Source organism: Triticum urartu, chromosome 4 (genome assembly GCF_003073215.2).
Source record: "Triticum urartu cultivar G1812 chromosome 4, Tu2.1, whole genome shotgun sequence".
NCBI classification, from domain to species: Eukaryota; Viridiplantae; Streptophyta; class Magnoliopsida; order Poales; family Poaceae; genus Triticum; species Triticum urartu.
In genome coordinates, this window is record NC_053025.1 from 433,332,664 (window position 1) to 433,404,752 (window position 72,089).

Consider the following 72,089-nt stretch of genomic DNA (forward strand, 5'->3'; position numbering starts at 1 on the left):
CTCCATTTATCGTCATGGAAGTGGACACTTCTGTGATGATAACTTTGGTAATGTCATGGAACACTTCTACGACAGCACAGGTATGACTATCTTGATTCTTTCATAAAATTGTCATGGATGTACATGCATGACAGAAAATGTGACCTACTGTGACAAACACGTATCATCACGGAAGTGTATTTTTTTGTAGTGCATTTACTGGTTGCCTGTAGGTACACATGTCAGTGCCACTGATCCATGCTTCGACCCGAAGGAACAGCTCGCCTCTGCCATCGCTGACTTTGGGCAGGCTCTGGCCAAGATGAAGTGCCCCAACAACTACCTTTCAGGACTAACCAAGTATGTACTCACCAGTTCAATCTTACCAATACCAGTTGCAATTAATGGCTTGCTCTGTATGGTCGATGTATTAAGCATGTTCTAGTAAACATGCCTAACATGTTTTTGCTACTTTCCCTACCTTTTTATAGACATCTGGGCCATTCTCTGCTTTGGTAGCACCTGCCTTGTGATGTTTAACTATGCCAATTGCATTTTTATCAGTACTGGTTTCAATGTCTATTAAGCATGTTGCAATTAACAGTTGAATCCATTTTAAATAGTTGTATTTCAATGGCTACAAACTTACAAAACATGACTTAGGATGTTGTTAAGCCTGTTGCAATTGACAGTTGTATCCATTTTTAGTTCTGTCTATTTGCTACCATGCTACTCTCCGCAATGAAGATATACTAGAGATGCTGCCCATTTGCTATTTTTGGTGGATGCTAACCCTGTTGTACTTAACATGCCTGTCCATGTACTTACGCAGGGTCATAACAGCCGATACTGTTGTTTGCCGCCGAGGTTAGCTGCATCCCATGTCTTACAGTATTTCACATAATTTGTGCAATTGCAGTTTGACTTCTACCATTTATTGGTTGCCTGTAGGTACACATGTCAGTGGCACTGATCCACACTTCGACCCGAAGGAACAGCTCGCCTCCGCCGTCGCTGACTTTGGGCGGGCTCTGGCCAAGATGAAGTGCCACATCAACCACCTCTTAGGACTTACCAAGTATGTACTCACCAATTCAATCTTACCAATACCAGTTGCAATTAATGGCTATGTTTGTACGGTCGAAGTATTAAGCATGTTGTAGTAAACATGCCTAACACATTTTAGCTATTTTCCCTACCTTTTTATAGACAACTGGGCCATTATCTGCTCTGGCAGCACCTGCCCTGTGATGTTTAACTCTGCCGATTGCATTTGTATCAGTACCAGTTTCAATGGTAATTAAGACTACTGCAATTAACAGTTGTATCAATTTTTAAAGAGTTGTATTTCAATGGTTACAAACTTACAAACCATGAATTAGGATGTTGTTAAGCCTGTTGCAATTAATAGTTGTATCCATTTTTTAATCCGTCCCTTTGCTACCGTGCTACTCTTTCGCAATGAAGATATCACTACAGATGCTGTCATTTTGTTACCATTTGCTATTTTTGGTGGATGTTAACCCTGTTGTAGTTAACATTGGCTTTCCATGTACTTAGACAGGGCTACAATGGGCGATGCTGTTGTTTGCCGTCGAGGTTAGCTGCATCCCATGTCTTGTACACCATCTATTCCTAAATATAAGTATTTTTAGAGATTCCAATATAGACTACATAAGGAGCAAAATGAGTGAATCTAGATTCTAATCTAAACTATATCTATAGTTCTATATACATCCGTATGTAGTTCATATTGAAATCTCAAAAAAAAACTTGTACTTAGGAACATAGGTAGTTGTATTTTACATCATTTGTGCAATCTCAGTTTAGCTTCTAACATTTACTGGTTGCTTGTAGGTACATATACGAGCGTTACTAATCCATGCTTCGATCCCTCTTGCGTATGGGGCAATGAGATATTCATGAACAAACGTCAAGTGAGGAAACCAAGAAGGATTGTTAGGCGAAAGAAATGGGTGATTGGAATTAAGCTCTTTATTTACACTTTGTCCAAGACAATAGTGAATTTAGGATGGTAAGTAATGTGTTGTATTTTTTCCCCGCTGCCGGGGTACTGATCCACGGGCACCTATGGTGTAACGCCCCAGATACGACTTTCCAAATTTCTATCCAACTCTTGCCGTTTCCGGCATTAAGTTATATTTATTCCTCGGGTTCGGGTCTTTGTCTCCGTGTGTTGTTTTCGTTTTCTTGCATCTCATATCATGTCATCATGTGCATTGCATTTGCATACGTGTTCATCTCATGCATTCGAGCATTTTCCCCGCTGTCCGTTTTGCATTCCGGCGCTTCGTTCTCCTCCGGTGGTCATTTCTAGCTTTCTTTTGTGTGTGGGGATTAAACATTTCTGGATTGGACCGAGACTTGTCATGCGGCCTTGGTTTACTACCGGTAGACCGCCTGTCAAGTTTCTTATCAATTGGACTTCGTTTGATACTCCAACGGTTAACCGAGGGACCGAAAAGGCCTCATGTGTGTTGCAGCCCAACATCCCCCAAATTTGGCCCAAAACCCACCAAACTCTGCTCCATGTCCTAGAGCGTTCGATCACGATCGCGTGGGCGAGAACCGCACCTCATTTGGACTCTCCTAGCTCCCTCTATGTCTATAAATACCCCCTCCATTCGGATCTCTTCTTCCCCCGTCCAAAACCCTAGTTAAAAAAAACAGATCAACCCCCGCCACCGACGGACGTGTCCGGATCGGACCGTACAGCGTCCGCCGCCGCCCCTTGTCCACTCACGCGCCGCCACGTGGGCCGCGCCCACATCCCCGTCGCCGGCCCGGGAGGCCCAGGAGGGGCCCCCGCGAGCCCGATCCGCCGCCGCCCTTCGTCCCGCGCCCCACCGCCGTCCTCTTCCCGGCCGGCCGCCGCCACCGCCGCGGGCACCGCCACCGCCCCAGCCGGAGGTCGCCGCCGCCCGTGAAGACCGGCGCCGCCACGCCCGGCCCCGCCTCGGGCGCCGCCGCCGCACGGCCACGCCGCCGTCGCCGCCCCGGTCCGGCCGGCCCCCTCGTCCTCCGCGGCGCCTCCTCCTCTCCGACGAGACTCCGGCGAGATCCCGGCCATCCTCGGTTCGCGCGCCCGTGAACAGTGCCGAAACCCTAGATCTGGGTTGACTTCCCTCTTCTCTCCCTTAATTTTTATGCAATCTTTGCCTGCCCGTAACTTTGCATCCGTAGCTCCGATTTGGACATATGATATATCAAAATCTTCGTCTCGATGAGTACATCATTTCATTCCATTGCATCATTTTCATTTGAGTTCATCTTGATGCCAAAAATGCTGTTAGAAGGAGGCTTCGTGAGTTAATTGTCAGATCTGCTAGTTCATCTTAGACTTTTGTCATTTTTGCCATGATTAATGTGTGCATGCTATGCCTGTGAGTCCTTCATATGTTTTGTTAAGCTTTTTGTCTTCTTTCCAGAGGTGCAACCCATACATTTTTAGGATCTGTGTGGTGACTTGTGCAAGCTCGCAAAGAGAGGCACCCGGGAAATCTGTTTTCAGGGACTTAGTTGTTTTCATTAAGTCTGGGATATTTTAGTTCATGATGCCATATGTTCAGCTTGTTTCCTAGTGATCCGTGCCTCTTTTGAGGATGATCAGTAAAGGAGTTTTGTTAATCATGTTATGCTCTATCCATCCATGTCTTTGTTTGCAATTATGGAGCACCATAGCTTGAGTCAATCGAGCTCTACTTTTGCTTCGTGGTGAATCTGGGCAGATCGTCAACTCGTTTGCGATTTTGTCGGCGTTGTCGTAGTTGATCCGTGTATGCTATGCCATTGTTCTTGCCATGTCTAGCTTATATTTTGTGCCTTCTTAATAGCTGTATGCTTGCCTTGCCATGACTTGCACCGTGGTGAGTGCATCGAGCTCGTTTACATGCCTTCGTGAGTTATATTTCAGCATGTCTCAGTTTTCACTAAGTCTGAAAATTGATTGTGTTTTAGCTATGTTCGTGTGCCCGTTAATATATTTTGTGATCCCTTTTGGCCCCAGGCCACTTTGGGACTTTTGTTAAGATTGTTGAGTAGCTCCATGCCATGTTCTTACTTGTCTTAATCAGGTCATGTATCATGTTGTTTTGCTGCTCCGAAGAGGGCTTCGTGATCTGAAATTATAGACTAGTGTTAATTTCACTAAGTCTGGAATCTGTTTTGCATTTGCGTTTTTGCCATGCTTGTTTGAACCTCTTAATGGATGAATTGGCCGTGGCTCAGTGCTAGTCTTTTGTTAAGCATCTTGTGTGCATCCCTGACATGTATTTTTTTGTCATGTTTGGTGGCTTTAGCATGTTCATTTCGTTGCATTTAGATGCCTACTTGCTGTAAATCGCAGACCGGTGTCATATCTTAAAACGCTTGCCATTTCCAAACCGTAACTCCGATTCCAATGATCTTTATATCGTTTTCAAGCGATTTCATCCCCTCTATCCAGTGGCACCCTTGGAATTCCAAGTTGAGGCCAGGTTCATGCATTTCCTGTTATATCTTGCATTTTGCATCCCGCATCGCATCCCGCATAGCATATCATCATTTCATCATATTGCTTGGTCTTGCACGTGGTTGATTGTATCCTTGTTGCTTGTTTGTCTTGTTTGGGTAGAGCCAGGAGACGAGTTCGCTACCAAGGATCCCGTTGAGTTTGCTTGTGAGGATCCAGTCAACTCTGACAACTGTGCAGGCAAGATGATCATACCCTCGAAATCACTACTATCTTTGCTATGCTAGTTTGCTCGCTCTTTTGCTATGCCAATGCTACGATGCCTACCACTTGTTTGTCAGCCTCCCAATTGCCATGATTGAACCTCTAACCCACCTTGTCCTAGCAAACCGTTGATTGGCTATGTTACCGCTTTGCTCAGCCCCTCTTATAGCGTTGCTAGTTGCAGGTGTAGTTTGGAGGCTGTTCCTTGTTGGAACATCTTTTATTTACTTGTTGGGATATCATTATATTGCTATGTTATCTTAATGCATCTATATACTTGGTAAAGGGTGGAAGGCTCGGCCTCTCGCCTAGTGTTTTGTTCCACTCTTGCCGCCCTAGTTTCCGTCATATCGGTGTTATGTTCCCGGATTTTTGCGTTCCTTACACGGTTGGGTTATAATGGGAACCCCTTGATATTTCGCCTTGATTAAAGCTTTTCCAGCAATGCCCAACCTTGGTTTTTACCATTTTCCACCTAGCCTTTTCTTTCCCTTGGGTTCTGCAGACTCAAGGGTCATCTTATTTTAACCCCCCCGGGCCAGTGCTCCTCTGAGTGTTGGTCCGACCGAGTAGACTGCGGGGCCACCTCGGGGCAACTTGAGGGTTGGTTTTACTCGTAGGATGTCTCATCTGAGTGTGCCCTAAGAAAGAGATATGTGCAGCTCCTATCGGGATTTGTCGGCACATTCGGGCGGTGTTGCTGGTCTTGTTTTAACCTGTCGAATTGTCTTGTTGTACCGGGTTACCGAGTCTGATTGGTGTGTCTCGGGTGGAGGTCTATTCCTTCATTGACCGTGAGAGCTTGTCATGGGCTAAGTTGGGACTCCCCTGCAGGGATTGAACTTTCGAAAGCCGTGCCCGCAGTTATGGGCAGATGGGAATTTGTTAATGTCCGGTTGTAGATAACTAAAACCTTAATTAATTAAAATGAATCAACTGAGTGTGTTGCCGTGATGGCCTCTTCTCGGCGGAGTCCGGGAAGTGGACACGGTGTTGGAGTTATGCTTGCGCAGGTTGCTCTTCTAGATTCTCGCTCGCGCTTTGCCCCCTCTTCTCGCTCTCTTTTGCGTATAAGATAGCCACCATATATGTTGGTCGCTTGCTGCAGCTCCACATATATTTGCCTTATCCATTCCTATAAGCTTAAATAGTTTTGATCGCGAGGGTGCGAGATTGCTGAGTCCTTGTGGCTCACAGATACTGTAATTCCAGATGCAGGTCCAGGCGATTCCGCTCCAGGTGACGAGTACGAGCTCAAGTGGGAGTTCGACGAGGACTCTCAGCGTTATTATGTTTCCTTTCCCGATGATCAGTAGTGGTGCCTAGTTGGGGATTGATTCAGGGCCTTGTCGCTTGTTGGGTTCTTTTCCATTTTGGCGCCGTAGTCGGGCCATGAGTGTTTGTTTGATGGATGTTATTTATGTACTCTGATGTGACGTGGCGAGTGTAAGCCAACGATGTTATATCCCCCTTTTATTATGTATTACATGGGATGTTGTAATGATTGCCTGACTTGCGACATTGCTTTCAATGCGGTTATATCTCTAAGTCGTGCCTCGACACGTGGGAGCTATAGCCGCATCGAGGGCGTTACATATGGGACCGGCGGACCGGGTCCCTTTCGGTTCGGCGGGGGCGGAGATCATGCAAAGAGCAAATCGAGGCGGTGCACGCGAATGATTTACCCAGGTTCGGGCCGCACGGATGCGTAAAACCCTACTCCTGCTCTGTGGTTTGTATTGATTTCTAGCTCGGGAGCGCGGAGTGCTACAGTACACACCAGCAGCTAGCGAGACCGAGCGTGAGTGTTCGAACTAGCTAACCCCCCCCCCCCTCTACGTCGCGCATGGGCCTCCTTTTATATGCTCAAGGGGTCACCGACAGGTGGCAACGGAGGTAAAGGGAAAAAATGGAAAGGTGCTGTGGTAGGCACAGCTACCTGCTACAGTGTATCATACCTAACCCTGACGGCAGGGGACAAGGGCCTTAAATGCCCGTCTGTGTCGCCTAAATAGTGCAAAAAGGGACCGCCAGGGACGCCACCGTTCGCCACGATGGCGATCTTGTCAGCGCCGCTTGCCACCGCACGCCCGTAGCTGCACAGCCTTCCGCCACGTGCGCCTGGAAGGGCCCCAGAGCGACACGTTGGTGGATGCGCTGGAGCGCGGGCACGGAGAGGTGGCTTGCTGCGGCAAGCAGCTTGCCGCGGTCGTTGTCTTGTCGCGTCCGGGAGCTTGTCGCTCACCGAGCCTTGCCGGGGCGCGTGGCGCGCCGCGGCAAGTTCCTTGAAATGCCTCGTGTGGCCTTCCCGGCAAGCTCCTCTTGCCGGGGTCTTGGGATGCTTTTGTTAGCCTTCCCGGCAAGCTCCTCTTGCCAGGGTCTTGTCTTCTTGGCTTGGACACTTTGTTCTTGAATGGCTCCAGAGGAACCACGGAGGATCTTGGCGGTCACCCGGCAAGCCTTGCCGCGGGATGCTGTGACTGCCCGTGCACAAGTTCGGGATACTAGGGTACCCCTACTCTAGTACACCGACAGGAGCCCCCGGGCCTGGGCCATACACGGTGCCGAGCGCTGTTGGGCCAGGCCCAAAACAGGGCATGGGCACGCGCGGCCTAGGTTACGCCGTATCTCACTCCGTATCCACCGCGCCCTCCCCGAACGGCACGCGTTGAATGCGGCGTCGTGGGAGAGATCGTGGGGGTTTCTTTATTCAGAAATGCGGAACGTCCGCCCCCTCCCCCTTTATAAGCAGAGGAAACAGGGGCAGTTTGCCCATTTGCCCGTTGCCGCTTCCAATCTCAGAAATCTCCGCCGCTCCCCTCGCCTCCCCAAAGCTGAGAGAGAGAGAGAGCAGCGCTTCGCCCCCCATCGCCGCCAGCACTACCAACGCCGTCAACCTCCTCCACTGCTTCCGCCATGGCTCCAAGGGCCGACAAGGGGAAGGCCGTGAAGTCGACCGAGGCGCAGCGGCTCGCGGCGCTGCGAAAGGAGCGGTTTTTCTTCCCCCCCAAGCTCGGCGCGAAGGAGCTGAGGGAGAACTACTATCTGTTCTGGTCGGCGGAGACGCGCGCGCATCCGCGCACAAAGGTTCTCCCCGCCGCCGCTTGGAAGAAGGCTCCGAATGGGTACCCCTTCTTTGCTCTGTTCTTCTACTGCGGGCTCTGCCCGCCTTTCTCTGATTTCTTCTGCGACATCATGAATACCTATGGATTCCATCTCCTTGACTTCACCCCCAACGCCGTCCTGACAATGGCAGTTTTCGCACACCTCTGCAAAAACTTTGTCAGAGTCCTTCCCAACGTAGCCCTCTTCCGCCACTTCTTCATACCCCGAGTAGAGAGAGGAGAGCCTCTATCCGGCGGGATTGCCTGGATCTCAAGGCCCGGCAAGAAAGAGACCTATCTGGAGGGAGAATTCCGCGACAAGTGGGAGGAGTGGAGAGCTGACTGGTGCTGGATTGACGAGGAGGGCCCGCAACCATTTACCACCCGACGCCGAACCCCAGTAGCACGCGGTAGCGATTGGAGTGACATGGTCCCAGAGGACGCCAGGCTGAAGATTGCCGTCACCAGGATCCTGCGCCTGAGGCTTGCCGGGCTTACTGTTGGCGCTGTTGGCGCAGACTTCCTTCACCGCCGCATCGCCCCCCTGCAGGAACGGGGGAGGCCCACTTGGGAGTTCAAGAACGCGACAGACATCATGAGGCTGCGGCCAGGCCTCAATTACAACTTCACAGTCCTGGAGGTCAACGCGATGCTGCAGGAGCTGTTCAAATATGACCCTCGGCATCCTGAGGTCTTCAGGTTGCCGGGGGGCGTCGTCCCGTTGTGCAACAATTCTGCGCTCGACCGCATCCGTGCAATGATGCCGGAGTGCGACTCGCACGGAATTGTGCCAACTTGGCAGGAGCCTGCAGACGACGTCGTGCAACAGTTCTTCGACGACTTGGTGGAGGTGCCCATCCGGCCCGACGAGAAGGACGGCCTCACCCGCGACACCACAGATGCGGAGATGGCACTCATCGCCACCAGGCTGGAGGAGGCAGCGGCAGCCGCAGCTGCGGGCGAGTTCGGGTTCACTGTGGAGGAGGCCGATGCAGCAGAAGCGGCAAGCCGTGCCGAGCGAGTGGAGCCTGCCGGCAAGAAGGAGCTTGCCGGGCGTGACGCCGAGCCGAGCGAGCCCGCCAAGGACATGAGCGGCTCGTTGCAAATCGACTCCTCCTCCTCCTCTTCTTCGGGCAGCTCTCCGCAAGCAGAGCCTCCATCCCCACCAAGAAGGCGCCTCAGCAAGGCGAGTGACGTGACGGAGCGGCAAGCGGGTCAAGAGTCGCCGCGCCGCGTGACACGCTCCACCGTGGCAAACACCGTTGCCGCGGGAGCGCCTCATGCTACGACGGCAACTGGAGCGGAGTCTAGTCGGACCGCCGCTTCAGCCCCTATCGCTACTCATGCCGCGCCGACAGCCGGAGCGGGGTCGTCTTAGACCACCGCCACTGCTCTCGCCAAGCGGCCAAGGGAAGCCACTCCTCCGCCTCCTCACGCCGGACACGGGCCAAACTTCGACTTCTCCGTGTTCAGCTCCGACGAAGAAGAAGAAGAAGAGTAAGCTTCTCTTGCTGTATTTACATTTCTTCAATTTTTCCTGTTGGTCTTGCTTCTCACTTGCTTTTCCCTGAATCTGTTCCTCTTTAGGACTCTAGCCTAGAGAGCGGCAAAGAGAGCTAAGGCCCCGGTGATCATCACCGAGGACGAGCCCACTGCGACAGCAGGTGGCGCGCCCGAGACAACCTTGCCGGAGCCGGCGACTTTCCTCCAGGGCAGCCCCCAGCGTAAGTGTGTGAATTACTTTCCGCGGCGAGGCGCACATGGGTACTTGTCTTTGCTGATATCTGCTTATTGACTTGTGTAGGAGCCGAGCAGCCCCACCAGGAGCCAAGGGAGAATTCCCCGACAAGGGTGAACTCTCCAGCAAGGGAGGGCTTCCTGGTAAGGGAGAAGTCTTCGGCAAGGGAGGGTTCTCCGGCAAGGGACAGCACCAGCGGCCCCCCGACGGCGGAGACCACTACTGCAGAGCCTGGTGCAGGTACTCCTCTTGCTTCAAAACTTCCCTTGGGTTCTTCTTCTTTTGATCTTTCTGGGTTTTTGCTGGATTTTGTTTGACTCTTCTCCCCTTTTCCGGCCGTCAGATCCATCCGCTGCGGAGCAGATGGAGACCGAGGTCGCCGCCGACGAATCAACCGGTGCTGGAGATGCCGCCGGCGCAGAGGCCGCCAAGGCTGACGCCACAGCAACTGGCGAGGATTCTGGCGATCGTACTGACGGCCCAGAGGCCGCAGGAGCGCCAGGCGCTACGCCGACCGCCGACCCATCCGCCGAAGCCGTAGCGCCAAGCTCTAAGGAGCCCCAACCGGGCGTTTATTTGAAGGCCGGCGACGACGTCTTCATCAATCTTCCCTGGGCATCAAGCTCCAGAGTGCCGGTCGAGGGGGAGGTGTTCGACGGAGAAGTGCTCGCCTCCGCGGGGTTGAAGCTAGTCGACGCGCCAAGCAGCAGCAGCAACGAGCCCGAAGAAGAGCGGCTGCTGCGGAAGTTGATGTCGCTCTACCGCGCGCGGCAAGCCAAGCTGGAATCCCGCGAGGCACTTGTCGCGAAGGCGGAGCTGACATCGAAAGGCGCGCGGAGGAGCTCGGGGGTTTCCACCGGGAAGCCGTCCGATCCTTGACGGAGGAGCGGGAGCAGCTCGCTGAAGCGTAGAAGGCCTTCCTCCTCGAGAAGGCCGAAGTCGAAAAGCGGCAACGACTTGCCGCTGTGAAGCTAGCCGTGGAGGAGGGCGAGCTGGCGCAGCGGAAGGTCAACCTCGACGCCCATGAGGAGGAGCTTGCCGCGCGCGAGGGAAAATTCGGCGAAGCCCTCAAACAAGCAGAGGACGCCGCCGCCGCCGCCGAGGCCGCCAAGGAGGAGTTGAGGACAAAGGTGGCGCAGCTAGAAGCCGATCTCGCCGAGAAGGGCAAAGAGCTCAGCGCCGCCAAGGTCTCCAACGTGGATCTTAAGTTGAAGTTAACCACTTCGACCAAGACTCTGGACAGCGCCAAGAAGCGGGAGGCGGCCTTGAAGGAGGAAATCAAGGCCGACAAGGCGCTGCTGGAGAGTGCTGCCGCCGCCCAGAACGCCTTCAGAGAGACTGTGACGCACTGGACGGAGAGTCTGGTGAAGGCCGCCACAGATATCGACAAGGAGCTGGTGTTGGGGAACGTAGCAGAAATTCAAAATTTTCCTACGTGTCACCAAGATCAATCTATGGAGAGACTAGCAACGAGGGGAAGGAGAGTGCATCTACATACCCTTGTAGATCGCTAAGCGGAAGCGTTCAAGTGAACGGGGTCGATGGAGTCGTACTCGTCGTGATTCAAATCACCGATGATCCTAGCGCCGAACGGACGGCACCTCCGCGTTCAACACACGTACGGAACGGAGACGTCTCCCATGCCTTGATCCAGCAAGGAGGAGGGAGAGGTTGATGGAGATCCAGCAGCACGACGGCGTGGTGGAAGTAGCGGGATTCCAACAGGGCTTCGCTAAGCGCTGCGGGAGGAGGAAGATGTGTCACAGGAGGGAGAGGGAGGCGCCAGGCCTTAGATTGGTTTGCTCCTCCTTTTCCCCACTATATATAGGGCCAAGGGAGAGGGGGAGGCGCAGCCCTTGCCCCTTCCTCCAAGGAAGGGTGCGGCCAAGGGGGGAAGGAGTCCATCCTCCCCAAGGCACCTCGGAGGTGCCTTCCCCCTTTAGGACTCTCCCCTTTTTCTCTTCTCTTGGCGCATGGGCCTCTTGCGGCTGGTGCCCTTGGCCCATATAGGCCAAGGCACACCCCCTACAGCCCATGTGGCCCCCCGGGGCAGGTGGCCCCACCCGATGGACCCCCGGGACCCTTCCGGTGGTCCCGGTACAATACCGGTGACCCCGAAACTTGTCCCGATGGCCGAAATAGCACTTCCTATATATAGTTCTTTACCTCCGGACCATTCCGGAACTCCGCGTGACGTCCGGGATCTCATCCGGGACTTCGAACTACTTTCGGGTTACCGCATACTAATATCTCTATAACCCTAGCGTCACCGAACCTTAAGTGTGTAGACCCTACGGGTTCGGGAGACATGCAGACATGACCGAGATGTTCTCCGGTCAATAACCAACAGCGGGATCTGGATACCCATGTTGGCTCCCACATGTTCCACGATGATCTCATCGGATGAACCACGATGTCAAGGACTCAATCAATCCCGTATACAATTCCCTTTGTCTAGCGGTATGTTACTTGCCCGAGATTCGATCGTGGGTATCCCTATACCTTGTTCAATCTCGTTACCGGCAAGTCTCTTTACTCATTCCGTAACACATCATCCCGTGATCAACTCTTTGGTCACATTGCGCATATGATGATGTCCTACCGAGTGGGCCCAGAGATACCTCTCCGCTTACACGGAGTGACAAATCCCAGTCTTGAGTCGTGCCAACCCAACAGACACTTTCGGAGATACCCGTAATGCACCTTTATAGTCACCCAGTTACGTTGTGAAGTTTGATACACCCAAAGCATTCCTAGGGTATCCGGGAGTTGCACAATCTCATGGTCTAAGGAAATGATACTTGATATTAGAAAAGCTTTAGCATATGAACTACACGATCTAGTGCTATGCTTAGGATTGGGTCTTGTCCATCACATCATTCTCCTAATGATGTGATCTCGTTATCAACGACATCCAATGTCCATGGTTAGGAAACCGTAACCATCTATTGATCAACGAGCTAGTCAACTAGAGGCTTACTAGGGACATGGTGTTGTCTATGTATCCACACATGTATCTGAGTTTCCTATCAATACAATTATTGCCTCTAGGGCATATTTCCAATAGTCTCCCACTTGCACTAGAGTCAATAATCTAGTTCACATCGCCATGTTATTAACACTCACAGGTCACATCGCCATGTGACTAACACCCAAGAGTTTACTAGAGTCAGTAGTCTAGCTCACATCACTATGTGATTAACACTCAATGAGTTCTAGGTTTGATCATGTTGCTTGTGAGAGAGGTTTTAGTCAACGGGTCTGAACCTTTCAGATCCGCGTGTGCTTTACAAATCTCTATGTCATCTACTAGATGTAGCTACCACATTCTATTTGGAGCTAATCCAAATAACTGTTCTACTTGGAGCTATTCTAAATTGTTGCTCCATTATATGTATCCGGTATCTCTACTCAGAGCTATCCAGATAGGTGTTAAGCTTGCATCGACGTAACCCTTTACGACGAACTCTTTTACCACCTCCATAATTGAGAAAAGTTCCTTGGTCCACTAGTTACTAAGGATAACTTTGACCGCTGTCCCGTGATCCATTCTTGGATCACTCTTGTACCCCTTGACTGACTCACGGCAAGGCACACTTCAGGTGCGGTACACAGCATACCATACTGTAGAGCCTACGTCTTAAGCATAGGGGACGACCTTCGTCCTTTCTCTCTATTCTGCCATGGTCGAGCTTTAAGTCTTAACTTTGTACCTTACAACTCAGGCAAGAACTCCTTCTTTGACTGATCCATCTTGAACACCTTCAAGACCATGTCAAGGTATGTGCTCATTTGAAAGTACCATTAAGCGTTTTGATCTATCCTTATAGATCTTAATGCTCAATATTCAAGTAGCTTAATCCAGGCTTTCCATTGAAAACACTTTCCAAATAACCCTATATGCTTTCCAGAAATTCTACGTCATTTCTGATCAACAATATGTTAAAACATATACTCATCAGAAATTCTATAGTGCTCCCACTCACTTCTTTGGAAATACAAGTTTCTCATAAACTTTATATAAATCCAAAATCTTTGATCATCTCATCAAAGCGTACATTCCAACTCCGAGATGCTTACTCCAGTCCTCAGAAGGATTGCTGGAGCTTTGCATACTTATTAGCATCTTTCAGGATTGACAAAACCTTCCGGTTGTATCACATACAACCTTTCCTCAAAAATCGTCGAGGAAACAATGTTTTGACATCCTATCTGCAAGATTTCATAAATAATGCAGTGATCGCTAACATAATTCTAACAGACTCTTAGCATCGCTACGAGTGAGAAAATCTCACCGTAGTCAACTCCTTGAACTTGTCAGAAAACATCTTAACGACAAGTCGAGCTTTCTTAATGGTGACATTTACCATCATTGTCCGTCTTCCTTTTAAAATCCATCTGTACTCAACAGCCTTACGACCATCGAGCCATTCTGCCAAAGTCTACACTTTGTTTTCATACATGGATCCTCTCTCGGATTTTATGGCCTCGAGCCATTTATCGGAATCTAGGCCCACCATCGCTTCTCCATAGCTCGTAGGTTCATTGTTGTCTAGCAACATGACTTCTAAAACAGGATTACGTACCACTCTGAAGTAGTACGCATCCTTGTCATCCCACGAGGTTTGGGAGTGACTTGATCCGAAGTCTCATGATCAATATCATAAGCTTCCACTTCAATTGGTGTATGTGCCACAGGAACAACTCTTTGTGCCCTGCTATACACTTGTTGAAGTGACGGTTCAATAACCTCATCAAGACTCCACCATCCTCCCACTCAATTCTTTCAAGAGAAACTTTTCCTTGAGAAAGGACCCGATTCTAGAAACAATCCCTTATTGCTTTCGGATCTGAGACAGGAGGTATACCCAACTGTTTTGGGTGTCCTATGAAGATGCATTTATCCGCTTTGGGTTCGAGCTTATCAGCCTGAAACTTTTTCACATAAGCGTCGCAGCCCCAAACTTTTAAGAAATGACAGCTTAGGTTTCTCTAAACCATAGTTCATACGGTGTCATATCATCGGAATTACGTGGTGCCCTCTTTAAAGTGAATGTGGTTGTCTCTAATGCCTAACCCATAAACTATCGTGGTAATTTGATAAGAGACATCATGGTATGCATCATATCTAATAGGGTGCAGTTATGATGTTCGGACACACCATCACACTATGGTGTTCCAGGCTGTATTAGTTGTGAAACAATTTCCACAATGTCTTAATTCTGTGCCAAACTTTAATTCAGATATTCATCTCTATGATCATATCATAGATCTTTTATCCTCTTGTCACGACGATCTTTCAACTTCACACTGAAATTACTTGAACCTTTCAATAATTCAGACTCGTGATTCATCAAGTAAATATACTCAACATCTACTCAAATCATCTGTGAAGTAAGAACATAACGATATCCACTACATGCCTCAGCACTCATTGGACTGCACACATCAAAATGTATTACTTCCAACAAGTTGCTTTCTTGTTCCATTTTACTGAAACCGGGGCTTTCAGTCATCTTGCCCATGTGGTATGATTTGCATGTCTCAAGTGATTCAAAATCAAGTGAGTACAAAATGGTCCATTTGCATGGAGTTTCTTCATGCATATATACCAACAGACATGGTTCGCATGTCTCAAACTTTTCAAAAATGAGTGAGTCCAAAGATCCATCAACATGGAGCTTCTTCATGCGTTTTATACCGATATGACTTACGTGGCAGTGCCACAAGTAGGTGGTACTATCATTACTATCTTTTGGCATGAACATGTGTATCACTACGATCGAGATTCAATAAACCATTCATTTTAGGTGCAAGACCATTGAAGGTATTATTCAAATAAACAGAGTAACCATTATTCTCCTTAAATGAATAACCGTATTGCAATAGACATAATCCAATCATGTCTATGCTCAACGCAAACACCAATCTCGATGGTAGAGGGAGCGTGCGATGCTTGATCATATCAACATTGGAAACACTTCCAACACATATCGTCAGCTCACCTTTAGCTAGTCTCCGTTTATTCCGTAGCTTTTATTTCGAGTTACTAACACTTAGCAACTGAACCGGTATCTAATACCCTGGTGCTACTAGGAGTACTAGTAAAGTACACATTAACATAATGTATATCCAATATACTTCTATCGACCTTGCCAGCCTTCTAATCTACCAAGTATCTAGGGTAATTCTGCTCCAGTGGCTGTTCCCTTTATCACAGAAGCACTTAGTCTTGGGTTTGGGTTCAACCTTGGGTTTCTTCACTAGAGCAGCAGCTGAATTGCCGTTTTATGAAGTATCCCTTCGTGCCCTTGCCCTTCTTGAAACTAGTGGTTTCACCAACCATCAACAATTGATGCTCCTTCTTGATTTCTAATTTTGTGGTGTCAAACATCACGAACATCTCAAGGATCATCATATATGTCCCTGATACATTATAGTTCATCACGAAGCTCTAGCAGCTTGGTGGTAATGACTTCGGAGAAACATCACTATCTTATCTGGAAGATCAACTCCCACTTGATTCAAATGATTGTTGTACTCAGACAATCCGAGCACAAGCTCAACAATTGAGCTTTTCTCCCTTAGTTTGCAGGCTAAGAAAATCGTCGGAGGTCTTATACCTCTTGACGTGGGCACGAGCTTGAAATCCCAATTTCAGCCCTCAAAACATCTCATATGTTTTGCGACGTTTCAAAAACCGTCTTAGGTGCCTCAACTCTAAACCGTTTAACTGAACTATCACGTAGTTATCAAAACGTGTATGTCAGATGTTCGCAACATCCACAGACAACGTTCGAGGTTCAGCACACTGAGCGGTGCATTAAGGACATAAGCCTTCTATGAAGCAATGAGGACAATCCTCGGTTTACGGACCTAGTCCGCATAATTGCTACTATCAACTTTCAACTAAATTTTCTCTAGGAACATATCTAAACAGTAGAACTGAAGCGCGAGCTACGACATAATTTGCGAAGATCTTTTGACTATGTTCAGGATAATTAAGTTCATCTTATGAACTCCCACTCAGATAGACATCCCTCTAGTCATCTAAGTGATTACATGATCCGAGTGAACTAAGCCATGTCCGTTCATCACATGAGACGGACTAGTCATCATCGGTGAACATCTTCATGTTGATCGTATCTACCATACGACTCATGCTCGACCTTTCGGTCTCTGTGTTCCGAGGCCATGTCTGTACATGCTAGGCTCGTCAAGTTAACCCTAAGTGTTTTGCTGTGTAAAACTGTCTTACACCCGTTGTATGTGAATGTAAGGATCTATCACACCCGATCATCACGGCGTGCTTCGAAACGACGAACTGTAGCAACGGTGCACAGTTAGGGGAGAACACTTCTTGAAATTTTAATGAGGGATCATATTATTTACTACCGTCGTTCTAAGCAAATAAGATGTATAAACATGATAAACGTCATATGCAATCAAATAATAGTGACATGATATGGCCAATATCATATAGCTCCTTCGATCTCCATCTTGGGGCTCCATGATCATCTTGTCACCGGTATGACACCATGATCTCCATCATCATGATCTCCATCATCGTGTCTTCTTGAAGTTGTCTCGTCATCGACATGCAAGTCGTGATTCCCTTGACAAGAACATGATCAATCTCATACATCACATATATCATTCATCACATCCTTTTGGCCATATCACATCACATATCATACCCTGCAAAAACAAGTTAGACGTCCTCTAATTGTTGTTTGCATGTTTTACGTGGCTGCTATGGGTTTCTAGCAAGAACGTTTCTTACCTACGCAAAAACCACAACGTGATATGCTAATTTCTATTTACCCTTCATAAGGACCCTTTTCATCGAATCCAATCCGACTATAGTAGGAGAGACAGACACCCGCTAGCCACCTTATGCAACTAGTGCATGTCAGTCGATGGAACCTGTCTCACGTAAGAGTACGTGTAAGGTCGGTCCGGGCCGCTTCATCCCACGATGCCGCCGAATTAAGATAAGACTAGTAACGGCAAGCATATTGAACAAAATCAACGCCCACAACTACTTTGTGTTCTACTCGTGCATAGAATCTACGCAATAGACCTAGCTCATGATGCCACTGTTGGGGAACGTAGCAGAAATTCAAAATTTTCCTACGTGTCACCAAGATCAATCTATGGAGAGACTAGCAACGAGGGGAAGGAGAGTGCATCTACATACCCTTGTAGATCGCTAAGCGGAAGCGTTCAAGTGAACGGGGTCGATGGAGTCGTACTCGTCGTGATTCAAATCACCGATGATCCTAGCGCCGAACGGACGGCACCTCCGCGTTCAACACACGTACGGAACGGAGACGTCTCCCATGCCTTGATCCAGCAAGGAGGAGGGAGAGGTTGATGGAGATCCAGCAGCACGACGGCGTGGTGGAAGTAGCGGGATTCCAACAGGGCTTCGCTAAGCGCTGCGGGAGGAGGAAGATGTGTCACGGGAGGGAGAGGGAGGCGCCAGGCCTTAGATTGGTTTGCTCCTCCTTTTCCCCACTATATATAGGGCCAAGGGAGAGGGGGAGGCGCAGCCCTTGCCCCTTCCTCCAAGGAAGGGTGCGGCCAAGGGGGGAAGGAGTCCATCCTCCCCAAGGCACCTCGGAGGTGCCTTCCCCCTTTAGGACTCTCCCCTTTTTCTCTTCTCTTGGCGCATGGGCCTCTTGGGGCTGGTGCCCTTGGCCCATATAGGCCAAGGCACACCCCCTACAGCCCATGTGGCCCCCCGGGGCAGGTGGCCCCACCCGGTGGACCCCCGGGACCCTTCCGGTGGTCCCGGTACAATACCGGTGACCCCGAAACTTGTCCCGATGGCCGAAAGAGCACTTCCTATATATAATTCTTTACCTCCGGACCATTCCGGAACTCCTCGTGACGTCCGGGATCTCATCCGGGACTCCGAACAACTTTCGGGTTACCGCATACTAATATCTTCACAACCCTAGCGTCACCGAACCTTAAGTGTGTAGACCCTACGGGTTCGGGAGACATGCAGACATGACCGAGATGTTCTCCGGTCAATAACCAACAGCGGGATCTGGATACCCATGTTGGCTCCCACATGTTCCACGATGATCTCATCGGATGAACCACGATGTCAAGGACTCAATCAATCCTGTATACAATTCCCTTTGTCTAGCGGTATGTTACTTGCCCGAGATTCGATCGTCGGTATCCCTATACCTTGTTCAATCTCGTTACCGGCAAGTCTCTTTACTCGTTCCGTAACACATCATCCCGTGATCAACTCTTTGGTCACATTGCGCATATGATGATGTCCTACCGAGTGGGCCCAGAGATACCTCTCCGCTTACACGGAGTGACAAATCCCAGTCTCGATTCGTGCCAACCCAACAGACACTTTCGGAGATACCCGTAATGCACCTTTATAGTCACCTAGTTACGTTGTGACGTTTGATACACCCAAAGCATTCCTACGGTATCCGGGAGTTGCACAATCTCATGGTCTAAGGAAATGATACTTGACATTAGAAAAGCTTTAGCATACGAACTACACGATCTAGCGCTATGCTTAGGATTGGGTCTTGTCCATCACATCATTCTCCTAATGATGTGATCCCGTTATCAACGACATCCAATGTCCATGGTTAGGAAACCGTAACCATCTATTGATCAACGAGCTAGTCAACTAGAGGCTTACTAGGGACATGGTGTTGTCTATGTATCCACGCACGTATCTGAGTTTCCTATCAATACAATTATAGCACAGATAATAAACGATTATCATGAACAAGGAAATATAATAATAACCAATTTATTATTGCCTCTAGGGCATATTTCCAACAGCTGGCGCAGCTAGGGATGGAAGATCTTGGGTATCCTTCCGACGACAACCTCCAGCCCAGCGCCAAGCTCGTCCTGTTCTTCAAGGGCGTGGCGACAGCCCTCCAGCGACTCCGGGAGAGGATCCCCAAGCAGCTGGCCGACGAGTCACGCAAGATCTGCGCAGGAGCCCTCCAGAAAGTGTTGATGAAGGTGGCCTTCCACAATCCGGGCCTCCGCCTCACCAACATCCTCAGGTCCTTGCCGCCAGAAGCTGATCTGGAGGAGCTCAAAGCCCTTGTCGCACCCATTGTGGACAAGGTGAGCGGGATCAAGAGGGTTGAAGGCGACCGCGTAGATTAGGCCGCTCATTTCTTCTTTCCTTGTCGCTGTCGATCAAGTTATGAAAACGATCTGTTAGAGCTGCGACAAGCTATTTTGTAATATAACTTTATTTTGGGTAACCATTGCAATGTTATTCCCTTTACTTGACTCTTTGCTTTGTATGCTTTTACCCTACGCTTTTAGGGAACTTGCCGGTGCAGGCACCTTGGACGCGAGCGCTGAGTGTGGAACGTCAGCAGCCTGCTGGCAGTGCCGCTACCGGCAAAAAACCTTGTCGCGACTAGTTGCAGCTCACTTAAGTTGTCGAGCAGACTCGAAACAAAGTAAGGGCGCTAGCAGCTCACTTAATTTGTTGAGCGGACTCGAAACAAAATAAGGGTGCTAGCAGCTCACTTAAGTTGTTGGGCGGACTCAAAACAAAGTAAGGGCGCAACTAGCTACGAGTTGGTTCCTCCACGCACAGGTTTTCCATACAAAGTGCGGTCGTTCAAGGGAAATAACTTAAATTTAAAAAATTTGATTGCTCAAACTTTGGCAACTTAGCTTTTCTGTTGTTTGCTTCCCGGCAAGGCGAAACTTTCTTGAACGACGCATTGTCCATACCATCGTCTTCTCCTTTCCCCCCGGCAAATTTGTGGGCGAGGGGAACCTTGCTTTCAGAAGGAAGAAGAGACAATACAGATATGGAGCTTTACGGCTCGTTATTGCTTACCGTGGAGTAGGTGCTGCACAAAGTGTCAGATCATATATGCCAGAAAATAGAAAGCATAAAATCGACAAAATGTGCGGAGCACATGAGCTTTACTTATGCACGGGGTCTGCGCCCGGCTTTGTACAAAGGATTACATGCAACAGCGGCAAGACTTGTACAAAAGGTGGTTACCGGAACAGGTTCCGACAACCGCGCCTTACGGGTAAAACTTGCGAAGATGCTCAATGTTCCAGGAGTTGCTCACCGGAATGCCATCTTCGGTCTCAAGGCGGACAGCACCAGGCCTAGTGACTCGCTTCACCTGGTAAGGGCCTTCCCACTTCGGCGTCAACTTGTTGGAATTCTTGGCGGACTGAACGCGCCGAAGAACAAGGTCGCCTTCCTCGAGACTTCTGGCATTAACTTTGCGGCTATGGTAGCGGCGCAAAGCTTGCTGGTAGCGAGTAGCTCGCACAGCAGCCTGAAGACGGTCTTCCTCAAGGAGCAGCGCGTCATCTTGTCATAGCTGCTCTTGCTCAAGCTCATCATAAGCGAGCACTCGAGGTGACCCGTATACGAGTTCCGTGGGGATAACTGCCTCTGCTCCATAGACTAGAGCAAAAGGTGTCTGGCCAGTGGCTCGATTTGGCATCGTCCTGATCGACCAAAGAACCACCGGCAGCTCCTCGATCCAGTTTCTTCCGCACTTGTGCAGCTTGTCGAAAGTTCTGGTCTTGAGCCCGCGCAGCACTTCAGCATTTGCCCTCTCCGCTTGACCGTTGCTTCTCGGGTGAGCAACAAAAGCGAAGCAGACCTTGGCGCCAAGATCTTGGACGTACTGCATGAAGGTGTGGCTCGTGAATTGTGTACCGTTGTCGGTGATTATCCTGTTAGGGATCCCGAAGCGGCAAACAATCGACCTGAAGAACTTGACTGCTGACTGTGTTGTCACCTTTCTCACTGGTTCCACTTCCGGCCACTTTGTGAACTTGTCGATTGCAACGTACAAGTACTCAAAGCCCCCGACAACTCGGGGAAAGGGGCCGAGGATGTCGAGCCCCCAGACCGAAAATGGCTAGGATAAAGGGATCGTCTGGAGAGCTTGAGCTGGCTGGTGTATCTGCTTGGAATGAAACTGGCACGCTTCACACTTGGTTACTTGTGCATTTGCATCCTGGAGGGCTGTTGGCCAGAAGAAACCTTGCCAGAAAGCTTTACCGACAAGTGCTCTTGCGCCAATGTGGTGACCACATATGCCTCCATGTATCTCTGCCAACAGCTTTTGCCCATCTTCCCGGTGAATACACTTCAATTTCACACCGTAGAGTCTTCTTCTGTACAGTGTCTTCTTGACAAACTGGTACATACTTGACTGCTGGGCTACTCTTTCCACTTCTTCTTGCTCTTCGGGAAGTTCTCCTGTCTGAAGGAAATGGACAATCTACTGTGCCCATGCTGGAGCTTGTGGCTCGACAACAAGGACTAAAGGCAAATCTGCGGCTGCGGGAACGTCCGCTTCTACGGCGAGAACCTGAGCCTCTGTCGGAGCTTGACGTTCCCCGGCAATCTTGCCGGAGCAAAACTTGTCGGGAGCTTCTGCTACAACGGAACAAACCCTAGGGCTTGCCGGAGCAGACTGCTCCTCAGCGCTCTTGGTGTTGATCTTGGGGACTGCTGCGGGAACATCCGCTTCTACGGCAAGAACCTGCGGCTTTGCCGGAGCGTGACGTTCCCCGGCAAGCTTGTCGGAGCAAGACTTGTCGGGAGCTTCCGCTTCAACGAAACAAACCCTAGGGCTTGTCGGAGCAGACTGCTCCTCAGCGCTCTTGGCGTTGATCTTGGGGACCTTCTTGGCGGCGGCTTCAGGAAGCTCTGCCGGCAAATAGTCACCAGAAATCAACTTCCTCTTCTTGCTCTGTCCAGTTGATGGCGTAACGGACGGCTGAGTCAGCTTGAGCACAAAGATCCCTGGTTCCACAGGTAACTTAAGTGCGGCACACTTTGACAGGCCATCTGCAATGGCGTTCTGAGCTCTTGGAACATGCTCCATTTGTAGGCCGTCAAAGTGTTCTTCTAGCTTTCTCACTTCGTCAACGTAAGCTTCCATCAACGGACTCTGATAACTCTTGTTCACTTGGCGGACGACAAGCTGTGAGTCACCCCTGACAATGAGCTTCTTAATCCCAAGGTCTGCCGCGATCCGGAGACCGGCAAGCAAGCCTTCATACTCTGAAGTATTGTTTGTTGCTTGCTCCTTGGGAAAGTGCATCTGGACTACGTACATGAGGTGCTCTCTGGTGGGTGCGACAAGCAGCACACCAGCGCCGGCGCCTTGCAGCGAAAAGGCACCATCAAAGTACATCAGCCACTCTTTGCTTGCTTCCTTGTCGGGGATGCTCATTTCTGGAATTTCTTCATCTGGTGTTGGCGTCCATTCTGCTATGAATTCTGCCAATGCTCTGCTCTGGATAGTTGAAGTGCTTTCAAACTTGAGGCCAAAGCTTGACAGTTCCAGTGCCCACTCAACAATCCTGCTTGTCGCTTCTGGATTCTGCAGTATTCTCTTCAGCGGAAAGCGAGTGACAACTGTGATCTCATGTGCTTGGAAGTAATGGCGCAGCTTTCTCGAGGCCATGAGAAGGCCGAAAAGCAATTTCTGCACGCCAGAGTACCTTGACCTAGCCCCCTGGAGAAGGGAACTGACAAAGTAAATTGGGCGCTGCACCATCTTCCTCTGTATCTCCTTGTGCATCTGCGCAGATCCATCTTTGTCGGGAGCGGAGCTTGTCGGGGAAGCCCCCTGCTTGTCGCTGGATGTGCTTGCCATGGTTGCAGGCTCGTCATCTGCCTCCCTCTCCGCTACTAACGTAGCACTAACCACTTGATTGGTTGCTGCTATGTACAGCAGCAACTTCTCTTGTGGCTTAGGTGCGACAAGTATTGGAGGGGAGGATAGGTATCTCTTCAAGTCTTGCAGCGCAGCCTCCGCTTCCGGAGTCCATCTCATTGGGCCTGCCTTTTTCAATAATTTGAAAAAGGGCAGGGCGCGCTCAGCAGACCTAGAGATAAACCTGCTGAGAGCAGCCACGCAACCGGCAAGTCTTTGTACATCCTTGACGCGCTTTGGTGCTTCAATCTGCTCAATGGCCTTGATCTTATTGGGATTGGCTTCAATTCCTCGCTGAGACACAAAGAACCCGAGAAGCTTGCCGGAGGGAACTCCAAACACACACTTCTCTGGGTTGAGCCTGAGGCTGATCTTGCGCAGATTTGCAAAGGTCTCGTCTAAATCTTGAATCAGGGTTGCTCTGTCTTTGCTCTTGACCACTATATCATCCATGTAGGCTTCCACATTTCTGTGTATTTGCGGCTCAAGAGCAACATGGACTACTCTTGCGAATGTTGAACCAGCATTTTTTAGTCCGAAAGGCATTCGTACGAAGCAGTACGTGCCACATGGAGTAATAAATGCGGTTTTCTCCTCATCCTCTTCTGCCATGAAGATCTGATGGTATCCTGAGTATGCGTCAAGAAATGAAAGCAAATCACATCCGGCTGTGGAGTCAACAATCTGGTCAATGCGCGGCAAAGGAAATGGGTCTTTGGGACAAGCTTTGTTAACATCGGTAAAATCGATACAAAGTCTCCATTTCCCATTTGCCTTGCGCACGACTACAGGATTGGCCAACCACGTAGGATGGAGCACTCCTCTAACAAGGCCTGCTGCTTCCAATTTCTTGATTTCTTCTGCAATGAATTCTTGGCGCTCCACTGCTTGCTTCCTGACCTTCTGCTTGACGGGCCGCGCATGAGGACAAACGGCAAGGTGGTGCTCAATCACTTTCCTGGGAACACCGGGGATGTCAGACGGTTGCCATGCAAACACGTCGACATTCGCCCGCAGGAAAGCAACGAGCGCGCTTTCCTATTTAGGATCAAGCGTGGCACTGATGGTGAAGGTACCACCAGTGCCGTCCTCCTTGGCGGACACCTTCTTCGTCTCTGGCGGAGCTTCCATTGTCTTCTTGCACTTGCCGGTGGAGCTTGATGGTGCGTCCTCGACGACAGCGCAGCACTCCGAAGAGGTGCGCTTGCCGGAGTGGGCATCAGAGCTCTTGCCGGACTTAGTCTTCTTGGCTCCTGTCTTTGCTCTTGACCACTATATCATCCATGTAGGCTTCCACCTTTCTGTGTATTTGCGGCTCAAGAGCAACATGGACTACTCTTGCGAATGTTGAACCAGCATTTTTTAGTCCGAAAGGCATTCGTACGAAGCAGTACGTGCCACATGGAGTAATAAATGCGGTTTTCTCCTCATCCTCTTCTGCCATGAAGATCTGATGGTATCCTGAGTATGCGTCAAGAAATGAAAGCAAATCACATCCGGCTGTGGAGTCAACAATCTGGTCAATGCGCGGAATGGAAATGGGTCTTTGGGACAAGCTTTGTTAACATCGGTAAAATCGATACAAAGTCTCCATTTCCCGTTTGCCTTGCGCACGACTACAGGATTGGCCAACCATGTAGGATGGAGCACTCCTCTGACAAGGCCTACTGCTTCTAGTTTCTTGATTTCTTCTGCAATGAATTCTTGGCGCTCCACTGCTTGCTTCCTGACTTTCTGCTTGACGGGCCACGCATGAGGGCAAACGGCAAGGTGGTGCTCAATCACTTTCCTGGGAACACCGGGGATGTCAGACAGTTGCCATGCAAACACGTCGACATTCGCCCGCAGGAAAGTAACGAGCGCGCTTTCCTATTTAGGATCAAGCGTGGCACTGATGGTGAAGGTACCACCAGTGCCGTCCTCCTTGGCGGACACCTTCTTCGTCTCTGGCGGAGCTGCCATTGTCTTCTTGCACTTGCCGGTGGAGCTCGATGGTGCGTCCTCGACGGCAGCGCAGCACTCCGAAGAGGTGCGCTTGCCGGAGTGGGCATCAGAGCTCTTGCCGGACTTAGTCTTCTCCCCCCGGGAGCTTCAGCGGCAAGTGGCTTGTGATCTGCTGCGGCTGCTGCTTCCCGATAGATCTTGTCGGCACAGATAAGAGCATCCTTCTTGTCGCCAGGGATAGAGATGACGCTTATCGGGCCTGGCATCTTCAGCATGTTATACGCATAGTGAGAGGCTGCCATGAACTTGGCGAGTGTTGGACGGCCAAGTATCCCATTGTAAGGCAATGGAATATCGGAAACGTCAAATGTGACCCTCTCGGTCCTTTAGTTCAGCTCACTGCCAAATGTTACCGGCAGCGTGACCTTCCCCTTCGGCTTGCTCCTTCCCGGATTGATTCCTTGGAATGTGCCGGTCTCTTCGAGCTCGCTGTCAGGGATCTGGAGTTTTTGGAGTACAGCGGAGGAGATCAGGTTCAAGCCGGCCCCGCCGTCAACTAGCATCTTGGTGACTTTGAGGTTGCGCATAGTTGGTGAAACCAACATCGGCAAACACCCAACCGCAGTTGTGCGATCAGGGTGATCCTCAATGTCAAAGATGATAGGCGTGCTGGACCATTTCAGAAGTTTGCGCGATTCGACAGGTGGTTCCGCTGCATTGACTTCCCGCACCCACTGTTTGAGTTGGCGGTGCGAGGTATGCAGAGAAGCACCACCGTCAACGCACAAAACCTCTGTGGCTTTCTGAAACTCCTACTCACTGGTCTCAACATCATCCATGTCTTCGTCGTCGTCGTCTTCATCGTTGTCGCGGCCGCGGGGAGGTCTGTCTCCTTGCCGCTGCTTGGCCTTGCCGCGGCGTCCTCCCCGGCCGGCGCGTTTCTTGCCAGATTCTGTAGCGCCACCTTGGGCCCTCTCCTTGTCTCGCCGCTCGTACTCAGCCTTTTGCTGCTGGACAAGCTGCTCGACCTTCTTGCAGCTTTGGAGGTCATGGCCCTTGGTGCGGTGAATCTTGCAATACTGCTTGTCGGAGCCGTCCTGCTTGTCGGCGACCGCCACAACCTGGCAGTTGGTGCACGCGGCAACCTCCTTGCCGGAGCTATCAACTTTGGCTTTCTTGGCGCCACCTTCATTGCCGGACTGCTCAACGACTAGCACCTCTTTACCTTTCTTCTTCCTGTTCCGCCGCCGGTTTTTCTTTGCCGGGGCAGCATCTTCGCTGTCAGATCCTCCCGCTCCTGCATTCTCTCCGGGGAGTCTCCTCCCTTCCTCAGCGCGTGCACACTTGTCGTCCAGGGCATATAGCTCACTGACGTCTCTGATCCTGCACATCGCCATCTCCTCCCGCATCCTGCGGTTACGCACGTTCTGATGAAACGCGCTGATGACCGCGGCGGGGTGGACGTCTGGGATGTTGTACTGTACACGGCTGAACCTCTGAATGTACTTGCGCAGGGGCTCTCCTTCCTTCTGGACGAGCAGATGAAGATCACTCTCTTGGCCATGAGGTTTGTGGCCGCCTGTAAAGGCGCCGACAAACTGATGGCATAGATCAGCCCAGGAGGATATGGAGTTGTCCGGCAAGTGCATGAGCCAGGACCTGACGTTGGGCTTGAGCACCAACGGGAAGTAGTTGGCAAGGATCTTGTCATCCCGCCCCCCAGCAGCCTGCACCGTGATGGTGTAGATGCTGAGGAACTCCGACGGATGCGACTTGCCGTCGTACTTCTCTGGTACATCTGGTTTGAAATTCTTCGTACTGGGCAACTGGACTTGCCGCAGCTCACGAGTGAACGCAGGGCAACCTACCGCGTACGGCAAGTCGCCTGGTTCCCCTGGCGCATGCATGTCAACAGAGGGCCCAGCACGCTGGTCTGATTGACGTCGCGCTTCTCTTCGGCGCTCGATGCGAGTACGAGCGTCTTCTTGTTGTCGTTCTTGAAGAACTTGGCGCTGATCGCGATGAGCTCGCGGATCTGACGACGCGGTAGAGTCGCTGTCGAGGTAGATCCGGCGAGTCGGCGATTTTGGCCTTCGGGGCGGAGAGTGCACAGTAGTTGCACCCCCACCAGTCTTGTCGTCTCCGGCTCGTGCCTGGCTGGTTTGCCGCGGCTGAGACATGCTTGGCTGCCATGGAGAGTCGCCGTTGGCGAAGCCGATGAGACTCTGGATGGTGGCCCTCCAGTCGTCGATCTTGTCTGCCGCTGGAGGGTAGTCTAGGAGCAGCTGAGCTCGCGCCAAAGCTTCTGCCGCAGTGGCGGGTGGCGGTGGCGAGCGGTGCGAGGAGCGGGACATGCTCGGACTTCTAACTACGTTAGAAGGAGCAGTATCCTGTCCAGGCAACCGTGTCTCGCTCGCGCCAGCAGGTTGATGTGCATGGTGATCCTGAGTGCTCCGAGATCCACCAGCTCGATCTTGGTCTAGCGAATGCATGGTACCGTGAGTACCATGACGTTGCCGGTCCCGCGCCTCCTGAGATGGGCGCGGTGCATGCACGGACGCCGAGGTCTTGGAGTGCGCCCGGTCGTTGTGGGAACCGGCTACGGCATCGGTGGGCAGCGCAGCCATGTCCTGGGACCTGGCAGCACCGTGAGTTCCCTCGTCGACGCGTGTTCTTCCGCCAGTGCCTGCCCCACCAACCGTTTGCTCCGGCGGTGGTTGGCTCGACGCCGGATCTGGTTCACACAACCTCGACGCCCCCTACCTGGCGCGCCAAAGATGCCGGGGTACTGATCCACGGGCACCTATGGGACCAGCGGACCGGGTCCCTTTCGGTTCGGCGGGGGCGGAGATCGTGTAAAGAGCAAATCGAGGCGGTGCACGCGAACGATTTACCCAGGTTTGGGCCGCACGGATGTGTAAAACCCTACTCCTGCTCTGTGGTTTGTATTGATTTCTAGCTCGGGAGCGCGGAGTGCTACAGTACACACCAGCAGCTAGCGGGACCGAGCGTGAGTGTTCGAACTAGCTAACCCCCCCCCCCTCTACATCGCGCATGGGCCTCCTTTTATATGCTCAAGGGGTCACTGACAGGTGGCAACGGAGGTAAAGGGCAAAAATGGAAAGGTGCTGTGGTAGGCACAGCTACCTGCTACAGTGTATCATACCTAACCCTGACGGCAGGGGACAAGGGCCTTAAATGCCCGTCTGTGTCGCCTAAACAGTGCGAAAAGGGACCTCCAGGGACGCCACCGTTCGCCACGATGGCGATCTTGTCAGCGCCGCTTGCCACCGCACGCCCCTAGCTGCACAGCCTTCCGCCACATGCGCCTGGAAGGGCCCCAGAGCGACACGTTGGTGGATGCGCTGGAGCGCGGGCACGGAGAGGTGGCTTGCCGCGGCAAGCAGCTTGCCGCGGTCGTTGTCTTGTCGCGTCTGGGAGCTTGTCGCTCACCGAGCCTTGCCGGGGCGCGTGGCACGCCGCGGCAAGTTCCTTGAAATGCCTCGGGTGGCCTTCCCGGCAAGCTCCTCTTGCCGGGGTCTTGGGATGCTTTTGTTAGCCTTCTCGGCAAGCTCCTCTTGCCGGGGTCTTGTCTTCTTGGCTTGGACACTTTGTTCTTGAATGGCTCCAGAGGAACCACGGAGGATCTTGGCGGTCACCCGGCAAGCCTTGCCGCGGGATGCTGCGACTGCCCGTGCACAAGTTCGGGATACTAGGGTACCCCTACTCTAGTACACCGACACCCGCCCACAACAAGTTACTCTATTAGACCTCAGTATCTGATATTTTTCTCTTTTCAGTGGTTTCTGAAGCTATTTACTGATGATTACCTTGCAAACTACATGACCGGAGTGGAGGCAACTAAGGTTAAAGCATATAATTCATGCTACCATGATAATGCTCTAGAAGTCTTCCTGAAGGCGGTGAAGGATGGGCGGGCGATCGTCACAAGGGGTTGGACAAAAGTGGTTCGTGCCTATGGCATGCACGAAGGCACATTATGGGCATTCCACTTCTTCAACACCGTCGGCAGTCAAAATGATTTACACTTGTCTCTGCACCTTTACCACCTTTAAATATTGTGGTTCGTCATAGTTAATTGCTGCCTAATCTTGTAATTACTGAACATATTGTACTGGCAATTTTATTTATGGATTCATTGTTGAACCATTGTGCCGAGAATTTGAATTGCACATTTCATATTTCAAAATTTCCAATTCGAATAATAAATTACAGGCAAAAAAAAAATATACATGAGCTAATAAAATAATGTGCACACGGTTAGAAAGAAAACAGCGTGTGCGATGTAAAAAGAGAATAGACGGTCATGGAACTTTGCAAACGGTTCTAGCAGTAAAAGCGCTTGTGATGGATAGCCCAATGCCACATAGTTTTATACATCAAATTGTGTGTGATGTAGTTCATAAAAGCAAACAGTTAACCAAGGCAGAACGTGTGTGATCGTTACACCTTTCACACATGAGCCTACACATAAAACTGTTTGGGATGTACATACTGTTGGGGAACGTTGCAGAAAACAAAAATTTTCCTACTCGTTTCACCAAGATCATCTAGGAGTTCATCTAGCAACGAGTCATCATATGCATCTACATACCTTTGTAGATCGCGTGCGGAAGCGTTCAAAGAACGGTGATGATGTAGTCGTACACGACGTGATCCAAATCACGATGACCAAGCGCCGAACGGACGGCACCTCCGCGTTCAACACACGTACGGGACGGGAGACGTCTCCTCCTTCTTGATCCAGCAAGGGGGGAGGAGAGGTTGATGAAGATCCAGCAGCACGACGGCGTGGTGGTGGATGCAGGGCGTCACAGTAGCAGGGCTTCGCCTATACTACGAGAGAGAGACGTAACGGGGAGAGAGGGAGGCGCCAAGGCTGAGGTATGAAGTCCTCCCCTCTCCTCAACTATATATAGGGGTGCCAAGGGGGGGCGCCGGCCCTAGTAGATGGCATCTACTAGGGGGGGCGGCGGCCTAGGGTGGGGGGCTTGCCCCCCAAGCAAGGGGGCGCCCCCTCCAGGGTTTCCCCTCAACCCTAGCCGCATGGGCCCTTGGGGGGGTCGCGCCCCAGCCCACTATGGGCTGGGTTCCCTCCCACTTCAGCCCATGGGGCCCCCCGGGATAGGTGGCCCCACCCGGTGGACCCCCGGGACCCTTCCGGTGGTCCCGGTACAATACCGGTGACCCCGAAACTTGTCCCGATGGCCGAAACAGCACTTCCTATATATAATTCTTTACCTCCGGACCATTCGGGAACTCCTCATGACGTTAGGGATCTCATCCGGGACTCCGAACAACATTCGGGTTACTGCATATACATATCTTCAAAACCCTAGCGTCACCGAACCTTAAGTGTGTAGACCCTACGGGTTCGGGAGACAAGCAGACATGACCGAGACGACTCTCCGGTCAATAACCAACAGCGGTATCTGGATACCCATGTTGGCTCCCACATGCTCCACGATGATCTCATCGGATGAACCACGATGTCGAGGATTCAATCAACCCCGTATGCAATTCCCTTTGTCAATCGATATGTTACTTACCCGAGATTCGATCGTCGGTATCCCAATACCTCGTTCAATCTCGTTACCGGCAAGTCACTTTACTCGTACCGTAATGCATGATCCCGTGACCAGACATTTGGTCACTTTGAGCTCATTATGATGATGCATTACCGAGTGGGCCCAGTGATACCTCTCCGTCATACGGAGTGACAAATCCCAGTCTTGATCCATGTCAACCCAACAGACACTTTCGAGATACCCGTAGTAGACCTTTATAGTCACCCAGTTACGTTGTGATGTTTGGTATACCCAAAGCACTCCTACGGTATCCGGGAGTTACACGATCTCATGGTCTAAGGAAAAGATACTTGACATTGGAAAACTCTAGCAAACGAACTATACGATCTTGTGCTATGTTTAGGATTGGGTCTTGTCCATCACATCATTCTCCTAATGATGTGATCTCGTTATCAATGACATCCAATGTCCATAGTCAGGAAACCATGACTATCTGTTGATCAACGAGCTAGTCAACTAGAGGCTTACTAGGGACATGTTGGTGTCTGTTATTCACACATGTATTACGATTTCCGGATAACACAATTATAGCATGAATAAAGACAATTATCATGAACAAGGAAATATAATAATAATGCTTTTATTATTGCCTCTAGGGCATATTTCCAACAGTCTCCCACTTGCACTAGAGTCAATAATCTAGTTACAATGTGATGAATCGAACACCCATGGAATTCTGGTGTTGATCATGTTTTGCCCTAGGGAGAGGTTTAGTCAACGGATCTGCCACATTCAGGTCCGTGTGCACTTTACAAATCTCTATGTCTCCATCTTGAACATTTTCACGAATGGAGTTGAAGCGACGCTTGATGTGCCTTGTCTTCTTGTGAAACCTGGGCTCCTTGGCAAGAGCAATGGCTCCAGTGTTGTCACAGAAGAGCTTGATCGGCCCCGACGCATTGGGTATGACTCCTAGGTCGGTGATGAACTCCTTCACCCATATTGCTTCATGTGCTTCCTCCGAGGCTGCCATGTACTCCGCTTCACATGTAGATCCCGCCACGATGCTTTGCTTGCAACTGCACCAGCTTACTGCCCCACCATTCAAAATATACACGTATCCGGTCTGTGACTTGGAGTCATCCAGATCTGTGTCGAAGCTAGCGTCGACGTAACCCTTTACGACGAGCTCTTCGTCACCTCCATAAACGAGAAACATTTCCTTAGTCCTTTTTAGGTACTTCAGGATATTCTTGACCGCTGTCCAGTGTTCCTTGCCGGGATTACTTTGGTACCTTCCTACCAAACTTATGGCAAGGTTTACATCAGGTCTGGTACACAGCATGGCATACATAATAGACCCTATGGCCGAGGCATAGGGGATGACACTCATATCTTCTATCTCTTCTGCCGTGGTCGGACATTGAGCTGAGCTCAATTTCACACCTTGTAACACAGGTAAGAACCCCTTCTTAGAATGATCCATATTGAACTTCTTCAATATCTTATCAAGGTATGTGCTTTGTGAAAGACCTATGAGGCGTCTCGATCTATCTCTATAGATTTTGATGCCTAATATATAAGCAGCTTCTCCAAGGTCCTTCATTGAAAAACTCTTATTCAAGTAGGCCTTGATGCTGTCCAAGAGTTCTATATCATTTCCCATCAAAAGTATGTCATCTACATATAATATGAGAAATTCTACAGAGCTCCCACTCACTTTCTTGTAAACGCAGGCTTCTCCATAAGTCTGTGTAAACCCAAACGCTTTGATCATCTCATCAAAGCGAATGTTCCAACTCCGAGATGCTTGCACCAGCCCATAAATCGAGCGTTGGAGCTTGCACACCTTGTCAGCATTCTTAGGATCGACAAAACCTTCCGGCTGCATCATATACAATTCTTCCTTAAGGAAACCATTAAGGAATGCCGTTTTGACATCCATTTGCCATATTTCATAATCGTAGAATGCGGCAATTGCTAACATGATTCAGACGAACTTTAGCTTCGCTACCGGTGAGAAAGTCTCATCGTAGTCAACCCCTTGAACTTGTCGATAACCCTTAGCGACAAGCCAAGCTTTATAGATGGTCACATTACCATCCGCGTCTGTCTTCTTCTTAAAGATCCATTTATTTTCTATGGCTCGCCGTTCAACGGGCAAGTCAGTCAAAGTCCATACTTCGTTTTCATACATGGATCCTATCTCGGATTTCATGGCTTCTAGCCATTTTTTGGAATCTGGGCCCGCCATCGCTTCTTCATAGTTCGAAGGTTCACCGTTGTCTAACAACATGATTTCCAAGACAGGGTTGCCGTACCACTCTGGTGCGGAACGTGTCCTTGTGGACCTTCGAATCTCAGTAGGGGCTTGATCAGAAGTATCTTGATCATCAACATTAACCTCCTCTCTAGTCGGTGCTGGCACCTCAGGAACATTTTCTTGAGTTGCGCCATTTACCGGTTCAAGAGGTAATACTTCATCAAGCTCTACTTTCCTCCCACTTACTTCTCTCGAGAGAAACTCTTTCTCTAGAAAGGACCCATTCTTGGCAACAAAGATCTTGCCTTCGGATCTGAGGTAGAAGGTATACCCAACAGTTTCTTTAGGGTATCCTATGAAGACGCATTTTTCTGACTTGGGTTCGAGCTTTTCAGGTTGAAGTTTCTTGACATAAGCATCGCATCCCCAAACTTTTAGAAACAACAACTTAGGTTTCTTACCAAACCATAATTCAAACGGTGTCGCCTCAACGGATTTCGACGGAGCCCATTTAAAGTGAATGCGGCAGTCTCTAAAGCATAGCCCAAAAAAGATAGCGGTAAATCGGCAAGAGACATCATAGATCGCACCATATCTAATAGAGTGCGATTACGACGTTCAGACACACCATTACGCTGAGGTGTTCCAGGCGGCGTGAGTTGTGAAACTATTCCACATTTTCTTAAGTGTGTACCAAATTCGTGACTCAAGTATTCTCCTCCACGATCTGATCGTAGAAACTTGATTTTCCTGTCACGTTGATTCTCAACCTCATTCTGAAATTCCTTGAACTTTTCAAAGGTTTCAGACTTGTGTTTCATTAAGTAGACATACCCATATCTACTCAAGTCATCAGTGAGGGCGAGAACATAACGATAGCCACCGCGAGCCTCAACACTCATTGGACCGCACACATCAGTATGTATGATTTCCAATAAGTTGGTTGCTCGCTCCATTGTTCCTGAGAATGGAGTCTTGGTCATTTTACCCATGAGGCATGGTTCGCACGTGTCAAATGATTCATAATCAAGAGACTCTAAAAGTCCATCTGCATGGAGCTTCTTCATGCGTTTGACACCTATGTGACCAAGGCGGCAGTGCCACAAATATCTGGGACTATCATTATCAACCTTACATCTTTTGGTACTCACATTATGAACATGTGTAGTATCACGTTCGAGATTCATAAAGAATAAACCATTCACCATAGGAGCATGACCATAAAACATATCTCTCATATAAATAGAACAACCATTATTCTCGGATTTAAATGAGTAGCCATCTCGAATTAAACGAGATCCCGATACAATGTTCATGCTCAAAGCTGGCACTAAATAACAATTATTAAGGTTTAAAACTAATCCCGAAGGTAGATATAGAGGCAGCGTGCCGACGACGATCACATCAACCTTGGAACCATTCCCGACGCGCATCGTCACCTCGTCCTTCGCCAGTCTCCGTTTATTCCGTAGCTCCTGCTGTGAGTTACAAATATGAGCAACGGCACCGGTATCAAATACCCAGGAGTCACTACGAGTACTGGTAAGGTACACATCAATTACATGTATATCAAATATACCTTTGGTGTTGCCGGCCTTCTTGTCCGCTAAGTATTTGGGGCAGTTCCGCTTCCAGTGACCCTTCCCTTTGCAATAAAAGCACTCCATCTCAGGCTTGGGTCCATTCTTTGGCTTCTTCCCGGCAGCTTGCTTGCCGGGCGCGGCAACTTCCTTGCCGTCCTTCTTGAAGTTCTTTTTACCCTTGACTTTCTTGAACTTAGTGGTTTTATTGACCATCAACACTTGATGTTCCTTCTTGACTTCTACCTCCGCTGATTTCAGCATTGAGAACAACTCAGGAATGGTCTTTTGCATCCCCTGCATGTTGAAGTTCATCACAAAGCTCTTGTAGCTTGGTGGAAGCGACTGGAGGATTCTGTCAATGACCGCATCATCCGGGAGATTAACTCCCAGCTGAGACAAGCGGTTATGTAACCCAGACATAGTGAGTATGTGCTCACTGACAGAACTATTTTCCTCCATCTTACAGCTGAAGAACTTATCGGAGACTTCATATCTCTCGATCCGGGCATGAGCTTGAAAAACCATTTTCAGCTCTTCGAACATCTCATATGCTCCATGTCTCTCAAAACGCTTTTGGAGCCCCGGCTCTAAGCTGTAAAGCATGCCGCACTGAACGAGGGAGTAGTCGTCAACACGTGTCTGCCAAGCGTTCATAACGTCTTGGTTCTGTGAGAAGGGAGCTTCACCTAGCGGTGCTTGTAGGACATAATCTTTCTTGGCAGCTATGAGGATGATCCTCAGGTTCCGGACCCAGTCCGTATAGTTGCTGCCATCGTCTTTCAGCTTGGTTTTCTCTAGGAACGCGTTGAAGTTGAGGACTACGTTGGCCATTTGATCTACAAGACATATTGCAAAGATTTTAGACTAAGTTCATGATAATTAAGTTCATCTAATCAAATTATTAAAGAACTCCCACTTAGATTAGACATCCCTCTAGTCATCTAAGTATTACATGATCCGAGTTAACTAGGCCGTGTCCGATCATCACGTGAGACGGACTAGTCAACGTCGGTGAACATCTTCATGTTGATCGTATCTTCTATACGACTCATGCTCGACCTTTCGGTCTTCTGTGTTCCGAGGCCATGTCTATACACATGCTAGGCTCGTCAAGTTAACCCTAAGTGTCTTGCATGTGTAAAACTGTCTTACACCCGTTGTATGTGAACGTAAGGATCTATCACACCCGATCATCACGTGGTGCTTCGAAACGACGAACTTTAGCAACGGTGCACAGTTAGGGGAGAACACTTCTTGAAATTGTTATGAGGGATCATCTTATTTACTACCGTCGTTCTAAGTAAACAAGATGCAAAACATGATAAACATCACATGCAATCAAATAATAAACGTGACATGATATGGCCAATATCACATAGCTCCTTTGATCTCCATCTTGGGGCTCCATGATCATCTTGTCACCGGCTTGACACCATGATCTCCATCATCGTGTCTCCATGTAGTTGCTCGCCAACTATTACTTCTACTACTATGGCTAACGCGTTTAGCAATAAAGTAAAGTAATTTACATGACGTTTCTCAATGACACGCAGGTCATATAAAAGAATAAGGACAACTCCTATGGCTCCTGCCGGTTGTCATACTCATCGACATGCAAGTCGTGATTCCTATTACAATAACATGAACATCTCATACATCACATATAGATCATTCATCATTCATCACAACTTTGGCCATGTCATATCACAAACCACTTGCTGCAAAAACAAGTTAGACGTCCTCTAATTGTTGTTGCAAGTTTTACGTGGCTGAATTAGGGTTCTAGCAAGAACGTCTTCTTACCTACGTTAAAGCCACAACGTGATTTGTCAACTTCTATTTACCCTTCATAAGGACCCTGTTCATCGAATCCGCTCCAACTAAAGTGGGAGAGACAGACACCCGCCAGCCACCTTATGCAACTAGTGCATGTTAGTCGGTGGAACCGGTCTCACGTAAGCGTACGTGTAAGGTTGGTCCGGGCTGCTTCATCCCACAATACCGCTGAGGCAAGATAAGACTAGTAGCGGCAAGAAAGTTGACAAATCTACGCCCACAACAAATTGTGTTCTACTCGCGCAAGAAGAACTACGCATAGACCTAGCTCATGATGCCACTGTTGGGGAACGTTGCAGAAAACAAAATTTTTCCTACTCATTTCACCAAGATCATCTAGGAGTTCATCTAGCAACGAGTCATCATATGCATCTACATACCTTTGTAGATCGCGTGCGGAAGCGTTCAAAGAACGGTGATGATGTAGTCGTACACGACGTGATCCAAATCACCGATGACCAAGCGCTGAACGGACGGCACCTCCGCGTTCAACACACATACGGGACGGGAGACGTCTCCTCCTTGATCCGGCAAGGGGGGAGGAGAGGTTGATGAAGATCCAGCAGCACGACGGCGTGGTGGTGGATGCAGGGCGTCACAGTAGCAGGGCTTCGCCTATACTACGAGAGAGAGACGTAACGGGGAGAGAGGGAGGCGCCAAGGCTGAGGTATGAAGTCCTCCCCTCTCCTCAACTATATATAGGGGTGCCAAGGGGGGGCGCCGGCCCTAGTAGATGGCATCTAGTAGGGGGGGCGGCGGCCTAGGGTGGGGGGCTTGCCCCCCAAGCAAGGGGGCGCCCCCTCCAGGGTTTCCCCTCAACCCTAGCCGCATGGGCCCTTGGGGGGTGGCGCCCCAGCCCACTATGGGCTGGGTTCCCTCCCACTTCAGCCCATGGGGCCCCCCGGGATAGGTGGCCCTACCCGGTGGACCCCCGGGACCCTTCCGGTGGTCCCGGTACAATACCGGTGACCCCGAAACTTGTCCCGATGGCCGAAACAGCACTTCCTATATATAATTCTTTACCTCCGGACCATTCCGGAACTCCTCATGACGTCCGGGATCTCATCCGGGACTCCAAACAACGTTCTGCCCGAGATTCGATCGTCGGTATCCCAATACCTCGTTCAATCTCGTTACCAGCAAGTCACTTTACTCGTACCGTAATGCATGATCCCGTGACCAGACACTTGGTTACTTTGAGCTCATGATGATGCATTACCGAGTGGGCCCGGTGATACCTCTCCGTCATACGGAGTGACAAATCCCAGTCTTGATCCATGTCAACCCAACAGACACTTTCGGAGATACCCGTAGTCTACCTTTATAGTCACCCAGTTACATTGTGACGTTTGGTATACCCAAAGCACTCCTACGGTATCCGGGAGTTACACGATCTCATGGTCTAAGGAAAAGATACTTTGACATTGGAAAACTCTAGCAAACGAACTATACGATCTTGTGCTATGTTTAGGATTGGGTCTTGTCCATCACATCATTCTCCTAATGATGTGATCTCATTATCAATGACATCCAATGTCCATAGTCAGGAAACCATGACTATCTGTTGATCAACGAGCTAGTCAACTAGAGGCTCTTACTAGGGACATGTTGGTGTCTGTTATTCACACATGTATTACGATTTCCGGATAACACAATTATAGCATGAATAAAGACAATTATCATGAACAAGGAAATATAATAATAATGCTTTTATTATTGCCTCTAGGGCATATTTCCAACACATACAAACGGAAACATTTTCCCTGGATTGACTGTGTGGGATGTACATATACGAACGGAAACGTATTCCTTGAATTGACTGTGTGTGATATACATACCTACGGAAATGTTTTTCCGGGATTCACCATGTGGGATGTACATACCTACGGAAATGATTGGGTTTTGATGCCTCGCCCGATCACACACGGCCCAACCCTGTGTCCCAGGGGGGCCTATCCCCGACAATTTCTGGGTCATGTGGGAAGGACCCCGCTATCGCCCACACTCACTTGGTGATGGTTCCGAATGCTGTCGCGGAAAGGGGTTAAAAACCGTTTGTATAGCACCGACGCATTCCAGTGTTGAGTCTCCTTTGATATTTACTTGGGGTGCCTTGGGTATCCCCAAGATTGAATTTTTTTTCCTCTCCTTATTCTTCTCATATCGATACCTCCTCAATCTTCGAACACTTCATCCACACAAAACTTAACCAAACTTTTTATTAGAGGGGTTAGTACATATAATATCAAATCCCATCATGTCCTGCTGTAACATTACTGTTCAATTATAATAAAACATTACCCACTGTATGCTATCCCAATTATATGGCTTCCAAGTCAATGGGGCTCAACAAGATTAAAAAAAGCAAATAAAGAAACTATAACAGCAATCTGTGAAAACATGACAGTGTGTAAAGATGCATATGATACATATACTTCTGTAACTGAAAAAATTCTGAAAAACTAGGAAAAATAAACAATTTTCATAGTAGTACTGAGTAAAAATTTCAGAATTTTTGCATGTTCCACTGAAAAAATGTAAATTCAAATACTACAACAAAAGTTTCTATTTTTGCACTGCACACACCAAACAAGCAATTTAAACATCCTAAAGGTAAATCTTGGCACATTATTCTTATGGTACAGTTGTATATACAGGGGATAATTATTTTTATGATAAACTTCCATGAAACATTCTACATTGTTTCCATTAGCAAGAACACAACTGTTCAAGGTCGACCCTCACTTCTCCAATGCACGACCTTCCAATTGCTTCTCTTTTTGAAAAAGTTTTTAGGTTCCCCTTTATACTTTTTTGTTTTCGAAAACATAATGGCACACATAGCAAAGTATATGTTACACAAAGGAGAAAAATAATCCCTAAAACTTCCTGGTTGTTTCCTATGCAACATTTTCTTTAAAGCCATTAAGCTAGGCATATGAGGCAAGTGAATTTTTTTGTATTTTATTTATTTTTTGTTTATTGCACCCACAACTAAAGAAAGAAAGCAAGAAAAAACAAAAGGGAAAAACAAAATCTACTTAGTGAAGAAAGCAAGCAAGCTATTGGTGCGCTTCGGTCCTAAACAAACGGTTTTTAACCCCTTTCCGCGACGGCATTTGGAACCGTCGCCAAGTGAGTGTGTGCGATAGGGTGTCCTTCCCACATGACCCAAAAACCGTCCGGGATATGGAGCAGTGATCCAGAGGCCTTCCAAAATGTAATCGTGTGCGATGCAGCACACACTAATTTTTTTCGCACGTGTGGTATCTGTGATTAAGCGTTTCTAATGACGCAGTGAAACCATACGATCTGTCGTAACGAACCGTTTGGGAAATAGTATGTAAGGCACACGGGCTAACATATGAACTGTGTGCGATTTGTGCCCCATCGCACACGAGTTTTCTGCGTAACCTGTCTGCCATGCTAGACTCTATCGCACACGTTTGCCAACAATTACCGTGTGCGATAATGTTCTATCACAAACGGTTCAGGAGCCCCTTCGCACACATACAAGTGCTGCAGACCGTTTGTGATTTGTTGGGTATCACCGACGGTTGCTGCAAGAGTGACGTGTGCTTTTCGCACATGTTTCCTGAAAAAATTATGACCGGGATTGTATTTTGCATTGGGCACGGTTTACTCCCAGTTCTCGTGTGCGATAACGCGATATCACAAATGGTTCCGGAGACCCTACGCACACATAGTAGCACTGCAAATCGTTTGTGATCTGCTGTGTATCACTGATGGTTCCGCTACGATTGACGTATGCTTTCCGATGTGGATCACACACACTCATTTAGTTGAACTGCGTGCGGAGCAATTGCCAGGTTAAAAAAATATCCCAGTTTGAATAGGCACGCAAAAAGCAAATTCGCCACAATATTCAATTGGAAAAATAAACAAAAAAAATCCCATTTTGAATCGGCACGCAAAAAGCAAAGTTGCCACAATATTCAATTGAACAAATAGTGTCCACAGGAAGAACATTCATCAGATTTCGCAACAATTGTAATTGAACATATGGTAGCTAAATTCCAATGATTTGTCCACACATATATGCATTACATTATTAATCATAGTGTATGAAATGCGAAGACCTCATCAGATGGAAAACAATGGATCCATGTGTTATGTGTTTAGCGGCTAACTCTTACTCAAAGTTTCGGGAGAACGCATGATGAAATCTTCATAATCACCAGTGGGATTGATGTAGTGATCCAGGAAGAAGTCGCTGATAAATCTCCGAACCATCAGCAATTCACCACCCGGGAGCGGTTCAGGGGTCATCGGTTTTAAGATGAGCTGCAATATTTTTAAGATCAGAATGTGCCATATGAGTGGAGTAGAAGATATTAGTTAAGATAGACTTACTTGTACTAATTCGCGAGGATCGTCACAACTATCAGCAGATTTGCAGATGGAAATCATGTGTCTGCAAACATAGTATCCACAAAGGTTGGTCCCTGCTTCTTCCTGAGGACACTGAAATTTTTTGTACCAAATTAGTCATGTATTTGTCCTGTTAGGAACAACCTAACCGATGTTAGATGTATTATTTTTTCTTTAGACAAAATAGAAAGAGGTTTATTTAGAAGCTTGAACATTTGACTAGCGTAAGGAAAGGTATTTGCAGACTGTTGGATAAATTTTCCGAAAATAACGGATTTCGGTGTGTTACCGGAGAAACGATCTCGTGCTGCAGAGGTTGTTCCGTCTTGAACAGGTTTCCTGGTTTAGTTTTCCACAATGCGATCACACTGCAAATGATGATGAATTTTGACAACATCAATTATTGAACCAGATATGAATGCAAATTAATTTCAACATCATAGAATTCAATACCTATCCAAGAATTGTTGAACATGCATCAGATCCTGAGCGTCTGTTGACTCTCTAAGAGAATCGATGTAGTAAACTGTGTTCTTGTTTGGAACAATGAATACCAATATACAATGATTGCTACATATTAAGAAAGCCATGAAGTTACGAATGATGTCGAAATCTGAAAGACAATCAGTGTATGCATGGTTGTTTACTTGACTTACCGTTCATGATATGGCCAAAGAAATGATTGTGCATGGGACGTGTTTTCGAATATATGGACGACCGTGTTAACGGCCCAGTCCCGTCGGTCCTTACCATCTAATGTTGTGCCATTTGCTAATGCAGGATCTATGAAATACACACTCTCCCTTTTTCGTCTCTCGTGTTCAATCCCCTGAGAGGAATAAAATGGAGTTAGTTGTTTATCATTTACAACCTTGTATGGAGAAGTTGATCAGAGTTTGTTAAGTACTTACAAAATCAGGCATCTAACAAGAGTGGCATCGAGCATGTTGAAGTTGAAGAAGGGATGTAAGTCCTCGAAACTCACATTGATGGAACCAGCATCGTGTCGGAAATGATCTCCGTTGTATTGGACTAGCAAACCATGATGACCTTCTCACATTTGATCCATGCAATATTCATGTAACTCACAGCAACTGGAGTTGCACTCATCAGAGTATTCACCAACAAGAAATGGCTGGCCATGGACGTACTTGTGTGCTTGAAGTACAACTGCTTTACTTTTAGCAAGCAACAATTCTACTTCTTCATCATCCATGGCGTCAGAAATAATATTACTCCCTGATTCGAACAAGCTACTGTTAATTTGGTTCTGGGCAATGAGTGCTTTAAGTAAGAGGCAATTGTTCTCTTTCCTCTTCACTCTCCCGCTGCGCTTCCTCGTGGGTGTACCCTTTTTGGCCACTTCCTTCTTGGTACTTGAAGCATTTCTAGCAGAATGTCTGGTTGGCTGCGAGGTAGACTGTCGAGCAAACAGTTTATCTATGCCGGACCACTGAGCTGGCGGTGCTGCTGTGACGGACTGCTGGGTTGTAGGAGCAGAGGCATCGGACTGCTGACCATGCGTTGAAGCTATGTCGGGTTTCTACGCAGGTGGTGCCAACTTGTCGGTGTGCTGAGGAGGCCATGCCAATGCGTTGGTTTGCTGAGCAAGAAGTGCTGACGAATTGGTATGCTGATCACGCGCCCGCGGACTGATGGACTGATGAGTAGTCGGTTCTGGACCTACAAACTGCTTAGCAGGCGGTTCTGAAGCATCAGACGGCTTAGCAGTGTGTTCCACCAGGTTGGTCTGCTGAGCATGTGCTGTAGCTGGGTCTTCCCCCGCTGCTTCAGCGCCGGCATCTGAACCGGTGGTGCGTCATCAGCAGTTGTAGGCCTTGCCACACAAAGTCAGGCCGGCTGATCACAGGTTGATGCATCAGCCCGCGAGAGCTGTTGTGGCAAGGAGAGCGTCACTGGTTGAGGGGCGACAATGGTTGCTCTTGGCGGGGCTCCAGGAACCTCATCGATGAACTCTATTTCCTTTCGTGGCCACTGGATGTGATGTAACAGTGTTTCTCCCAAGGTCCTTTGCTCATTGAAGTCTCCTAGGACATTCTTCAGGGAAAATTCATTGAATCCGGGCTTTACTTCAGTCACGTAGCACTTCACACAGCCCGGCTTCAATGGCACATTGTCCAAGAAGAGGCCATCTTCCAAGAAGAGTGGGCAAACCCAGGCTGTTGCACATTTTAATGTACCTTCATAATGTGTAAGCACGCCCTTCAGTCCGTATTTCATTCCATATAGATCAGATATAGCATCATCACGAGCAGCTGCAGTCTCAGTGTCGCTAGGGTCAGCTGATGCACAACTACTCTTCTGCAGTGTTGTCGCGCAATAACCAGCATCCTCCATGCCCGCCCCCTCCCATCTGCCGGCTATCTGTCAGTGTTAGAATTTTCGTCATCATAATTGACTCCTCAACATCCTTTCGAACAGCCGGATAAATCTCCTTCTTCAACCTTTCATACAATGCATTCTTCTTCATTTCACTCGTCATTTTTTTCATGCTGAGCCTCTTTTCTTCGCTGAGTGTGAAAGCCCTCTTGTGCGAGACATTAACACCTATACCCCTTGCACGGCCAGGGGGCTCTTTTGTGTCCAGAGCAATGGACAGAATGTCACATGGCCCTGAGTTCCTGTAGAACCTTCCAGGGATCTTGGAAGCCTCTAACATCACTTCCTAGAGTTTGGCGTCACGTGCATTTTCAAAGTAATTAGTTCGGTCATCACGCCTCTTTGCATGTGCCCGCAAGTAGTCTCTGGTGCGTTCGCCCCTGATTTCACTAAAGGTCAGATTCTCACCCGCCGCTACTGCTTCTTTGTCCTCCTGTTCCCATATCAGTTTCATGCCGTAGTATCCTGCCACACCCATACGGTGGGGGTGTATGTTCTTCTTCTGAAGTTCCGATTGCTTGAAACTCTTCTCAACAAACTCATTAGTTGCCCTGACCCTTTTGAATTCTACCCAGTCTGCCTTTGTAATTTGGGGGTATGCGGGGATTGGGTCCTTGCCTTCACTCAAGTACTTCTTGTACAGCACGTGCTTCCAGTTTCTCCAAGCATCCCTGGACTTCTTCAGTGCAGCGTGTTCCACCTGCATTCTCCACTGCTCTGGAATGTTGATGTGATCCATGATCTCCTGGACTATCCTTCGCCGTGTTTCTGTGCCAGCCTTCTGAAACCCTGGCAGATTAATGTTGAGCCTTGCCCTGCCAACAAATCCACGCACACTCCTGAACCTCATGCGTGCTTTATCTGGTTTAGTTGGAGCCCAAGACTTTAAATCGATCTCGGTTACTTCATATACACCTTTAGGCTGGTGTGTGGGCTTCCTTGGAGCATTCCTCAGTGTCCTAACCGGAAGGGTAATTACTGCAGCTCTATCCCGTTCAAGACTACTTGATCCCTCACGATCTGCTAAAGACCTAGGGTTGTCCGAATCAGATGAAGATACATGGCCTGAATGAGTGATGTCGCTGCTACTCGGCATCTACAGGGAACACATGCGGAACTTAGGAAAGGAGGATAAGCATGAAACTAACAACTTGGTACCAAGCTTTCTAAACATGCCATGCAATAATTTAGAAAATGTACAACTAATTTGTTAAGTTTGTGTGACTCGGGCGCCCGCGATCTGTAAATAGGCAGTAACTTATTGGAACAAATGCAACTTATATGTAGTAAGGAAGGTGGATAATGAACATATATACGCTCTCCGTTATTTTATAGACAAATTGGGAACATACAGAACGAAATTGGAAGAGGGATTGCGCGGAAATATGCCTCACCGCGATGGAGAGTAGTAACTAACAGGCTTCTTAATGCAAACTCGGCCGGACCACGGGAGAGGCGCGGGTTACTGCATCAATATGCTCGAGGGTGGCTGGCGAGCAAACGAAGACAGCGAGGTGTGGGGCCGCCGTGTGTTGGGAACGGCAGTGGAGGTACGCTTGACGCCGAAGAGCGGGCACATGGCCAGGGTGAGCACGGCGGCACCAGAGAGGGTTCTGCCATGGATCTAGGGGAGGGGGAGCTGGCGAAGGAGATTGGGTGGACTAGTTGAGTGCAACGCGGGCAGATGGTGGGGGGTGTTGGGGACTCCGGGTGTTGGCGGACTAGGTGAAAAGGGTGAAAAATATCACTGGTCGCCGCGCGCGCGGAAAGGACTATGCAAACGGTTGCCTCTTAGCGCTCGTGTGCACAAATAGAATAATTTCATTTGAAATGAAGACGTACTAATTTTGAAATGAAGATGTGAGTTCATCATTTCGCCTCTAAATTTTTCCCACGTAAACCAATCACAATTTTACCACGGGTTTGATTTTCTGGTGCATTTCAGGTCTCGTGTGCTATATGTAAGACTTTTTTTGGCATTTACCATGCATGTTGGCATATAAATCAATTCCTAACCGGACTACATTTCCTGTCGAAAGGGACGAGGATTGCCATTTGATCTGGGAGCATCCAACGGTGCAGACGTACGATCCGTGGGGTTTGGGTTCTGGCCAATCAGAACACACGACTCAGATCGCGCGCGCAGCAAGGGGGCATCGGCCACGGTTTGGTAGGCACACGTCTTTCGTGTGTGAACCGTGTGCTCTTTGAAAACATTTTTCGGGAGGGGCTATTTGAAAACATTTACATGTGTTGTCGAAAGGGATGAGGATCGCCGTTTGATCAAGGAGAATCCAACGGTGCAGATGTACAATCCGTGGGGTTTGGGTTCTGGCCAATCAGAAGGCACGACTTAGATCACGCGCGTGGCAGAGGGGTGGGGGGTGCATCGACCACGATTTAGTGGACACACGGCTTTCGTGAGTGAACCATGTGCTCTTTGAAAACATTTACATTATCTAACATCATATTTTTGTTCGAATGAAAACATGAGTTCATCGTTTCGCCACCAATTTTTTCCATGGTAAGAAATCACGTGTATAGTGGAGAGTGTCATATACTAGTATCATGAATATACAGTATATATGATACTAGTGTATGATACTAGCGCATAGTATAATACATAGAGTATACTATTATATATAGATCATATTTATTGCCATTCATGACACAAATTAGCATCGCATTTAACATGATACAATATCTACCTATATGTTACTCTAACCCTCTTTATATATTTAATTCTTTGCCACATCAGCATACTTGCTATTTTCGAGTGCATGACATCGTCGGCTATGATACCACCACTATGGCCAGCCTTATATAGTGGGGAGTATCATATACTATATATATAGTATCATGCATATGATACTAGTGTATGATACTACGTATGTACCTTCATAGTGCATATATAGTATCGTGGAGTAGTATATATCATAGATGACCGTATTTATGGCCATGCATGACACAAAGTAGTATAGCATTTATTATATATATATGTTATGGTATCTACCTATGTTACTGCTTCTTTGCCACATCATCATATTTTCTATTCCCAAGTGCATGATACCGGCTATGATACCCCCACTATGGCCACCCTAATAAGGTTGGTCATAATATGGGAGTATCAAGCGGTATGATGCATGCCAACTAGACTTTTTGGATGATGTAGCACGCAGTTAATTGAGGAAAGAGAGGGTGTGGTATCATATCATGATACCATATCATATTAAATGTTGTACTCCTTTGTGTCATGCATGGCAATTAATAAGGCAACCTAAGACACTAACTTATGATACTATGCATGCGCGCATTACAGAGGTATTGCCGATCATATACTAGTATCATGCATATATACTCCCTCCTTTCCGGTTTATAGGCTTATCTCAAAATTTTAGTTTTTCCATTTTATAAGGCTCAATTTGGTTGTTCCCCATCACATGTCCAGATTCCAAGGTGCATTAAATCATTGCATGCAAGTATTAAGAGAAAGTTGACCAATGCATGTACTTTATGCATGCATGTATTGCAATTAATACATTGGAAAACATAATTTTTTGAGGAAAACAAAGGCATTAATTGGGTGTTTTTGCAAACTACAAAAAGTATAACACCACTCACCATCTACCTTGGTTGGTGAGATTTTTGAATTGAGCCCTATAAGGTTGGTTGTAATGGGGAGTATCATAGTATACTAGTATCATGCATATGATAGTGTATGATACTAGCTACTTCCGTAATGCATAGTATCATAAGTTACTATCTTAGGTTGCCTTATTAATTGTCATGCATCACACAAAGTAGTAGTACAACATTTAATATGACACAGTATCTGCTACCTCTTGAGCATGCATTGGTTTTCCCTTGAAGAGGCAAGGGTGATGCAGCAAAGCAGCGTAAGTATTTCCCTCAGTTTTTCAGAACCAAGGTATCAATCCAGTAGGAGACCACGCGCGAGTCACCTCGTACCTACACAAACAAATAAGAACCTCGCAACCAACGCGATAAATGGGTTGTTAATCCCTTCACGGCCACTTGCAAGAGTGAGATCTGATAGAGATAATAATAATAAGATAAATATTTTTGGTATTTTTATGATATATATTGAAAGTAAAGATTGCAAAATAAAATAGATTGGAAACTTGTATGATGGAAAATAGACCCGGAGGCCATAGGTTTCACTAGTGGCTTCTCTCAAGATAGCTTAAGTATTATGGTGGGTGAACAAATTACTGTCGAGCAATTGATAGAATTGAGCATAGTTATGAGAATATCTAGGTATGATCATGTATATAGGCATCACGTCCGTGACAACTAGACCGACTCCTTCCTGCATCTACTACTATTACTCCACACATCGACCGCTATCCAGCATGCATCTAGAGTATTAAGTTCATAAGAACAGAGTAACCCTTAAGCAAGATGACATGATGTAGAGGGATAAACTCATGCAATATAATATAAACCCCATCTTTTTATCCTCGATGGAAACAATACAATACGTGTCATTTCCCTTTCTGTCACTGGGATCGAGCACCGCAAGATTGAACCCAAAGCTAAGAACTTCTCCCATTGCAAGAAAGATCAATCTAGTAGGCCAAACCAAACTGATAATTCGAAGAGACTTGCAAAGATAACCAATCATACATAAAAGAATTCAGAGAAGATTCAAATATTGTTCATAGATGGACTTGATCATAAACCCACACTTCATCGGATCACGACAAACACACCGCAAAAGAAGATTACATCGAATAGATCTCCAAGAGAATTGAGGAGAACTTTGTATTGAGATCAAAAGAGAGAGAAGAAGCCATCTAGCTAATAACTATGGGCCCAAAGGTATGAGGTAAACTACTCACACATCATCGGAGGGGCCATGGTGTTGATGTAGAGGCCCTCCGTGATCAATGCCCCCTTCGGCGGAGCTCCAGAAAAGGCCCCAAGATGGGATCTCTTGGGTACAGAAGGTTGCAGCGGTGGAAATAGGGTTTCGTGGTGCTCCTGGATGTTTTCAGGGTATGTGAACATATATAGGAGGAAGAAGTAGGTCGGTTGAGCCACGAGGGGCCCACGAGGGGGGAGGGCGCGCCCAGGGGGGTAGGCGCGCCCCCTACCTCGTGGCTGCCTCTTTCGTTTCTTGACGTCCACTCCAAGTCCTCTGGATCACGTTTGTTCCAAAAATCACGCTCCCGAAGGTTTCATTCGTTTGGACTCCGTTTGATATTCCTTTTCGACGAAACACTGAAATAGGCAAAAAACAGCAATTTGGGTTGGGCCTCCGGTTAATACGTTAGTCCCAAAAATAATATAAAAGTGTAAATAAAGCCCATTAACATCCAAAACTGATAATATAATAGCATGGAATAATCAGAAATTATAGATACGTTGGAGACGTATCAAGCATCCCCAATAATTCCTGCTCATCCTCGAGTAGGTAAATGATAAAAATAGAATTTTTGATGTGGAATGCTTTCTAGAATATTCTTCAATGTATATTTCTCTATTGTGGCATGAATGTTCAGATCTGAAGGATTCAAGATAAAAGTTTATTGTTGACATAAAAATAGTAATACTCCAAGTAGGCTAATCAAGCAATTATGTCTTATCAAAATACCATAGCCAAAGAAAATTTATCCCTACAAAGTCATATAGTTTGGCCATGCTTCATTTTCGTCACACAAAATGCTCTCATCATGCACAACTCCGATGACAAGCAAAGCAATTGTTTCATACTTAGCCTTATCAAACTCTTTCAACTTTTACGCAATATATGAGCGCGATCCATGGACATAGCACTATGGGTGGAATAGAATATGGTGATTGAGGTTGTGTGAGAAGACAAAAGGGAGAAAGTCTCACATTGATGCGGCTAATCAATGGGATATGGAGATGACCACCGATTGATGTCAATGCAAGGAGTAGGGATTGCCATGCAACAGATGCACTAGAGCTATAAATATATGAAAGCTCATCAAAGAAACTAAGTGGGTGTGCATCCAACTCGCTTGCTCACGAAGACCTAGGGAATTTTGAGGAAGCCCATCATTGGAATATACAAGCCAAGTTCTATAATGTAAAATTCCCACTAGTATATGAAAGTGACAACATAGGAGACTCTCTATCATGAAGATCATGGTGCTACTTTGAAGCACAAGTGTGGAAAAAGGATAGTAACATTGTCCCTTCTCTCTTTTTCTCTCATTTTTTTATTTGGGCCTTCTTTCTCTCTTTTTTTTCTTTTGGCCTCTTTTTTTCCTCCGGAGTCTCATCTCGACTTGTGGGGGAATCATAGTCTCCATCATCCTTTCCTCACTGGGACAATGCTCTAATAATGATGATCATCACACTTCTTTTTTACTTACAACTCAAGAATTACAACTTGATACTTAGAACAAAATATGACTCTATGTGAATGCCTCCGGCAGTGTACCGGGATTGTGATGAATCAAGAGTGACATGTATGAAAAATCATGAACGGTGGCTTTGCCACAAATACGATGTCAACTACATGATCATGCAAAGCAATATGACAATGATCATGCATGTCATGATAAATGGAACGGTGGAAAGTTGCATGGCAATATATCTCGGAATGGCTATGGAAATGCCATAATAGGTAGGTATGGTGGCTGTTTTGAGGAAGATATAAGGAGGCTTATGTGTGATAGAGCGTATCATATCACGGGGTTTGGATGCACCGGTGAAGTTTGCACCAACTCTCAAGGTGAGAAAGGGCAATGCACGGTACCGAAGAGGCTAGCAATGATGGAAGGGTGAGAGTGCGTATAATCCATGGACTCAACATTAGTCATAAAGAACTCACATACTTATTGCAAAAATCTACAAGTCATCAAAACCAAGCACTACGTGCATGCTCCTAGGGGGATAGATTGGTAGGAAAAGACCATCGCTCGTCCCCGACCGCCATTCATAAGGAAAGCAATCAAAGAACACCCCATGCTTCAAATATGTCACATAACATTTACCATACGTGCATGCTACAGGACTTGCCAACTTCAACACAAGTATTCATCAATTTCACAATTACTCAACTAGCACACCTCTAATATTACCACCTTTATATCTCAAAACCATCTATCAAGCATCCAACTTCTCTTAGCATTTAAAATTTATAACCAAAGTGAATTACCATGCTGTTCTAAAGGACTCTCAAAATGATATAAGTGAAGCATTAGAGATCAATTATTTCTATAAAATAGAACCACCGCCGTGCTCTAAAAGATATAAGCGAAGCACTAAAGCAAAAATTAGCCAACTCAAAAGATATAAGTGAAGCACATAGAGTATTCTAATAAATTCTAATTCATGTGTGTCTCTCCCAAAAGGTGTGTACAGCGAGGATGATTGTGGTAAACTAAAAAGCAAAGACTCAAATCATACAAGATGCTCCAAGCAAAACACATATCATGTGGCGAATAAAAATATAACTCCAAGTAAAGTTACCGATGGACGAAGACAAAAGAGGGGATGCCTTCCGGGGCATCCCCAAGCTTAGGCTTTTGGCTGTCCTTGGATTTTACCTTGGGGTGCCTTGGGCATACCCAAGCTTAGGCTCTTGCCACTCGTTGTTCCATAATCCATCAAATCTTTACCCAAAACTTGAAAACTTCACAACACAAAACTTAAAAGAAAATCTTCGTGAGCTCCGTTAGTAAAAGAAAACAAACCACCACTTAAAGGTACTGTAATGAACTCATTCTTTATTTATATTGGTGTTAAACCTAATTTATTCCAACTTTTCTATGGTTCATAAACTCTATTACTAGCCATAGATTTATCAAAATAAGCAAACAACACACAAAAAAACAGAATCTGTCAAAAACAGAACAGTCTGTAGTAATCTGAAGGTTTCGTATACTTATGGAAGCCGAAAAATTCTAAAATAAATTTCTGGACGTGAGTAATTTATCTATTAATAATTTGCAAAAATAATTAACTAAATAGCACTCTCCAGTAAAAAATGGGAGCAATTCTCGTGAGTGCTAAAGTTTCTGTTTTTTTACAGCAAGATCAAAAAGACTTTCCCCAAGTCTTCCCAACGGTTCTACTTGGCACAAACACTAATTAAACACAAAAAACACAACCAAAACAGAGGCTAGATAAATTATTTATTACTAAACAGTAACAAAAATCAAGGAATAAAAATAAAATTGGGTTGCCTCCCAACAAGCGCTATCGTTTAACGCCCCTAGCTAGGCATAAAATTTCAACGATGCTCACATGAAAGACAAGAATTGAAACACAAAGAGAGCATCATGAAACATGTGACAAACACATCTAAGTCTAACATACTTACTATGCATAGGCATCTTATAGGCAAACAAATTATCAAGGCAAGCAAAAACTAGCATATGCAAGGAAGCGGAAAGAAACAATAGCAATCTCAACATAACGAGAGGTAATTTAGTAACATGAAAATTTATACAACCATATTTTCCTCTCTCATAATAATTAAATGTGGGATCATAATAAAATTCAACAAAATAGCTATCACATAAAATATTTTCAACACGATCCACATGCATGCAAAGTTGACACTCTTCCAAAATAGTGGGATTAACATTAACTAAAGTCATGACCTCTCCAAACCCACTTTTATCAAAAATTTCATAAGATTGAACATCATCCAAATATGTGGGATATAAAGTTGACACTCTTACAAACCCACTTTCAATAATATTGCAAACAATATTATCAATCTCATATTCATCATGGAGAGTAAATAAATTTTCAAGATCGTAAGAAGAATCACCCCAATCATGATCATTGCAACAAGTAGTGGACATAGCAAAACTAGCATCCCCAAGCTTAGGGTTTTGCATATCATTAACACAATTGACATTAATAGAATTTATAATAACATCATTGCAATCATGATTTTCATCGAAGGAACTATCAAGTATGGGTGCAATAGCAACGATCTCATGTTTAACATAAGGAACTATAGAAAACTCATCTTCATAAATATTGGTATCATGGCCAAAATAATAGCAAGCATCATGTTCATCATGGGATATTTCAACCAAATCATCAGAATCATAATTATCTATAGATTCATGCATATCATTATTTTCTTCCGAAGCAACGGTCATTCTTTCAATAAATTCTTTGACATAGACATTATGAGCATAGTTTTCATAGCAATATTTAGGTATGTCAAAATTTTCAGATTCATAGAGAGTAATATCATACTTTTAAATCAAAGAAGCAACTTCATAAGCACCCTTAAAAGCAACAAATTCTTCAATTTGTTCGATATCGTAGTAACTATAAACACCCTTTGCATAATAAGATAAGATTTCATTATCATTAAACTCACATAGATAGGGGAGGTGTTTTTTAGGGTTCTTAGAGCAACAAGTAAGATCACAACTTTCACAAAGATTCCAAGCATAACATAGCAATCTGTTTATTTGATCCCATAAGAGTCTCCCTTTTTCAGACAAACAGTGACGCACAAAATGAGCATGCTCATCTAAAGATTTCCCATCAACTAGGCTAGTTGGGGTTTCAGCACGAGCGCATAAGGATCAAAGATGATCCAAGTAGAACACTTTAAGTGGATCCATATCAATAGATTTTTAGCAAGCAAAGATGCAAGAAAATAGAAGGCACATGGAAACACAAACAAAGATACATATGGGAAGAAGGGAAAATGGCAAAGAGGCAAATAAAATGGCAAGGGTGAAGTGGGGGAGAGGAAAACGAGAGGCAAATGGAAAATAATGTAATGCGAAGGATAAGAGTTGTGATGGGTACTTGGTATGTCTTGACTTGGCGTAGATCTCCCCTGCAACGGCGCCAGAAATCCTTCTTGCTACCTCTTGAGCATGCGTTGGTTTTCCCTTGAAGAGGAAAGGGTGATGCAGCAAAGCAGGGTAAGTATTTCCCTTAGTTTTTGAGAACCAAGGTATCAATCCAGTAGGAGACCACGCGGAGTCACCTCGTACCTACACAAATAAATAAGAACCTCGCAACCAACGCGATAAAGGGTTATCAATCCCTTCACGGCCACTTGCGAGAGTGAGATCTGGTAGAGATAATAATAATAAGTTAAATATTTTTGGTATTTTTATGATATATATTGAAAGTAAATATTGCAAAATAAAATAGATTGGAAACTTGTATGATGGAAAATAGACCCGGAGGCCATAGGTTTCACTAGTGGCTTCTCCCAAGATAGCTTAAGTATTACGGTGGGTGAACAAATTACTGTCGAGCAATTGATAGAATTGAGCATAGTTATGAGAATATCTAGGTATGATCATGTATATAGGCATCACGTCCGTGACAAGTAGACCGACTCATGCCTGCATCTACTACTATTACTCCACACATCGACCGCTATCCAGCATGCATCTAGAGTATCTTTACCTAATAATGAAGCAAATTGGGTTTCTTTCGTCCGTCATGGATTTTTTTAGAAAAGTCCCTCTATTTCACAGAATTCAACCTGCAGTCCTGTTTTAAGTTAAAACAAATCGTTATTTTCGTATTTTACACAAAAGTCCATGTTTTTTTTTGAAATCAACCCGCCGTCCGGATTTAAGTCACACCCAAACCGTTATTTTACATTTTTCAAAACCCCCTGATGTTTTAGGTGATTCATCTGCGGATCATATTTAAGTCAAACAAATGCTTTTTAAAATCATCCATATCTTTTAAACCGTAACTCCGATTTGAACATAAAATTTGATTAGAAAAATATGTAGAATATGAATATGAGATTAATTTTACTTGTTAAGTATTTTAAATATTATTTCGGAATATATTTGAGTCAAACCAAATGATTTTCTAAATTATATGTATCTTTTAAACCATAACTTCGATTTTAACATATTATATACGAAATTTTATTAGAAAAATTTGTGGAATCTAAATATGATGTTAATTTCACCTTTCAAATATTTTTAAAATATTGTTATGGAAGCAAATTTATAATTTATAGTGTAAGATTCGTTTTTTTCATACCGGCGGCGATCCGGATTGCAAATAAACACCCCACTATAACCATATACGGAAAAGAAAACATCGATAACTACACATGCATACCTCTGAAAAATGTCGCAGGGGAAAACAACAGATTTCTCATTGCGAGAGTGAGAGAAAGCGAGCGAGAGAGAGAGAGGGAGAGACAGAGAGAGAGATGGAGGAGAGAGGGAGAGAGAGACGCCTTAGGATTAACCATATTCAACACACATTTTTTGTTGTTTTGTGTGAACACCGAGACCATCGCCAGCGAGGGTGAGAAGAAGGATAAGCGGCAACAAAAATATGATGCTTCGCAAAAATAAAGGAGATGGACCTATTGTGGTCTTGAGTGATGGTTGTTGAGTTAAGAGCGTGTATTATGTTTTCTCTCCCGTTGCAACGCATGGGCTCTTTTGCTAGTTAAGTTCATAAGAATAGAGTAACGCCTTAAGCAAGATGACATGATGTAGAGGGATAAAATCATGCAATATGATATAAACCCCATCTTTTTATCCTCGATGGCAACAATACAATACATGTTGTTTCCCTTTCTGTCACTGGGATCGAGCACCGCAAGATTGAACCCAAAGCTAAGCACTTCTCCCATTGCAAGAAAGATCAATCTAGTATGCCAAACCAAACTAATAATTCGAAGAGACTTGCAAAGATAACCAATCATACATAAAATAATTCAGAGAAGATTCACATATTGTTAATAGATAGACTTGATCATAAACCCACAATTCATCGGATCTCGACAAACACACCGCAAAAGAAGATTACATTGAATAGATCTCCAAGAGAATCGAGGAGAACTTTGTATTGAGATCCAAAGAGAGAGAAGAAGCCATCTAGCTAATAACTATATGGATCCGAAGGTCTAAGGTAAACTACTCACACATCATCGGAGGAGCCATGGAGTTGATGTAGAGGCCCTTCGTGATCAATGCCCCCTCCGGCGGAGCTCCGGAAAAGGCCCCAAGATGGGATCTCTTGGGTACAAAGGTTGCGGCGGTGGAAATAGGGTTTCGTGGTGCTCCTGGATGTTTTCGGGGTATGTGAACATATATAGGAAGAAGAAGTACGTCAGTTGAGCCACGAGGGGCCCACGAGGGGGGAGGGCGTGTCCAGGGGGTAGGCGCGCCCCCCTGCCTCGTGGCCGCCTCGTTAGTTTCTTGACGTCCACTCCAAGTCCTCTGGATCACGTTTGTTCCAAAAATCACGCTCCCGAAGGTTTCATTCCGTTTGGACTCCGTTTGATATTCCTTTTCTACGAAACACTGAAATAGGCAAAAAAACAACAATTTGGGTTGGGCCTTCGGTTAATAGGTCAGGCCCAAAAATAATATAAAAGTGTAAAATAAAGCCCATTAACATCCAAAACAGATAATATAATAGCACGAAACAATCAAAAATTATAGATACGTTGGACACGTATCAGTATCATGATATGATACCACATCCTCTCTTTCCTCATTTAATTGTGTGCCACATCATCCAGAAAGTCTAGTTGGCATGCATGATACCGCTTATGATACTACCATTACAACCAGCCTAAACCAGAAAGGAGGGAGTATGAGACTAGCCACAATGGAGAGTAACATACACTAGTAACATACACATATCCCTAGACTGTGTTACTACCTTCATAGTGGGTAGTAACATAAGTGTAATGTCATGCAAAGCTTCATTTATTAGGTTATAGACTCATATTGCATTGGGACATGTGATGTTACATTAACTAGCTAAGTTACTGAAACTATCTCTCTCCTCATTAACTTATTTCCACATAAGCAAGTTTGCTGAGTTGGAGTCGATGTTACTGCTGAAGTATTACTCCCACTGTGGCTAGTCTGATACTAGCTAGTCGTCTATGATATACTAGCTACCTCGCTAAGAGCATGGTTAATAATACAGCCAAGGGTCGACTATAAGAAGTTGCCATGTCATATACAGCCAACCTCTTAGCAGGCATGTACAATAATAAGTTTTAAATACATACTAGTTTATCAATAGTTGGCCCACCTTACATCCTCACAAAGTATCTTGGGTCTCGTGTTGCAGCTGGCTCTACTAACCAAGAGCCTGCTTCTCTTCTCTTTCCTCCAACTAATAAGCACATATATATATATATATTATTCTATTCCTTATAGCCTGCTTAGACTACCCACGGCAGGAGTAACATAGGTAGTAACATCACACGTATCTAGATAAAATAGATGATATGGCAAGCAATAAATGAAGAAAGAGAGGAAAGTGGTAACATAGCTAGTTACTAGTAGTATGAGTAACATCACACATCTCAAGGCAAGATGAGTCTATAGCCTAATAAATGAAGTGTTGCATGTTACTACACATATGTTACTCCCCACTATAGAGGTAGTAACATAGACTAGCTAGTAACATTCTATGTTACTACCCATTGTGGCTAGTCTTATGTCACTCTATTGTGTACTTGCTCTGATGCATAGTATCATAGAGTAGCTAGTATCATATGTAGTACTTTATTTATATTGTCATGCATGACACATAGTAGCATAGCATTTATTATGATACGGTTTCATGATATGATACTTAACCCTCTCTTTCTTCATTTAATTAATTCTATGACAGCTCATCAAAATTGCCCAGTTGGCATGCATGATACTAACTATGATACCCCCTTACTATCAGCCTAGCAAAGAAGGTGTACATATCATTTGTGCGTCACTTTGTGAGTTTGCATGCGTTTGTTCGAGAAGCGGGGAGAAGTTTCAAACATTTCAGTTGCGAGGTGCGGCCACTGGCCTAGGCGCAGTTGGTATTTTAATTACAGGAAATTCAGATGGAGTACGGACATCATCAAAATCGACGGGTGCCCGTGGCGTTCTCTCGTGACCCCGTGGAAAAAAATTGGTAAAGTTTGGCACAAGTTTTGATGACCACTCCTTCCAAACCGGAGCATATCACATGAAGGATCATGGTTTTCCAAAAGGAGATGTGTCAATTCAAACTCCTGTGGCCGGTGACTTCATCGTTTGGCCTCATAAAAATTTCCACGGTACGCAATCACCATTATACCATGGGTTTGATTTTCTAACGCATTTCAGGTATCGTTTGCTATATTTAAGACATTTTTTGAGATTAACGTGCATTTTGTGTATAAAAATAAAATTACAACCGGAACTACATGTGTTGTCGAAAGGGATGAGGATCGCCGTTCGATCTGGGAGCATCCAACGGTGCGGACGTATGATCCGTGGGGTTTGGGTTCTGGCTAATCAGAAAGCACGACTTAGATCGTGGGCAGGGTGGCAGGGTTTGGTCGGCACACGACTTTCATCAACGAACCATGTGCTATTCGCAAACCATATTGCATATCTTTGTTCACACATACTGTAGCGAGATCGATTGAGTGTGCTACCTCTATGATATTGTAGCGACCAGACCTCAAACGGTCCAATCTCTGTGCTCCAGTGTCATCCCTGGATCAGTAATGCTGACACCACACAATACTTGAAGGATTTATAGCAGAGTAGCAATCACACACTTATTACATCGAGTGTCTCAAAAGAGAACTTATTACAATAAATATGGCTTAAGGCCATCTAATAACGATAACAGCGGAAGTCTTGGAAGATAAGTGAGTCCATCAACTCCAATGACATCACCGAGTATAGAACCACAACCTAAAACTCCTTAATCATCGTCTGAAAAGTCTGCAACATTAACGTTGCAGCCCGAAAACGGGTCAACACATGGAATATGCTGGCAATGTAACACATAGAGAGTAATGGAATGAAACGGCTATTCTATATGCATATTTGGCTGGTGGAAAGCTCTATGGTTACAGTTTTGCGTAAAGCCAATTTTTCCCTACTGCAAAGGAATAAATTTGTTTAACTATCATGGTGGTTGTTAAACATTGAGAATGGTTGACAACATTCTCAATCCCAATTAAGCATCATCACAAACCCATCAAAATTAATTTTATAGGAACATGTTGAGATTCACATGATAATCTAGGTACTAGATACTCAAGATGTCCATAGTCGGGGACACGGCTAACCATGATTAGTTTATACACTCTGCAGAGGTTTGCGCACTTTTCCCCACAAGACTCGATCTCCTCCGTTGGTTTTCTCGCACTGCATGGTGTTTGAGAAACGGATGACCGAGACATAGTCTTTCAGAAGCGCTAGCACCTTACAAACGGGTAGACCGTACCAACCTACATCCCCTACATCTGCTAGTCTACCACTGTAAGAGTTCGCACGACTTAGTCAACTATGCTAGAGCCCATAATAGCTTGTGGCTGCACACGGAAGTTTCTAGTATGAATAATCTCATGATCCCTTTGAGCCTGGGTGGCGGTCCAAAGAAAACAGGCAAGTCCTGGAATACCCAGGGTGCCTCAATCCACCCAGATGTGTGTTTAGGTTGCCACCTTAAATAAACCATTAATTAACAAAGCTCACATCTGTCATGGATGCACTCACCCAATCCACGTCTACTAGCATAGCATAGCAATAATAAGCAAACGTAGAGTAACTACCAAAGGTTTGATAATAAACAGGTAATAGGTTCTACCTCAACTACTTCCCAAACACACAATTTAATTAGATCCTAATCATGCACTGTGTGAGGATTGATCTAATGCAATAAAACTAGGTAGTAGGAGGTATGATCAAAGTGTTACTTGCCTTGCTGATGATCCGGGAAACCTAACGATTCGAAGTAACAAGCGGCGCACTCCGGGTACTCTATCGCAAACAAACAAACACACAGTAAGTACTCAACTAATGCACAGGTAAAACTCAAATAAGAGATCTAACCAGAAAGTTCAATTTAAGAACTCCGGTTGGCAAAAAGAATCAAATCGAACGAAGCAACGAAAGACAAACAACAAAAGAAACATGCTTCGTTTACTATTCTGGATCTAAGGCAATTTTTACAAAAGCAAAAACTTTTTTAAGTTGGTTAATCGGAAAGAGGATTTCGAGACGAAACTCCAGGCGCTTGAATCGCCTGATTCCGATAAACGAGCGAAAAATTATACTAAAACGAAAATCGGATCAGAAATCGCGATCAGAAATAATCGCGGAAAAGCCGAGAAAAAGAAAAACGACGAACAGATTAACAAACGAACGTTAGTTATCTGGATCTAATCGACAAACACATTCGTTAAAACGAACGAACGAGCGAACGCTCGCTAAATAACTAAACCGTAAAAAACCGTTCTAATAAAAAAGAAAAGCGGATCTAAAAAACTGGGCGGTTTTCTGAGGAAAACCGACGGCGACGGCGGCTACTTCGGGCAGCGGGGCGGCGACGAGGCGGCGGCGGGGCGGCGCGGCGCGGGGCGGGGCGGCGCGGGGCGAGGCGGCGGCAAGGCGGCGCGGGGCGGCGCGAGGCGGCGCGGGGTGGCGCGAGGCGGCGGCGAGGCGCTAGGGTTTCGGTGGGCGGGCTAGTGGGCTTCGGCGGCTCGGCGGGGTCGGCTTAAAAAGGCCCCCCGGGCGGAGTCCCGCTCGGGTACGGCCCGGAGTCCGTTCGGATTTTTTTAAATAATTCCGCGCAGAAAAACTAACGAAAGAAATACTAAACGGACTCCAAAAATCCTGAAATAAATTTTCCCTGGCTTCTAAAATGAAGCCGCACGGGATGAACATTTATTTGGGGCCTAAATGCAATTTTGAAAAACTCACATTTTTCCTAAATTCAAATAAAATAGCAAATAAACCAAATAAAATCTTATTTGATTTTTTTTATTAAATCCTCAATATTTCTTTATTTTGGGAAAGTTATTTTATTCCCTCTCTCATAATTTTTATAATAGAAATAATTGAAGATAAAATAAATAAAATCAAATGATCCTATTTTCAAAATTAGAGATAACTCAAATATGAAAATAACGAAATCCCCAACTCTCTCCGAGGGTCCTTGAGTGGCGTGAAATTTCTAGGATCAACCAAAATGCAATAGATATGATATGCAATGATGATCTAGTGTATAACATTCCAAATTGAAAATTTGGGATGTTACAAACCTACCCCCCTTAAGATGAATCTCGCCCTCGAGATTCGGGTTGGCTAGAAAATAGGTGAGGGTGGTCTTTCAGCAAATCTTCCTCTCGTTCCCAGGTGGCTTCATCCTCCGTGTGGTGGCTCCATGAACCTTGCAAAACTTGATAACCTTGCTGCGGGTGACTCGACTGGCATACTCTAGAATCTTAACAGGTTTCTCCTCATAGGTCAAATCACTATCCAACTGAATCGCTTCCAGTGGTACCGTATCTCTCAGCGGTATGTCAACCATCTCTGCGTGTCACTTCTTCAACTGGGATACATGAAACACGTCGTGAACTCCTGACAGTCCTTCGGGTAATTCCAACTTGTAGGCTACTTCTCCCATATGTTCCAAAACTTTGTATGGTCCTACAAAACGTGGCGCTAGTTTTCCCTTAACTCCAAAGCGCTTAACTCCCTGAAGTGGAGATACTCGAAGATAAACTCGGTCTCCGACTTTGTAAACTATCTCCTTGCGTTTATAGTCTGCATAACTCTTCTGCCTGGACTGAGCTACCTTGAGTCTATCGCGAATCAATTTCACTTTCTGTTCAGACTCCTTTATCAGATCCGGTCCAAACAACTGGCGGTCTCCAACTTCATCCCAAGACAAAGGGGTCCTGCACCTCCTTCCGTACAAGGCTTCGAAAGGGGCCATCTTCAAACTGGTTTGATAGCTATTGTTGTAAGAGAACTCTGCATATGGAAAATTCTCATCCCAACTAGATCCATAATCTAGCGCACAAGCTCTTAGCATATCCTCCAAAATCTGATTGACTCTCTCGGTCTGTCCATCTGTCTGCGGGTGGAAAGCTGTGCTAAACTCCAGTCTGGTTCCCAAAGTCTCATGCAACTGATTCTAGAACTTTGAGGTAAACTGGGTTCCTCTATCTGATACAATGCTCCTTGAAACTCCATGCAGACATACGATCCTAGTCATGTATATCTTTGCCAACTTTGCACTGGTATAGGTAGTCTTCACTGGAATGAAATGAGCTACCTTTGTCAAACGATCGACTACAACCCATATCGAGTCATAGCCTGAACGTGTTCTGGGCAATCCTGTAATAAAATCCATGCCTAGCTTATCCCACTTCCATTCGGGTATCGGCAATGGTTGTAGCAATCCTGCTGGCTTCTGATGCTCTGCCTTCACTCTCTGACATACATCACAAACTGCTACATACTCCGCAATATCCTTCTTCATTCCGGTCCACCAGAAAATATCCTTCAAATCCAAATACATCTTGGTATTTCCTGGGTGAATCGAATATGGTGAATCATGGGCCTCTTGTAAAATTAACTTCCTGATCTCCGGATCATTTGGCACATAAACACGGTCTTCAAACCATAGGGTATCATGCTCATCCTCACGAAATCCCTTAGCTTTTCCTTTGCTCATTTTCTCCTTAATAGAAGCAATCTCCTTGTCAGTCCTTTGAGCTTCTCTGATCTTATCCATCAAAGTAGACTGAATCTCCAATGCTCCTACATAGCCTCTTAGAACTATTTCCAAACATAGCTCTCGAAGATTTTCGGCTAACTCCCTTGGTAAATCTCCCGTCATTAGGGTGTTGACATGGCTCTTACGGCTTAATGCGTCAGCTACTACGTTAGCCTTTCCGGGGTGATAATGCAATTTCATATCATAATCTTTGATGAGCTCCAACCATCTCCTTTGTCTGAGGTTCAACTCCTTCTGTGTGAAAATATACTTCAAACTCTTATGATCCGTGTACACCTCGCAATGGTTTCCAATCAAAAAATGTCTCCAAGTCTTCAATGCATGCACTATGGCTGCTAACTCCAAATCATGCGTAGCATAATTCAACTCATGAGGCTTAAGCTGTCGTGAGGCATATGAAACAACTCTTCCTTCCTGCATAAGCACTGCTCCAAGTCCTCGACGTGAAGCGTCACAATACACCTCATAATCCTTGGTGTGATCCGGTAAAATTAACACTGGTGAGGTAACCAAACGTTTCTTCAACTACTGAAAACTAGCCTCACATTCCTCAGTCCATATAAACTTGGTATCCTTCTTCAACAACTCCGTCATAGGCTTCGTAATCTTTGAGAAATTCTCAATAAACCTCCGGTAGTATCCTGCGAGTCCAAGAAAACTCCGGATCTCTCCCACGGTGGTTGGTGCTTCCCACTTGGTCACGGTATCAATTTTAGTGGGATCTACTGCTATACCTTCTCCGGATATAACGTGTCCGAGAAATCCAACTTCCTTCAACCAAAACTCACATTTGCTAAACTTGGCATATAATTGATGTTCTCTGAGCTTTCCAAGAACCAAACGCAAATGTTCCTTATGCTCCTCTTCATTCTTCGAGTAAACCAGGATATCATCAGTGAACACTACGACAAACTTATCCAAGAACTCCATAAACACTTTGTTCATCATGTTCATAAAATATGCAGGTGCGTTAGTCAGACCAAATGACATAACAGTATACTCGTACAACCCATACCTGGTGGTAAAAGCCGTCTTGGGTATATCCTGTTCCCGAATCTTCAACTGGTGGTATCCTGATCGTAGATCGATCTTGGAAAATACCTTAGCTCCTTGCAATCGATCAAACAGATCATTGATCATCAGTAGTGGGTACTTGTTCTTGATGGTTACTTCATTCAATCCTCGATAATCGACAACCATCCTTAATGATCCATCCTTCTTCTCCACTAGTAGTACTGGCGATCCCCAAGGTGAAGAACTTGGGCGAATGTGTCCTTTATCCAGTAACTCCTTAATTTGCTTCTTAATTTCCACCAAATCCTTTGCAGGCATCCTATATGATCTCTTTGATATTGGCCCTGTGCCTGGCAAAAGCTCAATCAAAAACTCAATATCTCTATCCGGTGGCATGCCTGGAAACTCTTCTGGAAATACATCAGGGGAATCCTTCACTACTGGTACTTCCTCCTGCACAACTCCGGTTAAACAATTTACTTGAGTCCTCTTTGGCACATGTTGGGATACATACTTGATCCTTCTCTCTTCCGGGGTGGTAAGTAAAATTGACTTACTGGCACATTCAATATTCCCTTCATACTTTGACAACCAATCCATGCCTAATATCACATCCAATCCTTGGGATTCCAACACTATTAGGTTTGAGGGAAAAACATAGTTACCAATCCTTAATGGTAACCGATCACACCATAGACTAGCCATATATTCTGCTCCAGGCGAGGTTACTAACATGGGTGACCTAAGGGCTTGGCTTGGCAGTTTATACTTATCCACAAATCCCCTTGATATGTATGAATGCGATGCACCAGTATCGAAAAGAACGAGTGCAGTAAATGACTTAACCAAAAACTTATCGATTACTGCATCCGGCTGCTCTTCAACCTCCTCCACGTTAACGTGGTTCACCTGTCCCCTGTTGAAAGGGTTCGGCTTCTTCCCAGAGCTTCCATTGCCATTTCCATTCTGGGATTCAGGACATTCATTGGCATAATGTCTGGTCTTCTAGCACTTAAAACAAGTGACTTGGCTCAGGCCTTTCTTGGCAGGGGTTGATGGGTTGGTGCGGTTCTGGCCGTTGCTTCCTCCATTCCCATTACCATTCTTGGGGCCATTGTGATTGTGCGAGCTTCCTCCTCCATGGGTATGTTGAAAATGTCCTCCCGACCTAGGGGTAAATCGTGGCTTCTGCTGAGCTCCTGAATTGTACTTTCCTTGTGCATACTTCCTCTTGCGATTCTCAATTTGTTGTTGCTTCCCTTCAATCATAAGAGCACGATCTACCAACTCCTGGTAGTTGTTGAAGGTTGCTACCATCAACTGCATGCTCAACTCATCATTCAGTCCTTCCAGAAACTTCTCCTGCTTTGCTGCATCCGTAGCAACATCATCTGGGGCATAACGTGCTAATTTACTAAAGTCCTCCACATACTGGCCAACTGTCCATCCTCCTTGGCGCAAGTTGCAAAACTCTCGCTTCTTCATGGCCATAGCTCCTGCTGAAACATGGGCAGTACGAAAAGCTTGCTGAAACTGGTCGCACGTGAAAGTGTCGACAGGGAAAGTGGCTGTGAAATTCTCCCACCATGATGCTGCGGGTCCTTCAAGCTGATGTGCGGCAAACTTCACCTTTTCTGCATCCGTGCATCCTGCTGTGGTCAACTCTCTAGCTGTCTTGCGGAGCCAATCATCTGCTACTATCGGCTCGGTGCTACTGGAAAACACCGGCGGATTCAGCCTAAGAAAACGGGCTAAGTGATCTACAGGTGCTGATGGTGGTGGGTTGTTGTTGTTGTTGTTCCCCTGGTTCTGATTCTGGACTAGCAACTGCATCAATGTGTTCTGCTGCTGGATCAACTGAGTGAGCTCCAATGGAAAGGTAAATCCGGGGTCACGTCTCGGAGGCATCTGAGGGTTTAGAAAAGATGAGATTTAAGAATAGAGGGGGCCTAAAGAGAAAACACTACCCATATGCATATGAGGCAAAAGCAAACAATTCAATTCATTCAATCAATCAAACAAGGGCATACAATCGATCTAACTATCGCAAAAGTGCTCGGAGTACTATATTTACATGGTGGACTACTACTACTATTGGGGTGGTCTACTAGAAATATTCTTCGGTTGCAGACTCCATGATATCTGCTCCAGCTTCATCAACATAGTCGTCATCGCTATCATCTGGATCCGAGTCAGTGTCGTTGATGATGATGTAGTCTTTCGGGCAAATCTCCATGGGTTCTTCGTCTTCTTCTACCGGTGTAGGGTCTGCCATGAATATTCCAATCTTCTTGATCAGATCGTCATTCTTTTCCACTAATACTTCAATTTCTTCTTCAAAATCTTCATGTGTAGCCTTGAGTTCTTCCTCCAGTTCCTTGATTCTTGTCTTTGCCTTCTTCAGGTCTATCATGTCGGCGCACATCTGGTTCTCCTGACGTCGAATGTGCTGGTTTAACTCCTGGATAAAAGCTTCAATTGATCTATCCTTTCTGGTGCTGATCATCTCCCAGTGCTCATCTCAGCGCCCACAAATCTGGTAGATAGTATCCTTGAGATCATTGCGGTAGACTTCTCCAATGCGTCCCATGGCGATGTGAGCTGCCATGCTCTTTCCTAGATTCCAAGTTGGTGCATCGAAAGAAAACTCTATGGGCTCAGTGACTGGCATGAACATCCTTCCTGGAACTTGAACTTGAATCATCCAGCGCTCTTCTTCAGGTAGAGTGGTCGTTGTAGGTTTCGTTGAAGCTTGGTACTCCTATGTTCAGGTATCTAGTGACTTCCTTCAAGTGACGTCCAAAGGGTGTATCTTCATCCGGTTGAGTGAACTTGTTCCTTGCATCCGCCATCCTAAAAGAGTAGAAAAGATGAGAGGTCAAAAGAGAACAGAGTGAGTAGTGATCTAGGTCTTTAGCTTAGTGGTCGTGTCCTACAGTCAGCGTGTGCTCTGATACCATCTTGTAGCGACCAGACCTCAAACGGTCCAATCTCTGTGTTCCGGTGTCATCCCTGGATTAGTAATGCTGGCACCACACAGTACTTGAAGGATTTATAGCAGAGTAGCAATCACACACTTATTACATCGAGTGTCTCAAAAGAGAACTTATTACAATAAATATGGCTTAAGGCCATCTAATAACGATAACAGCGGAAGGCTTGGAAGATAAGTGAGTCCATCAACTCCAATGGCATCACCGAGTATAGAACCACGACCTAAAACTCCTTACTCGTCATCTGAAAAGTCTGCAACATTAACGTTGCAGCCCGAAAACGGGTCAGCACATGGAGTATGCTGGCAATGTAACACATAGAGAGTAATGGAATGAAATGGCTATTCTATATGCATATTTGGCGGGTGGAAAGCTCTATGGTTACAGTTTTGCGTAAAGCCAATTTTTCCCTACTGCAAAGGAATAAATTTGTTTAACTATCATGGTGGTTGTTAAACATTGAGAATGGTTGACAGCATTCTCAATCCCAATTAAGCACCATCATTAAACAAACCCATCAAAATTAATTTTATAGTAACATGTTGAGATTCACATGATAATCCAGGTACTAGATACTCAAGATGTCCATAACCGGGGACACGACTAACCATGATTAGTTTATACACTCTGCAGAGGTTTGCGCACTTTTCCCCACAAGACTCGATCTCCTCCGTTGGTTTTCTCAGACTGCATGGTGTTTGAGAAACGGATGACCGAGACATAGTCTTTCAGAAGCGCTAGCACCTTACGAACGGGTAGACCGTACCAACCTACATCCCCTACATCTGCTAGTCTACCACTGTAAGAGTTCGCACGACTTAGTCAACTATGCTAGAGCCCATAATAGCTTGTGGCTGCACACGGAAGTTTCTAGTATGAATAATCTCATGATCCCTTTGAGCCTGGGTGGCGGTCCAAAAGAAAACAGGCAATCGCTGGAATACCCAGGTGCCTCAATCCACCCAGATGTGTGTTTAGGTTGCCACCTTAAATAAACCATTAATTAACAAAGCTCACATCTGTCATGGATGCACTCACCCAATCCACGTCTACTAGCATAGCATAGCAATAATAAGCAAACGTAGAGTAACTACCAAAGGTTTGATAATAAACAGGTAATAGGTTCTACCTCAACTACTTCCCAAACACACAATTTAATTAGATCCTAATCATGCACTGTGTGAGGATTGATCTAATGCAATAAAACTAGGTAGTAGGAGGTATGATCAAAGTGTTACTTGCCTTGCTGATGATCCGGGAAACCTAACGATTCGAAGTAACAAGCGGCGCACTCCGGGTACTCTATCGCAAACAAACAAACACACAGTAAGTACTCAACTAATGCACAGGTAAAACTCAAATAAGAGATCTAACCAGAAAGTTCAATTTAAGAACTCCGGTTGGCAAAAAGAATCAAATCGAACGAAGCAACGAAAGACAAACAACAAAAGAAACATGCTTCGTTTACTATTCTGGATCTAAGGCAATTTTTACAAAATCAAAAACTTTTTTAAGTTGGTTAATCGGAAAGAGGATTTCGAGACGAAACTCCAGGCGCTTGAATCGCCTGATTCCGATAAACGAGCGAAAAGTTATACTAAAACGAAAATTGGATCAGAAATCACGATCAGAAATAATCGCGGAAAATCCGAGAAAAAGAAAAACGACGAACATATTAACGAACGAACGTTCGTTATCTGGATCTAACCGACGAACACATTCGTTAAAACGAACGAACGAGCGAACGCTCGCTAAATAACTAAACTGTAAAAAAACCGTTCTAATAAAAAAAGCGGATCTAAAAAACCGGGCGGTTTTCTGAGGAAAACCGCCAGCGACGGCGGCTACCTCGGGCAGCGGGGCGGCGGCGCAGCGGCGAGGCGGCGGCGCGGTGCGGGGCGGGGCAGGGAGAGGCGGCGCGGCGCGGGGCGAGGCGGCAACGGCGAGGCGGCGCGGGGCGGCGCGAGGCGGCGGCGAGGCGCTAGGGTTTCGGCTGGTGGGCTTCGGCGGCTCGGCGGGGTCGGCTTAAAAAGGCCCCCCGGGCGGAGTCCCGCTCGGGTACGGCCCGGAGTCCGTTCGGATTTTTTTAAATAATTCCGCGCAGAAAAACTAACGAAAGAAATACTAAACGGACTCCAAAAATCCCGAAATAAATTTTCCCCGGCTTCTAAAATCAATCCACATAGGATGAACATTTATTTGGGGCCTAAATGCAATTTTGAAAAACGCACATTTTTCCTAAATTCAAATAAAATAGCAAATAAACCAAATAAAATCTTATTTGATTTTTTATTATTAAATCCTCAATATTTCTTTATTTTGGGAAAGTCATTTTATTCCCTCTCTCATAATTTTTATAATAGAAATAATTGAAGATAAAATAAATCAAATCAAATGATCCTATTTTCAAAATTTGAGATAACTCAAATATGAAAATAACGAAATCCCCAACTCTCTCCGAGGGTCCTTGAGTTGCGTGAAATTTCTAGGATCTACCAAAATGCAATAAGTATGATATGCAATGATGATCTAGTGTATAACATTCCAAATTGAAAATTTGGGATGTTACAGATATAATAATAATAACAATAACAACAAAAAAACAGTTCATATTCATTGCCTGAGCTGACAGCATATCAACGTCAACATATTAACGGTTCTTACATCAACAGAAAACCAGGCATAACTCACAAATTCAATACACGCGACAGTTCTAAATTGAACGAATTAAGTTGCAGGGTAGGCATAAAGACTAGTCTTGCGGCTTAATTCCTATGTACATGGGGGAACTGGGATCATTAAGTTGACCCCGAATGAACTTGGGTTTTTGATGATTTTACGCTGCTCTGTTACACGGGTGCATGATCCCTTGGCTAGAAACTCGTCAAATTCATCGTATCGTCCTCATCGGCAACATCATTGACACCCAGTACCCTTCTCTTCCCATGCATCGCTAAATGGCCGTTCTAATGCAAGGGGTCTTCCACAAAGAAAATTTGGGTAGCATCACTGGCAAGAATGAATGGGTCCGCGTGATATGCCATCATTGTCCTGTTAACTCAGGTCTTGCGGTACTCATCAATCCTTAACTAACCAAGAGGGATCCATACGCACTTGAATAATGCCACCTTAACTTTCACATAGTCAAGCTCCCAAATCTCTTTGATGGTTCCACAGTATACCCTTTTACAAGCTTCATTTACAGTCATGCATTCTATTCGAACAGAGCTGTTCTGATACGAGGTCTTCTGATCACGTTCCTCAGTGTAGAACGTGTATCCATTTATGTCATATGCTTGGTACGTCAACACCGTAGGTGATGGCTTTTGTGCCAACCATGTAGCAATGTCATCGATGGATCCTTGTGCCAAACGATTCTTCAGCCATTCGGCGTAGTTCTTAATGTGCTCCTTCATCTCCACATTTGATGAAGGCACCATTGGTAAGAATCTTTGGCGTATCTCCGCCAAGTGTTCTTTGGCATAAGCGATGAGAACTGGGCTGTTAAGCAGTACCGTCAAATGGGCTTTCTCTGCCAACTCTCTAGGTGCAGCCATTTGCGTGCCAGCAAGGACCAGCTTACCTTTTAGCCTTCCCTCGTGGCGAGAGAGGGGAAAACCTATAGGTATTTGTTTCATGTATTCCGTGCAAACCCCAACCACCTCCTCCGCGGTATAACCTTGTAGGATGCTTGCCTCTAGATGGTTTCGGTTCCGACAAAAGCGCTTCAGTATTCCCATGAACCGCTCGAAGGGATACATGTTGCGAAGAAACACAGGACCACAATACTTTATCTCATCGACAAAGTGCAAAGTGAGATGGACCATGACATCAAAGAATGACGGTGGGAAAAACATCTCTAGGTTGGACAATATTCTTGCAATATCATCTTGCATATGATCCAACTCTTCAGGATTTACAACTTTCTGCCATAGTTGGTTGAAGAAATCATAGAGGTCAATGAGTGTGTTTCTTATATCTTTGTCCATCGGATTCCTGATGGCCACCGGGAGGATTTGTGTCAACATTACGTGGCAATCATGTGACTTCATGTGTCCCAACTTCATTTTACCTGAGCTCACATCCACGAGACTTTTGATGTTTGCGCAATAGGAAGAGGGTGTCTTAACTGAAAACAAATAGGTGAAGAACTGTGTTGCTTCTTTTGTACTAAAATTGTAACTCTGGCGAGCTTTGATGAATTTTTCATCATCTTCTGCTTCACTCTTGCGTTTTGATTGACCAGCAAGCATATCGAGCCGTGAACCGTCACCATCCTTCCTTTTACCTTTAATCTTGAGCAGAGTACCAAGGATGCTTTCACATACGTTCTTCTCTACATGCATGACATCGATGCAGTGGCGTACACGTAGAATCTCCCAGAAAGGTAATTTCTAGAACACTGATTTCTTCTTAAACACTTGACCCTTGGGTGTTTGTTTCACCGTCAAAGGGTGGTTCTTGCCAAGCACAACATTAATTTTTTTTAGCCATGTTGTGGACCACCTCCCCGTCATAGGGTCTTGGGCCCGCACCTGCCTCTGCCATACCATCAAATTCAGCTTTCATATTTTGGTATGGGTGATTTTTCTGCAAGAACCTACGATGATGCAAATACACTGTTTTGCGCGAGTTGGGAAGTCTTCTACTGGCTGTCCTATCCATGCATGTGACACACCCTACATCTCCTTTTTTTCTGCCCCTATGTGTTGCCTAATGCCGGCATATCTTGAATGGTGTGCACTAGCATCGCATGTAGATCAAAAATCTCCTTTCTGTAAGCATCATAACATTTTATAGCAGGCGCATCTATCCACACTGTCAGCAGTTCTTCTAACAGTAGCTGAAAGTAAATGTCGATGTCATTTCCAGGTTTCTTCGGTCCTTGGATAATCATTGACATCATAATGTATTTTTTCTTCATACACAACCAAGGAGCTAAGTTATATATGCACAGAAGCACCAGCCATGTGCTGTGATTGGTGCTCATATCGCCAAAAGGATTCATCCCATCAGTACACTCCCCGAGCCTTATACTTCTAGGATCCTTGGAAAAAATTTCAAACTTTTTGTCGACTGATCCCCATCTTTCGGGTGCCGCATAAACCTATCCACAATTTTCTCATCATGATGCCACCGCAACCTCTTTGCCTCTCTAGGGTTTGCAAACAAACGCCTCAACCTTGGAATTAAAGGCAAGTACCAAACAACCTTGAACGGGATTCCTGTCTTGATCTTGCCATCCAATTTGTACTTGTCCTTTGATCTCCTGCGCTTGTATCGTAGATGCTTGGATGTGGGACATGCACTCTAATCTTTGTACTCACCATGGTACAATATACAATCATTCACACAAGCGTGTATCTTTTGTACTTCAAGTTCCAATGGGCAAACAATTTTCTTTGCTTCATTAGTCCTTCTGGGGAGCACATTATCTTTCAGAAGAATTTATTTGAAAGGACCTAACATCTCTATGAAGCCCTTGTTTGATAGACCGTTTGCTGCTTTAAATCTGAGAAGCGCTAGGGTGGCACTCAACCTAGAATATTTCTTTTTGCAACATGGATACAATTCTTTCTTGGAGTCTGCATCAATGGTTGGTAGATCCTTGTACCCAATCATATCCTTTTTTGGGCCCTCGAAATCTGCAAACATAGCAGCAAAATCTGGCATATCAAGATCGTCGTCATTTGCATTGACATCTTGGTTTTCTAGTGGGATTTTCTGCTTTTCGGTGTTCCATTGGTAGCTGGACGCATCTGCCCCGATGTTAGAATCAACATCCATGTGACACTGATCGGGGTTTGGCATCCCACTACCCTGGGTATCTTCATCCATGACCTCCTCTTCACTGTGTCTGGTCCAACGTGTATATCCATCCGTGAATCCCCTAGAGACTAAGTGCATCTGGACATCTGCAACTTCATGTGACTCTGTATTGGCACAATCAGTACATGGACACAGGATGTAATCCGCATCACCAATTCTCCTCTTTGTACTTTCAGCCAAATTCATGAACTCTGTCACGCCACTGATAAAATATGTGGTTTTCTGATTCTTCATCCATCAAGATCATGCCATCTGTAGCACACGAATGGTAATTAAAAACAAAACAACAACATTAATACACGGATTAACTGCTGGCCAAAGATGCGTGCATAAATCACAAGGTTTTATTTTAATAATTACTGAGGGTGCTCCATGTTGTTATGCAGACGTGCAATGACAAAAATTAATGGCCAGTCAATTTACACGCATAGTACTAGTACAACACTACCTTTAGGAATTGAATACCTTAATTAAGCCACTCATGAAAAGAATACCTTA